Source organism: Sorex araneus, chromosome 2 (genome assembly GCF_027595985.1).
Source record: "Sorex araneus isolate mSorAra2 chromosome 2, mSorAra2.pri, whole genome shotgun sequence".
Classification (NCBI taxonomy): Eukaryota; Metazoa; Chordata; class Mammalia; order Eulipotyphla; family Soricidae; genus Sorex; species Sorex araneus.
The window spans coordinates 206,314,939-206,384,323 of record NC_073303.1 but is presented as its reverse complement, the minus strand read 5'-3'; the positions used below and the strand labels follow the sequence as shown (position 1 = coordinate 206,384,323).

The 69,385-nt window shown below is 55.3% G+C and overlaps 3 protein-coding genes across 3 annotated transcripts in view; 2 read left to right on the top strand and 1 right to left on the bottom strand.

The window, feature by feature from the left end:
- The window catches only part of LOC101543594 (zinc finger protein 717-like), a 19,126-nt gene extending 11,456 nt beyond the window's left edge, over nt 1-7,670 (bottom strand). Inside the window, exons 1-2 of the mRNA XM_055124258.1 lie at nt 7,528-7,670; nt 1,578-1,723 (exon numbers count right to left, since the gene is read on the bottom strand). Coding sequence (XP_054980233.1) covers nt 1,578-1,592 — 15 coding nt within the window. The 5' untranslated portion in view covers nt 1,593-1,723; nt 7,528-7,670. The remainder of the gene's footprint in view (nt 1-1,577; nt 1,724-7,527) is intronic.
- Nucleotides 7,671-25,357: 17,687 nt separating this feature from the next.
- LOC101543843 (transmembrane emp24 domain-containing protein 9) lies at nt 25,358-31,670 on the top strand. The gene is made up of 5 exons (XM_055124256.1): nt 25,358-25,556; nt 25,649-25,749; nt 28,035-28,160; nt 28,570-28,716; nt 30,971-31,670. The coding sequence occupies exons 1-5, from the start codon at nt 25,385-25,387 to the stop codon at nt 31,118-31,120; spliced, it is 696 nt and encodes a 231-aa protein (XP_054980231.1). The 5' UTR covers nt 25,358-25,384; the 3' UTR covers nt 31,121-31,670.
- A 2,963-nt stretch (nt 31,671-34,633) lies between these two features.
- On the top strand, nt 34,634-44,265 carry B4GALT7 (beta-1,4-galactosyltransferase 7). The gene is made up of 6 exons (XM_055124255.1): nt 34,634-34,772; nt 40,117-40,479; nt 41,865-42,090; nt 42,727-42,810; nt 43,098-43,202; nt 43,607-44,265. The coding sequence occupies exons 1-6, from the start codon at nt 34,723-34,725 to the stop codon at nt 43,760-43,762; spliced, it is 984 nt and encodes a 327-aa protein (XP_054980230.1). The 5' UTR covers nt 34,634-34,722; the 3' UTR covers nt 43,763-44,265.
- The last annotated feature ends 25,120 nt before the right edge of the window (nt 44,266-69,385 follow it).

The following is a 69,385-nucleotide window of genomic DNA, read 5'->3' as shown; positions in this document are numbered from 1 at the left end:
GAAAGAAAGAAAGAAAGAAAGAAAGAAAGAAAGAAAGAAAGAAAGAAAGAGAGAGAGGGAGGGAAGGAGGGAGGAAAGGAAAGAAGAAAGAAAAGAAAGAAAGAAAGAAAGAAAGAAAGAAAGAAAGAAAGAAAGAAAGAAAGAAAGAAAGAAAGAAAGAAAGAAAGAAAGAAAGAAAGAAAGAAAAAGAAAGAGAGAAAGAAAGAGAGAGAAAGAAAGAGAGAGAGAAAGAAAGAGAGAGAGAAAGAAAGAAAGAAAGAAAGAAAGAAAGAAAGAAAGAAAGAAAGAAAGAAAGAAAGAAAGAAAGAAAGAAAGAAAGAAAGAAAGAAAGAAAGAAAGAAAGAAAGAAAGAAAGAAAGAAAGAAAAAGAAAGAAGAAAATGTGGGATGTGGGGCAGAGAGAGATGACAGTGCTCTGCAGTCACACCCACAAACCGCCCCTGGTACCATGTCATCTCACCAACGACCAAGACCCAGAGATTGTAAACTAAAGCTCCTGGAAAAGAACAACACAGAATTCCCTGGACACTATATTCTATCTATAACAAGCAATACAAAACAAACTGTGTAGCACTCCCTTCTTGGCAAGGTTGAGTGGTGGTGGGACTGGTGTCGAAATATCAAATGTAACCAAAGCAGAGAGAGAGTGTGGGGGAAATTGTCTGCCACACAGGCAGGGAAGGGTTGGAACAGGGGTGGGGGAGGGGGAATATTGAGGATTTGGGTGGTGGAAAATGTGCACTGGTGAAGGGACGGGTGTTTGATGGAAGTTCATAAGTTTGTAACTGTACCTCACGGTGATTCACTAATAAAAAATTTTTTTTAAAAAAAGACAAGGATAAAAAAATTGTGTATTTTGTGAGTAAACAATTGCATGACAAGTTTAAAAAAACAAGGGGGTGGGGGAAAATAATAAAATAAAATTAACATTCTGAATAAAAAAAGAAAAAATAATATGGAGTTCATGCCCAATTCAATCAGCTTAATCAATGGCTGAATAAAAAAAGAGAGAGAGAGAGAGATCACAGGGGATAGAGCACTTCTTTAAATGAGAGCAGAGCCAGGAGTAACCCCTGAGCACAGGTGTGGCCCCCAAATAAAACCAAAAAACAACGAAGAATGCAGCATGCTTTTCTCCAAATAAAATAATGACCTAGCAAACACGTGATTGGATAGACCACATACCAGAGATGGACACAGAGCTCAATGGGCAAGGCACATGCTTTGAAGGCAGAGGGCCCAAATTTCATCCCTAGCACCAAGTATTGTACATCCTGAGCACCCCATGGCTGAGTACTCCCAGAAATGACAGGCAAACACACGGCTAGTAATAATTCTTGGGCATAGCCAGTGAGAGACCAAAAATAAAATAAAACAAGATTAAGGACTATATATCCATGTATCTAAAATGACTTCAAGATCAGACTGCCTCCTGGTAATCGACATGCCTTCTTTTTTATTGAATCATAATTTCATAAAGTGGATATTTACTGTATTATGCCTTTTCATTTTAATTGATTCATTTTATACTCCTAAACTATAATGTAAAATAAATAGAAACAAAATAAAACTACTCACCAGAGATTTATTCATTGCTGTCGCTCTGAAACACAGAGAACTCGAGAAACAGATCTGGGCGTGACAAAGGAGGAGTCAGGGCAGGACGGGCCAGCTTCCTCCTGGGCAGAGTCTGGTGTCCAGGGCTCTCTGTTCACCAGGGCTAGCTGGAAAAGAGAAGAGCCTTGTGTGGGAAATGACAGTTTGTACTTGAGAAAAAGGCAAGACTCTGATTAAGGACTGAGTCCATTCATTATCCAAATTTACAAACCATTTATACTTATATGTAAATTTTTTAAAACCTGCTACTAAAAATATGGATTCTGGGGATGACACTCACTGATGCTCGGGGAACAGTGAGGTCACTCTGGGAAAAGTGACATCTCACAGTGAGGGTTTGGAGGTCTGATACTTGGGACAGTGCTTGGGACACCCTGGGACACCTCTAGAAGGGACAAACTGCATAGGGGTCAAACACAGCCAAGGATCAAAATTAGTGGATCATTCATGCTTGATTCTACCACTTGATCAACTTCCCTGAGCCTGTCAGGACGGACCCAGGAGCACAGAGATATTAGTAAGCCCTGAGCTCCAGCAAGTGTGGCTCAAAAGACACAATCAAACAAAAAAGAAGTGCTTGACTCAGCCACAACAACCAGATCTCAAGTGCGAGACCTGAAATCAAGCAGCCTTCACCAAAGCACCAGCTGACGACCACCTCACTTGCCATGCAGGCAACACAGCTTAAAAAATCCAGAGCTGGACACATAATGCAGTAGGCAAGGAGGAGCGTGCATGCATATAGTCAACCCGGGTTTGATCCAGCAGCACCACACATGCGGGCTCCCCCACCCTGCAATCTTCGATCACAGAGCAGGATAAGTCCTGAGCACAGCCAGAGGATTCCAAAGGCCCAAAGAAAGAGAAAATCACCTGCTCAAGCCCCAAATGTGCAGCACTGTTCTTTCAGGAAACAAAATGGGTTTCACTGAGTTTTAACTTAGGGCCTGCTAATTGTGCAATAACTGAACTTAAGGTCCCAGAAGTTATCTATGTCATATATGACCGGGGGTGGGGGAAGGAGGAGGTTCTTGAGCAATAGGGCGGCACCAACCAGGTGGCTCAGGAACGGTGCCAGCCTAGATTCCAACAGGGGCCCAAGATGCGTTCCCTGTGACCTTCAGCCCAGCACCAGGGAGTCGGGAGTGCTGACCGCAGCACCTCACCGCGGCAGCGAGCACGGTCAGCAGGTCTCTTCCCGATAACCTTCAGGGTGCTGCACTGTGACAGAGATCCAACCCATGACGTCACGTAAGGAAGGCCTGGGCTTCTCACTAAGCTACCTCACTGACCTCAGGCCACTGTGCTCCACAATAGATTTCACAACACACAATAATTTGCAATATGCAATGCTTCTTTCCTGTTACTTGAAATATCACCCAGTGTGAACACTGCCACTTCCTAAGCAAGGGTCTGATGAGGGTCCCTAGCACTGCACTGTAGTAGAGGGGACAGGGTGCTCACCTCGCACACCACCAGCCCGGGTTCGAGCCCTAGCATCCCGTATGATCCCTCAAGCTCTGACAGGAATAACTGCTCAATACCACCAAGTGTGGCCCAAAAGCAAAATAAATGTAAGGGCCCAAATCACAGAACCTCAGTAAAAATAAAACAAAACAAAATTTTAAAAAGTTGCATGACTGGGGCTGGAGCGGTAGCACAACAGGTAGGGCATTTGCCTTGCACGCGGCTGACCCGGGTTCGATTCCCAGCATCCCATATGGTCCCTCAGCACCAGGAGTAATTCCTGAGTGCAGAGCCAGGAGTAACCCCTGAGCAGCGCTGGGTGTGACCCAAAAAGCAAAAAATATATAATAACAATAAATAACTAAGCTAAATGGGCAAAAAATAATAAAACGAAGGGTTCAAACAGCACCTATCAGCTCAGTACAGGGCTGGAGTGATAGCACAGTGGGTAGGGTGTTTGCCTTGCACGCAGCCAACCCGGGTTCGATTCCCAGCATCCCATATGGTCCCCTGAACACCGCCAGGAGTAATTTCTGAGTGCAAAGCCAGGAGTAACCCCTGAGCATCGCCAGGTGTGACCCAAAAAGCGAAAAAATAAAAAACAAACCTATCAGCTCAGTAAATACAAAAACAAACACAAAGAAATAACCTTCAAACATGGGAGATTAAATAACACGCTTGTGAATGACTTGGATCAAAGAAGAAATCAAGAAAATAAATAACACCACGTATTTACACTCATATACAGATTATAAATATTCTCAGGACTCACCCTGGCTCTGGACTCAGGGATAACAGCTGGTGCTGCCTGGGGGACCAACTGTGCCATCAGGATGGAACCCAGGCCAGTCTCACACAAGCAAAGGGCCTTCCTAGCTCTCTGGCACCCAGCACTGGATTTGAAAGTATTGTTTCCACTTATTGAAATACCGCCAAAAATTAGCCTGGATCTTGTCGTTTGACTTGTTTGGGAAATCTGTACTGATAGGCACAGGAATAAAAGTGCTTTCCTATGGGAGCTTCTTATTGGAAGATTGTCATCTGTTAGAAGTCCCTGACTCAGGAAGTCAGCAGAAACCACCATAATCCAAGTGAGGGATCTTGGGCCTGTTACTTCAGGATAACGGGTAGGGCTTTTGCTTTGTACGGATGACCTGGGTTCGATCCCCACCATGTATGGGCCCAGGAGCACCACCAGGAGAAATTCCTGAGTGTATTAACAGGAACAATCCCTGAAAATCACTGGTGCTCCCACCACCACCACCAAAAATGCAAATAAATTAAAAAGGGTAAGAATCTTAAATCAGCCGGACCCTCTGCGCCTAAAGACTTTGATTCCAAAGATGTAACACATTCGGGCATCCAGCGCAACATCCGATAGCGATGCACTGGGACACCGAACTGGGCTACAACTCTGTGCTGCCGGGGGTGGATTTTTTTTTCCTCCCCACCCTGTCTTCCTGCACGGAAAGCGGCGGGCTGGCAGCACCCATGTGGCAGGCGCCATCTTCTGTGACTCCAAACCCACAGGTATTCGGATTTTACTTTTGGGGCTCCCAGGAACTCATGGGAAGGGGGCGTAACCGGCACGCCCTCGGCCCATATAAATCCGGAGCCACTGAGCGCGAATCGGACCCTCTGCGCCTAAAGACTTTGAATTCAGAGACTTCTTACAGCAATGCACTGGGACTGTGAGCTGGGCTATGTAATTTCTGGCAGAATTTTCCCTGGACTTTATACAGAAATCCAAAACCACGAGGACGCTGCCGCGTCCGTGCGACTTAACATTTATAATTGTCAGCAATGTGAAATGGTTCCATTTGAACAGGTCTGACTTGGGGGGGAAACTCCAAATAATAACAGTAAGTTTTTGTTGAAATATTGAAGGTTTTTAATGTACCAGCCACCTCTGGACTGTGAACTAAGCAAAAGCCCCACGCTGGCCGACGCGGCGTGGCGTACACCATACTATGAGGCGCAGGAAGGGGGATGAGGGAAAAAAGAAAAAAAAAAAGGGAAAAGGAAAAAGGAAAAAAAAAAAAGAAGAGAGAGAGAGAGTTATGTACTTGTAGCAGTGGGGCTACATATCCCTTCATTTCCAGCAATGAAAAACTAATTATCAAATGTAGTAGGTCTGTCTCTCTTGGTTGGAAACTCCAACAACTATAGTGAGTTTTGTGTTGAATTATGGAATGTAATCAAGGTAAAGAAAAAATGAAGTGAAATTCATTAGTTATACAGTAGGGGGTAGGGGGTGGGGGTGGGGGGTATACTGGGGTTTCTGGTGGTGGAATATGGGCACTGGTGAAGGGATGGGTGTTTGAATATTGTATAACTGACATATAAACCTGAGAACTTTGTAACTTTCCACATGGTGATTTAATAAAAATTTAAAAAAAAAAAAAAAGAATCTTAAATCAGCCAGACTTATACAAAGTACCAGATGACTATCACTTTCTGTGTCATGCAAGAACACAGCTTAAAGTATCCAGGGCCAGGGGCTGGAGCAATAGCACAGCGGGGAGGGCGTTTGCCTTGCACACGGCTGACCCAGGTTCGATTCCCAACATCCCATAGGGTCCCCTGGGCACAGCCAGGAGTAATTCCTGAGTGCAGAGCCAGGAGTAGCCCCTGTGCATCGCCGGGCGTGACCCAAAAAGCAAAAAAAAAAAAAGTATCCAGGGTTGGAAAGATAATACAGCAGGTAGGTTGCTTGCCTTGGATCAAAGTAGGTTTGACCTAAGAGCCAAATGTAGCCCCCTGACCTGCCGTGAGGAACGATCAATAAGACAAAACAAGGAGTCAGGTATAGCACATAAACTTAAAAGCTCTGGGCCAGAGAGAGAGTCCAATGGCCAGGGCACTGGACTTTGCACACGCTGATCTGGGTTCGATCACCAGCATTCTATCTGATCCACAGAGCCCTACCAGGGACGACTCCTGAGTACAGAGCCAGGAGAAACCAGAGCATCTCTGGGTCTGGCCCCAAACAAAACAGAAGCAGAAGCTTTGAGCCTGCAGCAACTAGGATGGTTTGGCTGGTCGGCAAGCCGGAGTGCGCTAATTGTGTGATAATTACATCTATGCCCCAAACGTCACATATGGTAGCCCGTGACGCCCCCTTCAAGCCGGGAACAAGGCTACTCTCAGGATGCTTCTTCTCTTTTTTTTTTTTCTTTTTTGGGCCACACCTGGCGATGCACAGGGGTTACTCCTGGCTCTGCACTCAGGAATCACCCCTGGCGGTGCTCAGGGGACCATATGGGATGCTGGGAATCGAACCCGGGTCGGCCGCGTGCAAGGCAAACGCCCTCCCCGCTGTGCTATTGCTCCAGCCCCAGGCTACCTCTTCTCGGTGGGCTTTTCTGCCTCCTCCCACCGCAGGTCTCCCCCTGCCCTCGGCGCCCCCCCCCCCGCACCAACCACGCTGTGACCCTGCTGGCACCCCGACAGTCACGCCCACCACTGACGGTCACGTCCACCCCTGCGCCCGGGTACCTCCACCTTCTTTCTCTCGCTCACCGACACCCCAAAACCACAGACCCTGAGGCTCCCCCTCCACCCTCACAGCCTCGCCCCGCTCCCTTCACCCAGTGTCCTGTTCCCGGCACCCTGAACCCTGGGTGCTCAGGTCCGGCTGCCTCTCCGGCCTCACGGCTGCCCTGAGCTCGGAGCAGGTAGGGAGCGAGAGAGCCCCTGGGTGGGTCTAAGGAGGAAAACCCCAAACTGTGAAGCCAGTGCCACCGCCCTGGGACAGAAAAGACGCGCCCGCGTTGGAGCACCGAGAGCTGAGCCCTCCCGGGGCTGGGGGCGATGCAAGAGGAACCTGGGCGGGAACAGGAACCCGTGACACAGGGAAGAGCGCCACGCGGCGACGGTCCTCACTGTCCCCAACACTGCGGCCACAGACCCTCCGCACACAGCCCCGGTCTGGGACTCGGTGGGGCTCCTCGAACCCTGACAGCAGCCAGCGGCGCTCCCCGCCTGGAAGCGTCACCCTCCCACCCGCCGGCGCCTATATGAAACGATGTCACTTCCCTGTTCCCCCTCCTGACGCCCTCCCGCCCACCCTGCCACCCTGCTTCTCCCGAACCCGTGTCAGACCCGTCACAGCTACCCCGTCCCCTCACCCACGATCCGCTTCTCCCGAACCCGTGTCAGACCCGTCACAGCTACCCCGTCCCCTCACCACCCTCCGCTTCTCCCGAACCCGTGTCAGACCCGTCACAACTACCCCGTCCCCTCACCACCCTCCGCTTCTCCCGAACCCGTGTCAGACCCGTCACAACAACCCGGTCCCCTCACCACCCTCCGCTTCTCCCGAACCCGTGTCAGACCCGTCACAACTACCCCGTCCCCTCACCCACGATCCGCTTCTCCCGAACCCGTGTCAGACCCGTCACAGCTACCCCGTCCCCTCACCCACGATCCGCTTCTCCCGAACCTGCGTCCGGACCCGGGATCCTCCTTTAGCGTCCCAGAGGACCTGAGGAAACCGTCCGCCACGTGGAGCAACTTCCGGGAACTGCCACCGGGACGGCGGCAGCAGGAAGTCCTGGCGGAAGTGGGTGAAGCTGGTCCAGACCAGGCAAGGTGGAACCCGGAAGTGCCGGCGCACCTGGGGACGCGGCCGGGCGCGGACTACATTTCCCAGAGTGCCCCGAGCCCGCCCCGCCCTCCCGGGGGCGGGGTCTGTGGGTGCCTCGCGGCGGGGATGCTGGACCGCGGGGTGGAAGCCCGGAGCTGGCGCGGGCTCCGGTGGGGGCGCGCCCCTGAGCTTCTCGCGGCCCCGGAGAGAGCCGGGCGTCAGTGTCGCGGGTGGTCTGGCCTCCAGGTGGCATTCACTGTCGCCAGGAGCGCTCGCAGTGAGGACTCGGACGCTGTCCGGGGCAGGGACGCTTCCCCGCCACCCTGTACCCCGGGGAATGTGGGACACGTGTGAAAATCCACGTAGGGAGCAAACCCACCTGCATCCCAGGAGGACCCCTCGGAGTTCGACAGTGGGTTTTCTTTTTTTCTGGAAAGCGAACTCAGTGCTGATCCTCACTCTGATGCCTTGTGTCACTCCGTACTAATCATAACTCAGGCGCCCCCGTGTCAGGTGCTCCTCGGAGTCATCCCCCAGGCTGATGGGTGAAGGAACGGGTCCACAGGCTGCTAACCAGTCACACTTTATTCAACTCTATTAGCATTTATTTTAATTTCTTTAATTTTTTTTCTTTTTTGGGTCACACCCGGCGATGCCCAGGGGTTACTCCTGGCTCTGCACTCAGGAATTACTCCTGGCGGTGCTCAGGGAACCATATGGGATGCTGGGAATTGAACCCGGGTCAGCCGTGTGCAAGGCAAACGCCCTACCCGCTGTGCACTCGCTCCAGCCCCCTCTATTAGCATTTTTTTACTGAAGAGAAATTGTGTAGGGTTGGGCGGCACATAGGTATGGTTGAATATTAACATAAACAAACACTGAGCAGATGTAGCGCACCTCCTTCAGGGGAAGTTCTTCTAGGATATCCATCCGAGGTTGGAATTCTATCTAGGGCGTTAGTACTCTAAGATTCCTTCTTGGAGACCCATCTGGGGGCTGAATTCCATCGAAGGGCATATTGCTTTCTCCTTTCTTTTACTGGTAATCCATTTAAATAATCATTAAATTTACTTCTTAATAGTATTTATAGGAGCTGGAGCAATAGCACAGCGGGTAGGGCGTTTGCCTTGCACGTGGCTGACCTGGGTTCGATTCCCAGCACTCCATATGGTCGGTCCCCTGCACACCGCCAGGAGTGATTCCTGAGTGTGGAGCCAGGAGTAAGCCCTGTGCATTGCTGGGTGTGGCCCCCCAAAAAATAATATTTCTAGTCATTTTGTGTGAACACAGTGAGAGATATAGGCTTTTATCTATACCCCAAGTAAAGCTTGAGATGGTGTCTCTGGGCTCACGGTGGAGGGTGGCTTTTCCTAGGGACGTCTCGCTATATTTCCCAGACTGCAGTCCTCCGGCCAGGCTAGCTTTTCCTAACCCATATAGGGTCCTTATTCAATTACTTCTTTTAGGGTAATGTCAGAGTTTGTTCCATGACCGTGCTCTTAATTTATTGAACTTCTTATGACCCTTAGACTGTCTCATGTCAAAGTCAGAGTAGCTTATGGCTTGCGCCAGATAAACCCAAGTCCCCCAGCAGGTGTAATTGGGGAATAAGGAACTAAGGCCAATCTAAGGGCAACTAAATTTAAGTAAATATGATGGATGCCCAGAGTAAATATAGTTAGGGGTCAATTAACTCCCAGATCACAAAAGCATAGCACTAACAGTTACTTCTTTGGGGTTAAACAAAAACAAAATTGTATAACCTGTGTCTATACAAAAAGAAAATTGCTCTAAAATAAAAATATGCAAAGGACATAAAGGAAAAAAGAAAAGCAATATTTCATTTGTATATACAAAATCCAGAAAGTTTGACTTTGCAAGTTACCATGTCTGATTTGGAGGTATTTGTGATTAACAGGGGAAGAAGAACACAGGGAGAAGTTAAAGATAGACACAGAGGATTGGGAGTGCCTCATGGACTTGGTTATGCCTCCAGAGCACTGTGGTGGGTGTAATTCAGTTTAACCCAAGCTTTCTGTGGAAAGGGAAAGGACAGTCCAATGTTAAGCCTAAAATGCTTGGAACTATAATCCAACAAGGGAATGTGTTCTTTTCAGCCCTTTTCTAATGTTCTACAGGGAGAAAACACCAAGGTCCACGTGGGAGTGTGTTTTCTGGGCTGCAATCATTAGTCTTGGCCAGAATCCAAGTGTTGATTTTCTCTAAGAGGTGTAGAAGTATTTGTTTGGGGGCCACACTCAGCAATGCTCAGGGACCTACCTGCTACACTATTGCTCAGGTGCCAAGATGTACAATATTCTTTAAATAGTAATTAAAAACAATAATGCACTGAAGCAGGTAGGAAGATAACGGGAGGAACTATGACAACAAGTTCTCAGGAAGTACAAAACCAAGATGATATTCTAATAAGTTAGTCATCACTAGCTCTAAGCTACTCAAAAAAGGCATTATGAAAGTTTCTTTGTGGATACATGAACTGAAATCTGATAAGACTTCAGTTAATAGTAATTATAATATATGGGGCTGGCACAATAGCACAGAGGGTAGGGCGTTTGCCTTGCATGCGGCTAAGCCGGGTTCGATTCCCAGCATCCCATAGAGTCCCCTGAGCACCGCCTGAGTGCAGAGCCTGAGTGCAGAGCCAGGAGTAACCTCTGAGCATTGCCAGGTGTGACCCAAAAAGCAAAAAAAAAAAAAAGTAATTATAATATATGATAATAATAATAATAATCTGCCAGGTCCAGAGAAGGCTGGACACCACCCCTAAATTTTTTTAATTTTATTTTTTATTTATTGAATCACCGTGAGAACAGTTACAAAGCTTTCAAGTTTAAGTCTCAGTCATACAATGATCAAATACCCATCCCTTCACCAGTGCATATTTTCCACCACCAAAAATCCCAGTATACCCCCATCCTCCCCTCCCCATGCCTGTGTGGCAGATGATTTCCACCTTACTCTCTCTCTCTCTCTCTCTACTTTGATTACGTTCAATATTTCGACAAGGGACCCACCATTATTATTTGGAATTTTCCCCAACAATCAGACCTGCTGAAAAGGCATCATTAGATAATTTGTTTTCTATTGTTGATTATGAAGAGCATATGTTTATATATCTTTCTGATGACATTTTTAGCACTTTCTATGTATTATATTCATAATATGTATATATTATATAAGTATTATATTCATAACATATTATGTTAATGTAATCTATGAATGTTGAAAACTTGATTTCTTTGCCTTTTATAATCCTTTCAGTGTCTCTTCTTGCCTAACTGCAATGGCAAAAACTTTCAATCTTATGATAAATAATAGTGGTGAGAGTAGCACCCTGGTGTTCTGCCTGATCTTAGAGAAAAGGTGTTCACGTTTTTTGCTAGTGAGTATAATGAAAGCCTGTGTTTGTGATTTTTGGAGTATTACTACACTTATCAAAGTAACTTCTATTCACATTTTGTTACGAGTTTTCATCACAAATGGTTGTTGGACCTTAACAATTTGTCTGCAACTCCTGATGGAATCAGATGATTTTTATCATTCCTTGAATTAATATAGTGTATCTTGTTAATTGAGTTGGATATCCTAAATCATTATTATATCCTTGAGGTAATCCCATGGTTTATAAACCCTTTCGTGTGTGTTAAATTATGTTTGCTAAAATTTTGTTGAGAGGGCTGGAGAGATAGTACAGGTGTTAACATGCTTCCTTTGCATGTGACTGACCCTGCTTTGATCCCAGTCACCATAAATGCCCCCCTGAACACTGTCAGAATGTTCTTTGAACACAGAGCCTGGAGTATACCTGAGCACTAGAAGGTGTGGCTTCCAAACCATAGATAAATAGATAGCTAAATATTTATCCAAAATAATCGACAAATAGATATATCTATCAATGGCTTTGGATAAATAGATAGATATAGATATAAATAGAAAGTACAATATAATGTTGATGAAGTTTTGGCATCCATATTCTTCTGGGACATTGCTCTTTAATTTTCATTATCCTAGATGTCTGACATTTTTCTAAAAAGATAAATGGGTCTTTTTAGTAGAAGTGGGCTGGAGCAATAGCACAGTGGGTAGGGTGTTAGCCTTGCACGACCCGGGTTCGATTCCTTTGTCCCTCTCGGATTGCTCAGCAATCTACTGAGAGTATCCCACCCACACGGCAGAGCCTGGCAAGCTCCCCGTGGTGTATTTGATATGCCAAAAACAGTAACAGCAAGTCTCGCAATGGAGGCATTATTGGTGCCTGATCAAGCAAATTGATGAACAACGGATGACAGTGACAGTGACTCATCCATTGTTGTTGTTAGGTATTTGGTTTTTTTCCCAGACCTTGGCTATTCTGAATAACATTGCAATGAACACGGGTACACATATATACTTGGATATGAATGGTTTAGTGTTCTTGGGCTAACCCAGATAGAGAATCACTGCTTCATGTGGGTGTTCTAGTCTTAATTTTCTGAGTAATCCCCTCCTACTTTTCCATAAGTTCTGATTCAGAAAACAGTTCCACCAACAGTTGATGAAGGTCCGTTTTTCTCTACATCCCCAGCAACACTATTATATTTCTCATTTTTCTGATAAGGTCAATTCTCATTACTATAAAATGTCATCTCATAGTTGTTTTGATTTGTGTTTTCCTGATAATCAGTGCTGATGAACACATTTTCTCATATGACTGGTGGTAAACTTTATGTCTCTGTTGAGGATGTGTCTACTCACTCCTCTGTCCATTTCTTTAATTTTTGCTGTTATTGAACTTTGTGAGGGCTTTGTGTCTTGAAGAACAGTTATTTTTTTCTATGTGTAATGTGCAGATGTGTGCGGGACCTGGGGCTGAGGTCTCCAAGCCTGCTCGGATCGAGACTGGGCCTCCTCCACCCAGATCCCCCGTTTTCCAGTCGCTAGGCAGCCACACCCACAAACTTCCCCCCCCACTGAACAACAGTTTGTATTTGCTTCCAGCACCCAAACTGCCCTAACTGCTCTAAGCACCTCGTACTGATTTTTCACGTGAGCATAAGCTACAATCTCAGCAACGTGTGTGTGCATGTTGCATGCAGGGTGTGGACCACACCTAAGAGTGCTCTTTGACTCCTTCTGGGTTTGGGTTTATTCCCATCACTGCTAAGGGGACTTTGCGGTTTTCCCAAATACTCTTTCTCCTCCACCCCGCTCCTCCCTGCAGTTTGAATTGTACTATCTTTCTGAATAAACTCAGGTTAGAAATTAATCGACACATGTCTTTGGACCAGTTAGAGTCATATTTCTGCTTGTTTGGGGGTTACATCTGGCTGTGCTCAAGGCTGACTCCTGGCTCTGCACTCAGAGATCACTCTTGGCAGTGTCCAGGGGATCGTGTGGGGTGCTGGGGATTGAACATAGGTCGGCCACATGCAAGGCAAATGCCTCACCTAAGGTACCATTGCTCTGGCCCTCAAGGTTTTCTTTTTCTGTCTAACTCTTTGGGTCACACCAGGTGGTGCTCAGAGCTTTCTCCCGCCTCTGTGTTCAGGGTTCACCCCCAATGGGGCTTTGGAGACTATATGTGGTGCCCAGGAGCAATCCCGGGTCGGCCATGTGGAGTCAAGTTTCCTACCAGCCGTACTGTTGCACCAGTTCTCAAAGTAAAAATTTCATTTAACGTTGTGTGTGCTTCGTTTGGTTTGGGGAGTTTTGGGCGGGTGGGGTTGGGGGTGGGGGAGGGATCCCATCTAAGGCTCCTGCATGAAAGCCATCCTTCAGCCGGCTCCTCTCTCCTCGCTTGATTTTTCCATAAGGATTTGGAGTACACTGAGAGTGAGCCTTTTGCTGGTGGTAACTCTACTGCAGTCTTGTTTGTTTGTTTGGTGGGGGGCGCATCTGACGGAGCTCAGGGGTTACTCCCGGCTTTGCACTCAGAGATCATCCCTGTTGGTCACTGGGGGGCCATATGGGATGCCTGAGATACAACAGGGGTCCAGAGCGCCCCCCACCCACCCACGTCTAACCGCTCTGGACCCTCTGCTGCCATCTTCTGGCCAATTGCGGCCATTGCATGCCTCCTGGTGCGCTCTCTCCCCAGGGGGACGAGAAATCGCGACCATCCCCTGCGATACGCCGAAGGAACCTTGGGATAGAACGTGCAAGAATGTGTTTCTTCCCAAAACTGAGAGGCCGCTAAGTGTGGTCACTCGACCTCATACCTCTTCATCCTCAGCAATGGAAAACAAATTATCTAATGCTTCCTTTTCAGCAGGTCTGACTTTAGGGGAGAGACTCTCCAAACAATAATAGTGAGTTTTGTTGAAATATTGTATGCAATCAAAGTGAAAGTAAAGTGAAATTTATTAATTACACAGGGGGGGCTAAGGGTAGGGGGGCTAGGGGCGTGGGGGGGTTAGGGGCGTGGGGGGGCGGGGTGGAGCTATACTGGGATTCTTGGTGGTGGAATATGAGCACTGGTGAAGGGATGGGTATTCGAGCATTGTATAACTGAGATTTAAACCTGAAAACTTTGTAACTTTCCACATGGTGACTCAATAAAAAAAAAAAAAAAAAGAATGTGTTTCTCTGTCCCAGGTGACCGCAGGGCTGCTGTTCCCTCCCGGACTGTCTGGAAGACTGTCTACTTGAGCTGCTGGTTGTGGGATTTGCTTGAAGGTGACCCCGAGCCGTGCTTTAGGCTCACTCCCAGACCTGGGGGAGTTTCGGGGGGACCCTGAGCCGTGCCAGGCCACCCCCTTCACCCCTAAGTTATGTCACTGAGTCGGAATGCTCTTTTTAAAGACCCTTTGGCTTCTAGGCCTGAGCGGTAGGACCGAGGTGGAGTCCCAGGCAGTGACCCCAGCCCCAGCCGCCCGGGAATGACCCAGGAGCACAGAGCCCGGAGTGAGCGTGAGCACTGCAGAATGTGCAGTCCCCACTCCGCCTCCCGCCCACCAGATTACTTTGTTTGGGTTTTCTCCACTGCTAGTGATTCTGAAAACCTTACTTTTTTCACAATTCTTTTTCTTTTTGTTTTCTTAGGCAGGGGAGGGAGGGCAGTTTGGGCCACATTTAGCAGTGCTGAAGGCTTTCTCCTGGCTCTGTGCTAAAGGATTACTCCACTTAGCAGGCTCAGGGGTCGACCTGGTGCAAGGCAAGCGCCCTACCCACTGTATTATCCTTCTGTTCCCTTCACCAGGGCATTGTTTTCTTTTTTGGCTTTTTGGGTCACACCCAGCGATGCTCAGGGGTCACTCCTGGCTCTGCACTCAAGAATTACTCCTGGCGGTGCTCAGGGGACCATATGCAATGCTGGGAATCGAACCCAGGTCGGCCTCTTGCAAGGCGAATGCCCTCCCCACTCTGCTATCGCTCCAGCCCCCCACTAGTGTTTTTTAAATATCTGAGTTGTATATTCAAGTTAGTCTTCTTGTGTGCTGTGAAAAATCATTCAATACTTCGTCCACCATTCTGTCAGGCATTCATACTTACTACAATCTATATGTCTATATATCAAAAAAGTAAATAGTAGAACTACACACACATGCAGTTTCATAAAATGTAAATAAACCATCCCCTGAAGCCGTTGTTTTTCTGGGGTCCATTTATCATAGGGTCACACACCCGATCTCAGATATATTTTGCCATGACAGGAAGAATCAGCGCCCATGAAGTGGAAAAATTATGCCACGGGCTGTTTGAAGGTGACCTCAGCATAGGTTCCAGTGACTTTATGGAGGGAGGGAAGTAGGGGAGTTGGGTCATTATTTTTGTCTGTTTTGGAGCTACTTCCAGCAGTGCTCAGGCTTCCTTCTGGTTTTTCACTCAGGGATTATTCCCGGTGGTGCTGGGGCAAGGCAGGTGCTGTCTGCTCACTGTACTATCTCTAATAAATCTACCTTTATTAGACATGCAATGAATTAGTCAGAATTAATCTAGGTCACAATACTATTGTCACTTGTCACTTGTCATCCCATTGAACTTCGATTTGCTGGAGCAGGCGCCAGTAACATCTCCATTTGTCCCTGTCGAGTGCAAGTGTAGCCCAATGATATCTGCTTGCTCCAGGAACAGGAAGAGCCTCAAATCATTTGTTCAAGGTTTTAATGAAGAAGTCTGACCATCTTGTAGGTGGGCGGCCACTCAGTCTTTTGACGTCCCGTGAAATCCAGTCAGTATAACAGCTCTAGTCCAGCGGTCGTTCTAAATCACATTACGTGTCCAGCCCATCTGATTTTCAACTCTTTGGGAAACAAGACAGATTCCCTGATTCTTGATTGCCAACAGAGGTGGGAACTCCGGATTCCTTCTCTCACTTGAGTGAAATATGATATTCCAAGCATAGCTCTTTTGGTTCCTCTTTGGGATACCTGAATAACGTTCTTGTCCTGTTTTTGTAGGGCCCAGGTCTCTGAGGCCTATGTTAGTGCAGGAAGAATGGTGGAGTTGAAAAGATGTGCCCAGAGCTAGAGGTTCTTCATCCTCTTAACCACTTCTTTGACGCTCTTGAAGGCGTTCCACGCTGCTCTCTTCCTCCTATGCAGTTCTGGTGCCAAGTCGTTCCTCATGTTGAATTCTCGACCCAGGTACACATAGATGCTGCATTCAGAGATGCTCATTCCATTGAGAGCAAACGGAACGTCAGGGACTAGTTCATTTTTCATGAACATTGTTTTGCTGAGATTCAGCTGCAGTCCGACCTTCCCACACTCGCGGTCGAAGTCGGCCAGCATTTGTGCCACTTGGCTGTTATTAGAACAATGTCATCAGCGAAGTGGAGGTGGTGTAGTTGTCGACCATCCATCTTCACTCCCATTCCTTCCCATTCCAGTCATCACATGACATTCTCGAGGGTGGCACTGAAGAGTTTTGGTGAAATTGTATCACCCTGCTAAACCCCTCTCTTCACATTGATGATCACTTCCTTGTAGAATGGTGAGATCCTGGTGGTGAATCCACAATACGGCTCGCGGGGGATCCTGATGTACTTGAGTTTGAATGCCCTGTTTGGCTAGGGCTTTGATGACTGCTTCAATCTCAACAGAATCAAAGGCCTTCTTTAAATCCATGAATGTTAGTTCAAGAGCAACATCTTGAACTCTCACGAAGCTTCAGTGAGTTTGGTCACTGTGTGGATGTGGTCAATCGTCCTGAATCCTTTTCAGAACCCGGCTTGCTCACATGGTTGTCCTTCATCTAGGGTTCTACCTATTCTATTCAGGATGACTCGAGTGAACAACTTGCAGACAACGGACAACAGGCAGATTGGGCAATAGTTGCCAATGTCATGGATGTCTCCCTTCTTGTACAACAGAACGGTCCTGCTGGTTTTTCACTGGAACAGAACCTTGCATTCGGACAGGTAGCATATGAAGAGCAGAGCCAGTGTATTGACGAGTGCTGGCGGCAGATTCTTTAGGTGTTTGGGTCTGACCTTTTAAATATTTAAGTTTTTCTTATCTTAATTTTTTTAATGCTTCTTGGGTCACACCCAGAGATGCACAGGAGTTACTCCTGACTCTGCACTCAAAAATTACCCCTGGAGGTGCTCAAGGTACCACATGGGATGCTGGGAATAGAACCCCTGTCAGCCGCATCCTAGGCAAACACCTACCCGCTGTACTATCGCTCCAGCCCCCTTATTTTTAATTTTTCTCTGGAGAAGCTGTGGGTGGGAATGCAGCAAGGAATCTGGCGACGCATGGGTCCGGGGAAGAAAGGAGACTGTCTTGGTTTTCTTAATTTTTTTTTCAATTCTTGAGGGAGCTGGGGTTTAGGGGGTTGGGCCACTCCAGCGGTGCTCAGGGTTTGTTTACTCCTGGCTTCACTCTGAGATCATTTCTAGGGGGCTCTTGGGATGGGACCTGGGTCGGTCACATACAAGGCAGTGTCCCCCCCACACCCTCCCCCGCTAGCGCTGCAGGCTGGGATCCCTAAATTGTTTCACTGAGTTTTTGTAATGCCAGAAAGCTTGGGGTGGCATGCAGTACCAAGACTGACCAGCAGGTGGCAGTGGGGGGTCGCGAAGACGGTATTGACGCTTACACGGATCCTCAGTGGCTATTACACAAGAGTCATCATCATCATCATCATCCTGTTGATCATCCATTTGCTTGGGCGGGCGCCAATAACGTCTTCATTCGTCCTAGCCCTGAGATTTTAGCAGCCTCTCTTTGTTTTTGTTTTTTTTAATTTTTTTATTGAGTCACCATGTGGAAAGTTACAAAGTTTTCAGGTTTAAGTCTCAGTTACACAATGCTCGAATACCCATCCCTTCACCAGTGCACATATTCCACCACCGAGAATCACAGTATAGCTCCACCCCGCACCCCCACACCCCTACCCCCCCACCCTTAGCCCCCCCCCGCCTGTGTAACTAATAAATTTCACTTTACTTTCACCTTGATTGCATTTAATATTTCAACAAAACTCACTATTTTTGTTTGGAGAGTCTTTCCCCTAAAGTCAAACCTGCTGAAAAGGAAGCATTAGATAATTTGTTTTCCATTTAGCGGCCTCTCTTTGCTTGTCCTTCCCAACGGTGCCGCATTGGAGGCTCTTTCAGGGTCAGGGGAATGAGACCCATCACTGTTACTGGTTTTGGCGTATGAATACACCACAGGGAGCTTGCCAGGCTTAAGAGTAAGTGCAACTATTTTCCAAGCGCTTCTCCGGGCTTGGAAGGGGTCCAAAGTCCCACCATCGCCAGGACACGGCAGCAAGTACCCAGACCACATTGTTTCTGACCTGCCCCATCCTCCCCTCTGATCCAGCAGAACAAGGTCCTCGGGTCCTCCTGGGAAGGGCCAGCGGGGACGCAGGAGGGGGCCCCTCCAGGGTGGTCTCCCTGGTGGACTCAGAACCTGGCGGCATCTTTCTGTGGTTCACACGCGTTGCCTCCTCTCCTTGCACATTGGCGTGTCCAGGGCAAGTGACTTGATCTCTCAGAGCCCCACTGTTTCTTAGGCGCGTCCAGCCAAGGGTCGCTCTGGAAAGACGTGACCTAAGGCCCCCAGGTGTGGGGGTGGGGGGTGGAGGGAACAAGCAGTTACTGCGTGCCTGGAGCACGGGGTCATGATTTCACACCCTAGCCGCCGGGGCGCGAAGAGCTCCCACCAGCCTCTCCTGCCCTTTGAAGGGTCGGCAGAGCGCGCAGGGCGTTTGCCTTGCCCGTGGCCCCCCTGAGTTCAATCCCCAGCATCCCATATGGGCCCAGCAGGAGTGATTTCTCAGTGCAGAGCCAGGAAGTATCCCTGAGCATTCGCTGGGTGTGGCCCAAAAGCAAACAAGCAAAAGCAAACAGTATGGGCGAGGCTTGAAGACCATTAGATAAAGTGGAGAAGGGCAAGAAATGCTAGCGGACTGCCAGGAAATAGGGCAGTAGGAGCCGCGCCAGTGCTAATTAATGGAGAGGTGTTACCTGTGGAGTATTTTTTTTTTTATTTTGCTTTTGGGTCACACCCAGCGATGCACAGGGGTTACTCCTGGCTCTGCACTCAGGAATTACTCCTGGTGGTGCTCAGGGGACCATATGGGATGCTGGGAATCGAACCTGGGTTGGCCATGTGCAAGGCAAACGCCCTCCCCCGCTGTGCTATGGCTCTAGCCCCTACCTGTAGAATATTTGCCCAGACTGGGGCCTCATGGGCTCAGTCTGTCCCTGTGTAGATAACTCTGTGTGTGTGTGTGTGTGTGTGTGTGTATGTTGGGGGGGGGGGCTTTTTGATCACTCCTGGAGATGCTCAGACGTTCCTTCTGGCTCTGCACTCAGGAATTACTCCTGGCAGTGCACGGGGGAGCATATGGGACCCTGGGGTTCAAACCCGGGTTGGTCACATGCAAGGCAAATACCCTACCTGCTGTACTATCACTCCAGCCCCTATAATTTTTTCAACTCTTTTCACAAGGACCCAGGTGTATATGAGTTTACAGATTCCCTATGCGAATAAACCCTGCACGTTGCTTACAACAACCTTACAAACATCTCATTGCTCAACTGAAGATAAAAACTTGACGACCATCTTATAATTTCAATGTTTCTTGTTGTGTTGCATTACACAAATCCACCACCACGGCCTTATACAATTGTTATGACAACCTCTAGAAACATCACATATGGGTAGAATCTCGAGTCCAAAACTCGCCACCCATTTGGGGAGTATGGGAAGGGAATAGGGAAATGGAAAGTCTAAATTATAAAGAGAGGGGAAACAAAGGCAGCCAGTGGTGTTTCCCCATGAATAAAGGATAAGTTTAAAAAGAAAAAAACGAGGGGTTGGAGCAATAGCACAGCGGCTGACCCGGGTTCGATTTCCAGCATCCCATATGGTCCCCTGAGCACAGCCAGGGGTAATTCCTGAATGCAGAGCCAGGAATAATCCCTGTGCATCACCAGGTGTGACCCAAAAAGAAAAAAAAAAAAACAACACTTTAGGTTAATGAAGCTGTTCTATATTATTATAATGGTGGCCACATATCATGATAAATGTATTCAGACCCATAGGAACTACAGCACCAAGAGTGAAGTCTAAGGGAAACCAAGGAATTTAGGTGACCATGACATCAAGGTAAGATGTTTCAAATTTCCTCTCAAAGAATAAGGAAGTTTAAAAGATTCGTGTGGGTTTTTTCTTTTTAAAGTAACTTCCCCTGAAACTTATCACTTACAAGGGCGGGGACTGGGGGGATGGGAGGGGACGGGAGGTATAATGGGGTGGTTGGTGATGGAATATGGGCACGGGTGAAGGGAAGGGTGTTTGAGTATTGTATAACTGACATAATCCTGAGAACTATGTAACCCTCCACATGGTGATTAAATTAAAAAAAATTTAAAAAAAAAGCTCAAAAAAAAAAAGTAACTTCCCCTGGGGCTGGAGCGATAGCACAGCGGGTAGGGTGTCTGCCTTGCACGCGGCCGACCCGGGTTCTAATCCCAGCATCCCATATGGTCCCCTGAGCACCGCCAGGAGTGATTCCTGAGTGAAGAGCCAGGAGTAACCCCTGTGCATCGCCAGGTGTGACCCAAAAACCAAAAATAAATAAATAAATAAAGTAACTTTCTGGCGCATATGCTGCCTGAGCCCATGTGTTGCTTGTGCCCACGTGGCCGAGCACATGTGGTGCCTGAGCATATGTGTCGCCCGCATCTCCCCCCTTGAGATGTGTACTTTCATGCTTTCGTGTCCAGTGCTAGGATGTGTGTAGAGCTTCCTCCACCCTTGGAGAAGCCCGCGTTCTTTCTTGAGTTCGTTACTCCTACTGTTTTTTCTTTTCCACTTATCCCTTCCTCCTTCCCTCAGAAACCTCTAAATAAAATCTATTTACTTCAAAAAAAAATAAAATAAAGTAACTTTCCCTACAATGCTAACTGAATGTACGTTGAATTCTTTCCATGATACATCATATATTTGATCTTTCTTGTCTGTAGAGATTTTTTATAGCTAATTTTCCCACTTTGGTTGTGTCCACTGTGAGGACAGTTCTGTAATTCAGACTCTCACTCCTATTTTCATTCTGTCTCTCATGGAGACTCTCAAGGGTGCATCCTCCGTGCCTTCTGAGCTGCACTTCTGGGAGTGAACCGTCTAGGTCTGCCTTTGATGAGATCTGGGTGTGATACATTTGGCCCTGGTATTTTTCTGTTCCTCCTCTATATCACCAGGTAAAATTGTAAAAAAATTTATGTCCTATTTTAGGGGGGCAACACCTGGCAGTGCTCGGGGCTCACTCCTGGTAGGCTCAGGCCATATGGGTTGAGGAGATGGAACCCAGGTCTATAATTTCTTTTTTATAGACTTTTTTTTTTAAATCAATGAATGGCAACTTTACCTCTTTGTAAAAGTAACAGCAGTGTATTATTACCAGTGATTTCTTTTGTTTATCGGTTTTTGATCCACACTTGTCAGTTGCCGGGGCTTACTTGTGGCTCTGTGCTCACGGATTGCTCCATATAGGGCGCTGGGGCTCGAACCTGGGTCAGCTGCGCATAACACAATACTATCTCTTTGGACCCTTAACAATAAAATTTTAAATCTTTTGGGGCTGGAATGATAGTACAGCGGGGAGGGCGTTTGCCTTGCACGCGGCCGACCTGGGTTCGATTCCCAGCATCCCATATGGTCCCCTGAGCACTGCCAGGAGTAATTCCTGAGTGCATGAACCAGGAGTAACCGCTGAGCATCGCTGGGTGTGACCCAAAAAGCCAAACAATATTTTTTAAAATCTTTCAAATGCTGGGGCTGGAGCAATAGCACAGCGGGGAGGGCGCTTGCCTTGCACGCGGCCGACCCGGGCTCGATTCCCAGCATCCCATATGGTCCCCTGAGTACCGCCAGGGGTAATTCCTGAGTGCAGAGCCAGGAGTGACCCCTGTGCATCGCCGGGTGTGACCCAAAAAGCAAAAAAAAAATCTTTCAAATGCTTGTTTAGGATCTGGTGAGATAGTGCAGGGGTTAAAACTGTTGGGCTTGCGTGTGGCTGGCCCTAATTTAATCAGTGATACTGTGTTTGGTCCCCCAGGATCGATCCCTGAAGACAGAGCAGGAACAAACCCTGACCGCAGCTGGGTACAGCCCACACCCCCATATTCACAAATGCTTAATCTTTTCCATTAGATACTTCATGAGTGATTATAACGTGTTTTCTCTGAAAGACCCCTGCCACACAACACGTGGATTAATTCAGCATATAATTCTGTGTGGCCACACATTCATTCTGTCCTTAAAGGCATAGAAAGGATGAGTTTTTATTATTGCATCTCTGTTACAGTCAGAATTTTGTGGTTTCGTTTTTCCTTTATTCACAGACACTCCCTTATTCTTGGCTTCTGGCTTTATAACAATGTATTTGCCTTATTATAGAGCATCACCCAGTGTTATTAGCTAATTTGTGCTTTATGACTTCACTTATATAATGTATTGATCACAAAGCTTAGCTGTTGGGTTAGGATTAAATATGTGTCAGTCATGTGAAAATTGCCATAAAATAGATTAACATATTCTCACTTCTGTTTCTGTGTCTGCTTGTTTGCTTTCTGCATGTTTGCTTTCTAAAAGTTTTTGTTAGTTTTTTTTTTTATGCTTTTATTGTGGCACTGTGACTTAAAATGCTGTTCAAGTTTCAGGTATACATGACCAGACCACACCCACCACAGAGTGTGAGGGAGTAATATATATACATACATATTTTTTTAACAAAATGTAGTTTAAATTTTGAGAATTTTTTTGTGTGAGTTATTTTAAAAGTACATATAAAATATACATTAAATTCCATGTAATGTGCATTCTAGTCATTTTTAATGATAAAGCACTATAGCACTGTTGTTCAGTTGTTCATTAGTTTGCCCTTAAACTTATTAAATGAGCTGACCAGTATACATGCCTAAAATAATCTTTACAAAGCGTGCGCTCACTCTATCACACTCCAATATAACTTGTGAATCTAATTGAAGACAAATTTGACAGAAAAACGAAGATTAATACAGACATACACAAACGATACATAGTCCTTTGTACTAAAAAGGGCAGAAATATAAAGTATTACTTAAACATGTGTTAACAATGAAGAATTATATTGGCCAATAGCGTTTGGCATTAAACTAATGAAAGATGTCAGGAGGGGTGAGCTCAACAGCTCAGGGCTCAGCGGCGCCTGCTTTGCACTGGCACATGTGATGCCCGCCTAGGACTCCATGAGCACCACTGGACTGACCTGGGGCTCTAGCATGGAACTGTCTGGCCTGGTCTGCCGAGTGTCACTGGAATGGTCCCTCCGCCCCTGGAACACGGGCACACGCTCTGAACAGGCTTCTCAAACAGTGTCATGGGACACGAAAATAGATTAAACTGGATTAGCTTTGAAGAAACGGGGGGTTATAAAGCAAAAATGGAGGGCTGGAGCGATAGCACAGCGGGGAGAGCGTTTGCCTTGCACGCGGCCGACCCGGGTTTGATTCCCAGGGTCCCATATGGTCCCCCGAGCACCAGCAGGGGAAATTCCTGAGTGCAAAGCCAGGAGTAACCCCTGAGCAACGCTGGGTGTGACCCAAAAAGAAAAAAAAAGTCCATAGTTTAGACATACGTATTAAATAATTTCTAAGTGAAATGGATTCCATTTCCTTTATTTTGTTTTTGTGGCTGTGCTCCAGGCTTATTCCTGGCTCTGTGCTCAGGGATCACTTCTGGCAGGCTCAGAGTGTGATATGGGATTGAACCCAGGTCGTCCTTGTGCAAGACAAGTGCAATACCCACTGTACTATCACTCCAGTGCCAAGATTCCATTTTCTTATTTGCTGATGAACACTATGTCCTGAAAGAGTGAGTCTGCCTTTACAAAATGTCACAGTCTATTAGTTACTAAAATACTAAATTACAGAAACCCAAAACTGAGAGGCCGCTAAGTGTGGTCACTCGACCTCATACCTCTTCATCCTCAGCAATGGAAAACAAATTATCTAATGCTTCCTTTTCAGCAGGTCTGACTTTAGGGGAGAGACTCTCCAAACAATAATAGTGAGTTTTGTTGAAATATTGTATGCAATCAAAGTGAAAGTAAAGTGAAATTTATTAGTTACACAGGCGGGGGGGGGCTTAGGTTGGGGGGGCTAGGGGCGTGGGGGGGGTTGGGGTGTGAGGGGGCGGGGTGGAGCTATACTGGGATTCTTGGTGGTGGAATATGAGTACTGGTGAAGGGATGGGTATTCGAGCATTGTATAACTGAGATTTAAACCTGAAAACTTTGCAACTTTCCACATGGTGACTCAATAAAAAATTTAAAAAAAAAAAAAGTCACAGTCTACACTGAGACTCTAGTCTACACAGAGGTGAAAATCATAAAGTGAATGAACATGTCACACCTATCACAAGCACTGTCACACTGTCATCCCATCGTTCGTCGATTTGCTCGAGTGGGCACCAGTAACGTCTCCATTGTGAGCCTTGTTACTGTTTTTGGCATATTGAATACGCCACAGGGAGCTTGCCAGGCTCTCCTGAGCAGGCAATAGACTCTCTGTAGTCTGTAAGGTTCTCCAAGAGGGAGAACTAGGCTATTGTGTGTCGTGGGGTCGCATTGACACATACTGGACAGCTCAGTATGCCAAGAGAAAATTTGAACTCAGAAACAGGCTTCACTGAATTACAGCTTCCAAATCCTATTTTAGAGGTCCGTTTCCAGTTGATCTCTGGCACGCGGCCAACCCGGGTTCGATTCCTCCGTCCCTCTGGGAGAGTCCGGCAAGCTACCGAGAGTATCTCACCCGCATGGCAGAGCCTGGCAAGCTCCCCTTGTTGTATTCGATATGCCAGAAACAGTCACAACGAGTCTCACCATGGAGACGTTACTGGAGCCCACTTGAGCAAACTGATGAGCAACGGGACAGCAGTGCTACAGTGCAATGCTTGTCCCGAGTGGGGTGCCAGGAGCAAGAAGCGGGTGGGGCGCTGGCCTTCCACGTCCGCTCTCCGGCACCACCTCAGGTTCCGGGAGACCCTCCAGGGGCAAGCCCTGATCGCGGAGCCAGGTAGACCCCCGCGCCACAGGCTGCCTGCGCCCGGCCCCCAGCCAGGTCCTGGGACACGGCGGCGGCAGCGGCGCGGGGCCTCCTGGGAGTTGTAGTCCGCGGGGTCGGGAGGGGGCGGACTCGCCGTCCCGGCAGGCCCCGCGGCGCAGGGCGACGTGGCCTCGCGGGTTGCGCGTGCGCAGTCGGCGGGGGAAGATGGCGGCGGCGGCGCGGCGCGTGCGGCCGGCGGGGCCGTGGCCGGGGCTGGCCCGCGCCCTGGCGCTGCTGTGCTGCCTGGCGGCCCGCGGGAGCGCGCTGTACTTCCACATAGGCGAGACGGAGAAGAAGTGCTTCATCGAGGAGATCCCGGACGAGACCATGGTCATCGGTGGGCGGGGCGGGCCGGGCCGGCGGGGCGGGGGGCGCGGGCCGGGCGGGGGCGGGGGTCGGGGGCGCCCGCCTGACGCCCCGCGCCCGCAGGCAACTACCGCACGCAGCTGTACGACAAGCAGCGCGAGGAGTACCAGCCCGCCACCCCCGGGCTCGGCATGTTCGTGGAGGTGAAGGACCCCGAGGACAAGGTGAGCCCGGCCGGCCGGTTCCGGTTCCCTCCCCCCTCCCCGTCGTCCCGGCTCGGCCCGGTTCGGCCCGCGAGCGCCCGGGCCGGCCGCCTCGTCGCTTCCCGGCTCGTTAAACTTCGGCGATGACTCACGGCTGAGCCGAGACGAGCGTGCCCGGCAGTCAGGCCCGTCCCCAGCGCCCGCCGGCCCGACACCCGTGTCCTCAGTTTCCCCGCCGCGGTGCTGGGCGCCGTCCCGGACTCCCTGTGGGCCCAGCGTGCCCTCCTCCCCGCCTCAGTTTCCCCGCCGTGCGCGAGGCCATCCTGAGTCTGCCCCCCCCTCTCTGGTCCCGTTCCGCCTGACCCTCTCCAGGGCACCCCCTGGCAGCGAATTGCGCGACTTGATCGTTTCTTTTTTTTTTTTTTTTTCCTCTTTGGGTCCCACCCGGCGATGCTCAGGGGTTACTCCTGGCTCTGCACTCAGGGGACCATATGGGATGCTGGGAGTCGAACCCAGGTCGGCCGCGTGCAAGGCAAACGCCCTACCCGCGGTGCTGTTGCTCCAGCCCTTGATCGTTTTTTACAGCCAAGTAGTAGTCCACCGTGTATATGTACCAGGGTCTCTTTTTTTTTTTTTTCTTTTTCCTTTTTTGGGTCACACCCGGCGATGCACAGGGGTTACTCCTGGCTCATGCACTCAGGAATTACCCCTGGCGGTGCTTGGGGGACCAGAGGGGATGCTGGGAATCGAACCCCGGTCGGCTGCGTGCAACTTAGGATTCCAGGGTGCAACCCCAAACCCTGGAGCAGCTTTTCCCTTCCAACTGCAAGTCACACCAGGCACTCGGGCGAGAGCACAGTGAGCAGCCTCTGCATGCGGCCTGCTGGGGTTCGAGCCCCGGCACCCCATGTGTTCCGCCACACACTGCCAGGAGTAAGCGCTGGGCATCATCTTGTGTGACCCAGAAGTGAACAGGAAGGTATTTCTGACCACGCAGTTGGTCAGGAGGGAGCCCACGTGGAGACTCGCGGGGGCGTCTCTGTAGGTGGGGCCCCCAGGTTGGATTCTGGACACCGCTTGATGCCACTGGATGTCACCCGAGTGACATCCAGCACTGGAGCCATGTTCCTCCCTGGTCACTACTAGGTGTATGGGGGGGGGGCAAAAACTCAGAATCTGGGGCCAAGCAATAGCACAGCGGGGAGGGCATCTGCCTTGCTTGTGGCCGACCCAGGTTCGGGCACCAGCACCCCACGTGGTTCCCCGAGCAACACCAGGACTAACTCCTGAGTGCAGAGCCAGAGCCAGGAGTCGCCCCTGGGCACTGCTGGGTGTGACCCAAAATACAAAAGAAACCAAAAACCTCAAAATATGTGAGCCAAGCTAGTAATAATGTCTGCTGGGTCCGTCGTTGCACCCCCCCCATGTGGGTGTGCAGGACAGAAGGGGCTTCCTGTTGGGTAGCAGGGGGCCGTCCTTGCTCCTCCCGCTGGGAGCTTCGGTCTGTTGAGCTACTCCCACCACAGTGCCCTGAGGCACGCCCAGTTCCGTCGGGCACTCTAGTCCTATATTGCTTTTCTCCTTCCCTTACGCCACTTGCGTGGCTTATTTGTCCTTTTTTGTGTAGACGCAGCAGGTAAGGAGCTTCCCTTACGTGCAGCTGACTGGGTTTGGTCCCTGAGTGCAGAGCCAGGGGTAAGCCCTGGGCATCACCAGGGTGGCCCCCAAAGCAAAGCAAGAAAGAACTGGGGCCTGGGAAGCGGGCTCAGGTCCTGTTTGGTGGGTGAGGTGCAGGGGGGTGAGATGCAGGGGGGGCTGGGAGCATCTGGGAGGAGGAGTCAGGTCAGTCGGGAATAGCAAGGCACCGGGCATGGGCTGGAGACGGAGGAAGTGGGGGGGCGGGGGGGAGCAGGACACACTGTTGCGTGACTTGTAGGGCTGTCGGGCAGGGGGTGGGGTGGGGTGGTCTGGGGCCATGGGTGGTGCTCAGGGGTGGTTCTCGGTGGCGTTCAGGAGTGTGTGCCAGGGGTAGAACCAGGCCTGGGGCCGGAGCAGAGGTCAGCAGGGAGGGCATCTGCCTTGCACCCACCCACCCAGGTTTGGTCCCGGTGTTTCATGTCGTACCTGAGCACTGCCGGGAGTGCGACCTGAGTGCGAGTCAGGAGCAACCCCTGAGCATCCTGGGTCACGGCCCCAGGGAGGGAGGGACAGAGGTCGGGCAGGAGCAGCAGTGGCCGCTCTCCGGCGTGCGTAGTCCAGGGCACCCTCTGTCCTGGGCCTTCACCCTCCCCCCTCGCTGCCCGCAGGTGATCCTGGCCCGCCAGTACGGCTCCCAGGGCCGCTTCACCTTCACGTCCCACACGCCCGGGGAGCACCAGATCTGCCTGCACTCCAACTCCACCAAGTTCTCCCTGTTCGCGGGGGGCATGCTGGTGAGTGTGCGCCCGGTGCGGGCGGGGGAGGGCGACCCCTGGGCCAGCCGCGCCCGCCCCCTGCAGTGCCGCGTGTGCAGCCTGTGCGGGCAAGTGGCCAGACTTCCCTGCCTGGAGCTGGAGGCACCCGGCACTGTCCCCGGGACCCCCCGGGGCACTTGGGACGCTCTGGAGCAGGCAAGGACCCAGCCCCGGTCATGCCTGTCCCCAGCTCACTGGCACCCGGGGCCGCGCTCAGGCCCGTGGCTCCAGCCCCAACCCTGTGCTTGGTTGTCTTCAACACTCCCTGGTGCTCGGGGGGCCTCTCAGTGCTGGGGTCTTCCTGCCGGTGGGGGGGCGCGCGGGGGCCAGTCCCGCCGCTGCGGAGCTCGCACCGCCGTCCCTGACCCGCTGTGCCCCTCCCCCGCAGCGCGTGCACCTGGACATCCAGGTGGGCGAGCACGCCAACGACTACGCCGAGATCGCCGCCAAGGACAAGCTGAGCGAGCTGCAGCTGCGCGTGCGGCAGCTGGTGGAGCAGGTGGAGCAGATCCAGAAGGAGCAGAACTACCAGCGGGTACGGGGGGAAGGGAGGGGCAGGGTGGGTCCGGGGCCCCACCGGCGCCACAGCCCCCCAGCCCTGGCGGGAGCACCCCCGGCTGTTGCCCCGAGACCGAGCGAAAGAGCAGGAAAGGCATGATGGCCTATTTTCACTCCCTTCATCTTTTCGTTACCGTTTTTGCTTTGGGTCACACCCCGACAATGCTCAGGGCTCTCTCCTCTGTGCTCGGGAATGACCCCTGGGAGTGCTGGGAGACCAGGGGGAGGTGGGAATTGAACCCAGGTCAGCGTCATGCAAGGTAAGGTCCCTCCCCACTGCTGTCTCTTTGCCCCCTGTTTTTGGGTTTTTGGTTTGGTTTGTTTTTTTTGTTTTTTTGATATTTTGGAAATGTAGGGGTGGAGCAATAGCACAGCGGTACGTTTGCCTTGCACACAGCCGACCCGGGTTCGATTCCCATCATCCCCTTTGGTCCCCTGAGCACCGCCAGGAGTAATTCCTGAGTGCAGAGCCAGGAGTAACCCCTGAACATCAAAAAGCAAAATAACATAATATTTTGGAAATTTAATAATTTTTTTTACTGTTTGGCTCTACTTTTTATTATTTTTTTTTAATGAATCGCCGTGAGGTGGAGTTACAGACTTACAAACTCTCGTGCTTACGTTTCAGTCATACAATGACCCAGTCCCCATCCCCCGACCAGTGCCCATTCTCCACCCCCCGATCCAGCATCCCTCACACACACACCCCACGCCTCCCCCCCACCTCTGTGTTTGCCCCCTGTTTCAACTCACTGTGTGACCAGGTAGCTCAGTCTTTCTGTGTACTTTATCCCAGGGGACATGGGGGTCCCTTGTGGTGGGACCAGGCAGTGCTGGGGTGACCGAGCCTCTCCCGTGGGGAGCACATTCAGCCCGTCGAGCTGACCTCCAGCTCCAGCTCTACTTGGAGTTTTTGTTTGGTTAGTTTTGGGGCCACACCTGGGGGTGCTCAGGGACCACATATATGCCAGGGGCTGAACTCAGGTCAGCCGTGTGCAAGGCAGATGCCCTCCCTGCTGTGCTCTCTCCAGCCCCCAGATGTTGGCGCTTGACAGTGGGGCACACACACCCGCCCCTCCTGGCCCAGCCTGCAGCCTGTGCCCGTGTCCTCCGGGGTCCTCCAGGGTCACCGTGTCGGGTGTAGTGACCCCCAGATTCTTCAGAGATGGGGAGCTGGGCCCACACCAAGCAGTGCTCAGAGGCTGTCCCTGATTTTTTTAAATTCTGGGGGGAGGGCAGGGGTTTGGGGTCACATCTGGTGACGCTTCCAGGCTACTCCTGACTGCACTGAAAAGTTACTCTTGGTGGCGCTTGAGGGGTCTCGTGGGGTACTGAGGCTTGAGCCTGGGATGGCCGCACGCAGGGCAAACGCCCTCCCCACTGTACTGTCACTCTAGCCCAGGCCCCTGATTCTGTACTCACGGCTAGTGCTCAGGGAACAGCCTGTGGTGCCGGGAGTTGGACTCTGTCCCCTGGCCCGCAGTCGGGTCTCGAGGGCCACGGGAAGCGGCAGCTAGCAGGGGAAGAGACGGGCACAGGCCAGGGACATGCTCCCGGGGCCAGAGTGAAGCTGGGCGTGACCGTCCTGGTTCCATCCAGCCTGCAGGGCCCCCGCGTGCCACTCACAGCCAGGTTGGGTGCTGGCGTGCTCACCCGGCATGTGGGGTGTGCGCCTCCCACGCGGCCTGTCTGGACGTGGTCCCCGGAGCCCCGCGCAGGGAATCCCTGAGCACAGAGCCAGGAGTAAGCTCTGCTAATCACCAGGTGTGGCCCAGAAAAGTGGGAGGAGGTGCTGAGAGAGAGTCCAACAGGGGGGCGCTCACCTTGCTGGGGCCGGCCTGGTTCAATCCCCAGATCGCGTGTAGTCCGCCGAGCACTAGGAGTGATTCCTGAGCACATCGTCAGGAGTAACTCCTGAGCAGTGCCGGGTGTGGGCCAGCGAACAAGACTGGGGGGCTACCGCAGTATATACAGCAGGTAGAGCACCTGCCTCTGTGCGTGGCCGCCTGGGCTCACTCCCCAGCACCCAGTGTCCTCTGAGCCCACCACGAGTGGTCCCTGAAAGCAGAGCCTGGAGTGAGCCCAGAGCACTGCTAGTCGGGCCCAGCAAGGCTGGTGGACCAAGGCCATCTCCCTGGGAGAGCAGGCTGACCCCTGGCCCGCGGGAATGGCCCCGGGGAGCACTGGGTGGGTCCCCGCCAAGCCCACCCTCTTCCTCTGTCCTTCCTCAGTGGCGAGAGGAGCGCTTCCGGCAGACCAGCGAGAGCACCAACCAGCGGGTGCTCTGGTGGTCCATCCTGCAGACCCTCATCCTCGTGGCCATCGGCGTGTGGCAGATGCGACACCTCAAGAGCTTCTTTGAAGCCAAGAAGCTGGTGTAGGCGCCGCCAGCCTCTGGCCGTCTGTCCAGGGAAGAAGGACCTCGGGGAACTGCTCGCTCTCCGGCCCGGGCTCCGGAGGGCCACTGGCCAAATGCCCTCTGGGCCTCACCGCTGGGTGCAGCTTAACTGGCATCTCCTGGACAGGTGGCCGTCACCGCTGCCCTCCTCTGGGCCACGCCCTTGCAGTAATCACCCGGGGCAGCTGGGCTGTGGGGCACCCCTGCACCCCCGGGCTCTCAGTGTTACCTGGGCAGGGATGTGTGGTGGCGGGGCGGGCGGTTCAGGCATCCATAGTCTTCCTTCTCGGAGTCTTCCTGCGGGAGCAGGTTGGGCGCAGCTGCAGCGCCCGCTGTTCCCTTCCCGGGCTGCTGATGGAGATGGGGTGCAGCCTCTTTCCCGGCTGGTCCCTTCTGGGGCTCGGGGACCGGGGTCCGGCCAAGAAGAGACCTTGGTGCTGTGGGATGGGTCTGCAGAATCTTCGTTACTGATTTCATTTTCAATAAGTCTCCATTTGTTACATCAGTTTCCCAATAAAAGAAATGAACTTCTGGCCCAGGGTGCTGTTGGCTGTGGCTGAGTGTGGCGGTAGGGGGGGTCTCCGTGCCACGAGCAAGGCAGACACTATCGCTCCAGCCCCCTCGAGCAGGTCCCCCTGACCTGCTGTCGCAGAGGCCTGACGGCCAAGCCACACTCCCCTCCCTGTAAGAGGGGTCCAGGGACAGCATATCCCCATGCCGCCGCCTCCACAGCCGAGAATGAGCACTCGGGCAAGGCGGGGGTGCTGTCAGCAGTCCCAGCCTTACTGCAACCAGCATGGCTTATATGGGCACACGGGGGAGAGACGCCAACAGTCACGTACTCACAGTGCCCAGGACACACGTGTTTCATCAGAGATCTGTAGTTGGGGTTCCTTCTTTCCGGTGTGATCTCAGTGGTTAAACTGTCATCTGCACATCCGCCAGATACGGCCTGTCCCGTGGAGGCCTGGGCCCACGATAAGCACGCCTTGCGACAGGCTTCCTGAGTGATCTGGGAACAGCCGCCCGAGCCCCGGATTACCGTGGCCCTTCAAAGCAGGCCAAAGGGGCTTTTCGCCCAACACGGGACGCCCCTGAAGAAGATAAGAGCTTAGGACTGGGTGAAAAGTGATGAGCAGAGAGAAGTGTTTCCTGTAAACAACTAAAGAACTCCCGGAAGGGGAATTTCAGGGCACTCCAGCTGTGCGAGATGAGGCAGGGGACAGTTCAGAGGCTACCAGACCCTCTGGGAGGGCAAGGTCTGTGCTCCTTCCCGCCGAGTGTCCCACATTCAAAGCCCAAAGCAAGAGAATCAGAACAGTGCTCGATTCTCCCATTGTCTGCCTCTGGCAGGGTACTGCACCTTTGTTAAGAGCAAACCAGGGGCTGGAGTGATAGCACAGCGGGGAGGGCGTTTGCCTTGCACATGGCTGACCCGGGTTCGATTCCCAGCATCCCATATGGTCCCTTGAGCACCGCCAGGGGTAATTCCTGAGTGCAGAGCCAGGAGTGACCCAAAAAGCAAAAAAAGCAAACCAGGGGTGGAAGCAATAATAGTACGGGGGATCAGGCTTTTGCCTTGCACACCACCAACCCGGGTTCGATCCCTGGCATCCTGTTTGGTCCCCTGAACACAGCCAAGAGTGCACAGCCAGGGGCAATCCCTGAGCATCACTGCGTGTGACCCAAAAGCTCTGTAACACTGTTGTCCTGTTGTTCATCAATTTGCTCTTGTGGGTACCAGGAATGTCTCATTGTGAGACTTATTACTGGTTTTGGCATATATCGGATATGCCACGGGGAGCTTGCCAGACTCTGCCGTGCGGTCGGGATAATCTGGGTAGCCAGGCTCTCTGAGAGGGATGGAGAAATCAAACCCAGGTCGGCCGTGTGCAAGGCAAATGCCCTACCCGCTGTGCTATCACTCCAGCCCTTTTTTTTTTTTTTTTTTGGCTTTTTGGGTCACACCCGGCGATGCACAGGGGTCACTCCTGGCTCTGCACTCAAGAACTACCCCTGGCGGTGCTCAGGGGACCATATGGGATGCTGGGAATCGAACCCGGGTTGGCCGCGTGCAAGGCAAACGCCCTCCCCGCTGTGCTATCGCTCCAGCCCTTTTTTGCTTTTGATCCAAGGAAAGGATGGAGCCAACCCAGGTTCGATCCCTAGGGACCCCTAGCATCCCACATGGCCCCTGAGCACCACCGGGCACCACTGCGGGTGGCCTCAGGGAGAACAGGCGGAGGAGAGCTGGGCGTCCTTGGCATGCCCGAGCCGGAACTCATGCCCGATACCTCCCCGCACGGTGCTAGGAGCAGCCGGTGGATACCACGTGTCACCCTAACCAACGCAAAGGGGCAGAGGTAACAGCCACCGCGGGGCATGGCCCTGGTGTCCCGGAGCACTGCATGGGCAGACGGAGCACCACACCATGGCCGGGGTGACCCAGTACCAGGGTCCCGCCCGCTGCGCGCTGCTGACGAGGCCTCCGCGGGGAAGCCGGAGCCAAGGAGCCGATGCTGAAACGTGGTTTCCCCGGGCACGCGCGACGGCACAGCGAGTAGCACGTTTGCCCCGCCCGGCCGGCGCGGGTTCGGACCCCACTGGGGACCCCCGAGCCCGCTGGAGTGACTCCTGTGAGCCCTAAGGCAACCTCTCCCCCACGAAACGTGGTTGTGTCTGTTCAGTTTGCGCCACACCCGGCGGTCCGGGAGTCCGAGCGGGGCGGGCGGGATGCCGCGCCCACCGAGCCCTCCGCAGAACGCCACTGCGCTGCCGCCGCGGGTTTCCGGGGTCCCTGGCCAGGACCCTCCCGGGACCCCGCTTTCAGCTGTGCCCGCCTGCCGTGCTTCTCTGCGTTCGCTCCTTTCCCACACTCGCCTGGGGCTTCCTGCTTTGGAGAACTTGCCTCCGAGCCAAGGGCAGCGAGTGGGTGGTCTGCGCTGCCCGCCGTGGGCGTCTCCAGCCCCTGCCCGGAGGGTCCCGCGCCCGTCAGCGGCCGGAGGGTCCCGCGCCCTTACGGTGCCCGGAGGGTCCCCGAACCCTTACAGTGCCCGGAAGGTCCCCGCGCCCGTCAGCGCCCGGAGGGTCCCCGACCCCGTCAGCGCCCGGAGGGTCCCGCGTCCGTAATTACGGCGCCCGGAGGGTCCCGAACCCTTACGGCGTTCGGAGGGTCCCGCGCCCTTACGGCGCCCGGAGGGTCCCGAACCCTTACGGCGTCCGGAGGGTCCCGCGCCCTTACGGCGCCCGGAGGGTCCCGAGCCCGTCAGCGCCCGGAGGGTCCCGCGACCTTACGGCGCCCGGAGGGTCCCCGCGTCCTTACGGCGCCCGGAGGGTCCCGCGCCCTTACGGCGCCCAGAGGGTCCCGCGCCCCCCGAGCGACCCCGCGCGGTCAGGCGCGCGTCTCGCGGGCGCCCCCTGGCGGCGGCGGCGGCCGGGCCGCGGCGGGCGCGGAACCCTCGGCTCGGGGCCCGGTTCCGGGCGGAGCGGCGGCGCGGCGGCCCGGGGGGCGGCGCCCAGGCCGGGGGCGGCGGGGGGCGAGGCCGGGCGCGCAGGGAGCCCCATGCGCCGCCGCCGCCCCCGACCATGTTCCCGCCGCGGAGGAGAGCGGCGCCGCTGGCCTGGGAGGATGGCAGGTGAGCGGCGCGTGCCCGCCCGGCGGGCCCCGGGCCGGGGTCCCTGCGCGGGGGTGTCGCCGGCCCTGCAGACCCCCGGCCCCGGTGCGGGCCGTCCCTGCGTGCCCCCTCGCCCCTCGGTGGGCGCCGGCCCCTGACCGCGCCGGCCCGGGGGTCTGCTCGGCCCCGGCCCCTCTGCCCGGCCCCGGGGCCCCGCTGGCCGGTCCCTGACCCCCAGAGACCCCCCGGGTCTCAGACGCCCCGACCGGCCACCCCCGGCCCCTGGCCCGGCCACTTCCGGCCCGTGCGTGTCGGTCCGAGCCGGCCCGACCTCGCCGTGGACGTGGCCGTTTCCACTCACCCCGCGGGGCAGGGTCCTGGGCGCCTCGGCTGGGAGGACCCCACGGGAGGACCCCACGGGACGACCCACACGGGAAGACCCCACGGGAGGACCCCACGGGAGGACCCACACGGGAAAACCCCACGGGAGGACCCCACGGAAAGACCCCCACGGGAGGATCCACACGGGACGACCCCCACCCTTCAGGCCAGCAGCGCGCCCCAAAGCCTGGCCCGCCCAGAGCACTGGACCGCGGGTCCCTGCTGGCCCGGAACTCCTGGGAGCAGCGGGGACCGCACTCGGCCGCCTGGGGCGGGCTGGGGGGCCGTGGGCCAGCCCCCGACGGGGTCTCTCTCCAGTGATAGCACAGACTCTTCCTGACCTCAGCCTTCCCTCGTCGGAAATGGGATCATACTGTGGTTCTGCAGCGCGGGAGGAGGGTGGTGTCATGTATGTAGTCATGTATGTAAAGCTTGTTTCCTGGGCTCCGGGATAACGCTGACACGCCCAGAGCCCACTGGGACCTCCCAGGGGTGGGCCTGGGGTCTCGAACTCGGAGCCTCAAGCATACGAGGCCCGTTCCCAGCCCTTTGCGCTGTTGTCCCCTTCACAGCTTGGGTTTGGGGGCCGCGCCCAGCTGTGTGTGGGGCCGCACAGGGGTCTGCGTGGGAGGCCGAGGGGCTAGGCGTCAAGCCGGAGTGGCGCCTTTTCTTGGCTTAGCCCTGGGGTCACGCCCACGGTGCTCAGGACTCAGTTCTTGGCTCTGCCCTGGGGGCTCGCTCCCGCGGGGCCTGGGACCGTGTGGATGCCAGGGACGGAACTCAGGCTGGCCGCATGCGTCCTATCCCGGGCCCCACGGAAACTACCTTAACCCCGTCATCTCTCTCTGGTCCCTCCTCAACCTGGTCAAAAGTGAAACTTAAGGCTGGGCTGGGCGGGGCGGGGGGGGGGTGGAACACAGGGCCTTGTGCACGGCCGGAAGGACCCTGAGCATCACCAGGTGTGACCAGCAGACAGCTGAGTGTTTGGACCCGTCACAAGGGCTCTGGTGACAGACGGTGAAAGTACAGGAGTTTCCGTTCCCCGGTGTGTCTGGGGGAGGGGGTGTTTCTGCCTTGGGGTCGGAGTGGGCAGAAATATGACAGCGGTGCCTGGAGCCAGCGCCAGGCGGGGTTCGCCAGCCTCCTGCGAGCACAGAGCACGCACCTCCCACAGAACCTCTGGGACCCAGGACCCAGGAAACAGGCTGAGAGCAGTTCCTGCTGTGATTTCTGAAACCGGGTCGGGCGCAAGAGACCCCTGAAATTGCCGCCACGAGAACTGGTCTCGGGGCTGGAGCAATAGCACAGCAGGTAGGGCGTTTGCCTTGCACGCGGCCAACCCAGGTTCGATTCCCGGCACCCCCTATGGTCCCCCGAGCACCGCCAGGAGTGATTCCTGAGAGAGCCAGGAGTAATCCCTGCGCATCGCCGGGTGTGACCCCAAAAAAAGCCCCAAAAAGAACTGGCCTTTCTGGGCTTAATTTTGCTTTTTTTTTGGGGGGGGGGCGATGCACAGAGGTTACTCCTGGCTTTGCACTCAGGAATTACTCCTGGCGGTGCTTGGGGGACCATATGGGATGCCGGGGATCGAACCCTGGTAGGCCGTGTGCAAGGCAAACGCCCTCCCCGCTGTGCAATTGCTCCAGCCCCTTAATTTTGCTTTTTGAGACTCAGTCCTGAGCTCAGTGCTGGGAAGGGAAACCGGATCTCTAGTGTAACTTGTTGCCAGCCGGCCTGGGCCTGCAGGCCCTGGATTGGCCACCAGGGGGCGCCAGCCGCTCCTGTCCTCAGCGCGCAGGGTCCTGCCGGACACCTGGTCGCCTCCGTAGTGGCCCGTGTTTCCTAGGTCCCCTTAGACCTCAGCGTGCAAATGCTCCAGGGACTGACCTGGCAGAAGGGGGAGCCGACCCAGAGCACCCCGCGGAGAGCCCGAGGCTCCTGGGTCACACTCGCTGCTTCTTCCCCCCCAAGCCGGCCTCTCGCCCCGCGCGCGGCCCCGCGGGCCCCGCCACCACCCGGCAAAGAGGCCAGAGGTCGAGAGAGACTCAGCAGAGCTTCTGGCCTCCCCCGGCCACTCCGGGGCTCGGCCCCCGGCCCTCCCCCGCGGAAAGCCCCAGCTCCGGACCCTGGGGGGTAAGTCACACGGCCCCTGGCCTGGCCCGGGGTGGTGGCGTGTCGGAGCAGCGCAGGCGCCCCTGCCTCTGAGTGTGACTTAACACGTGCATGCCGCATGCAGCGCCCGTGCCGGTGCTCCAGGGGCACCCGGGCCCCTCCGGGGAGAGAGGGGGCAGGAGCCCCGGAAGGCTGCAGAGGCAGGCAGAGAGAGGGCAGGGCAGGGAGGGCCCGCCTTGCACCGCGCAGACCCAGCCTTGATCCGAGACCCCGCATGGCCCCCGAGCACCGCAGGGAGTGACTCGCCAGAGCAGAGCAGGAGCCTGCACCCACTGAGCTGGCCCGGAACAGTGAGAACAGCAGGAAGGAGCAGGGCAGGGGGCTTGGACGGCTCGGAACAACCCACAGCGGTCGCCGGGCCCATCAGCTGCTGTGACTTCGGCAGGGGAGGGACCCACCGGGAGATGCACTCGGAGCCACACTCAGACCCGCGGGGCTGCGGGAGAGGCCGGAGCCGCCCGGGCAATGGGCACACAGCCGAGTCCGACCTTTGTCCTGTGCTCAGGAGCAGCTCAGCTTTCCGGGGTGCAGGGGTTTCCCAAGCGCTGCTCAGGGGCGCTGGGACCCCCTACCGTGGGGTCACCTTAGGGCCCGGTGACCCGCACCTCCACCCGGCAGCTTGGGAGACCCTGGGGCCAGAGTGATCGTTCAGCGGATAAGGCGCTTGTCTCGCATGTGACAACCCGGGTTCAATTCCTGGCATCTCCTGGCATCCCATCCCCCAAGCACCAGCAGGAGTGATTCCTGAGCTTTGCGGGGTAGGGTCCAGACACCAGACCCAGCCAGCCAAACACGGGGGCCCATGCAGGGCGGGGGCCCAGGGCTCCACCGTCCCCTTGGCCCGCAGCATCCTGCCGTGGAGGAGCGGGCAGAACTGTGTTGTGTTGTTTGGGGCAATACTTGGGGCCGGCCTGGGGCCCGCAGTGTGCAGAGCTGACCTTTGCCCCTGAGCCACCAGCCCGTCCCTGGGAGCATCGTGAGCCCAGAGCCACAGGGAGAAAGAGACAGTGTGAGGGCTGGAGAGGAAGTGCAGGTGGGGCACTCCCATGCCTGCAGCCAACCCGGGTTCAGTCCCCGGCACCTTCTCTGGTCCCCTGAGCACCAGCAGGAGTAATTCCGAGTGCAGAGCCAGGAGGAACCCTGAGCCTCGCCAGGGTGCGGCCCAAGAGCAAAAAAAACAAGCAAAGAAACTAGAGACAGTTTGAGATTGTAAAGTAGAGGGATGGCCTGGCAGGTCCTCTCAGGGGCGCCAGTGAGAGGGGCCCACCCTTGGGGCGGGCACACCTGGTGGTGCTCGGGGTCTCTCAGGAAGGCGGGTGCCTGGGGCCGGGTGACGGCAGGACCTTCACCGGGGATTGTCCCCAGCGTCCTCCCCTAACACGGGCCACGCCCCACAGTGCTCCGGAGCTCCGGGGGCACCTGCCAGCGGTGGAGGCGTGTGGTGCCGGGATGGGTGGCGGTGCTGGTCAGGGGTCCCGGGGCCCACGCGCTTCCTCGGCCTCTCTCGGGGTCTTCAGCCCCACCCCACCCCCACCGGCACCTTCCAGAAAGATGCTGAAAGGAACCTGGCAGGTGAACTCCGCCCTTTGGTTGGATTTTTCTTTTTTTGCTTGTTTCTTGAGGGGGTTGGTATTTTGGGGCGGGGGGAGGGCTGCACCCAGCAATGCTCAAGGTTTTTTCCTGACCGTGCACTCAGGAATTACTCCCGAAGTGCTCAGGGACTGTGAGACGTTAGGGATCGGCAAGCGCCCGCCCACTCTGCTGCCCCTTGGCCGTGTCCTGCTTTCTGAGGCCCCGAAGACAGTCTCCCTGCACGGTGCTGCGGGGTTTCTTTCTTGTTCTCTTCTCCTTGAGCACACCTGGCAGTGCTCAGCCGTGACTCCTGGCTCTGCACTCGGGGGTCCCCGTGGGCCGGCCACGTGCCAGGCGGACACCCTCCCCGCTGTGCTGTCGCTCCCGCCCCAGCCTGCCGGCTTGCCAGGCTCTTGCCTCTCTCTGGCTCTGCCTTGTGCCGCTTTTTGCTTTGTTTTGGGGCCATGCCCAGCGGTTTGCAGGGGTCACTCCGGCTCTGCGTGCAGGGGTCGCTCCTGGCAGGCTCGGGACCCGGCACCCCGTGTGGTACCAGGGATCAAACCTGGGTCACAGGGCTGGAGCAGTAACACAGCGGGGAGGGCGTTTGCCTTGCATGTGGCCAACCCGGGTTCAGCATCCCGTATGGTCCCTTGAGCATCGCCAGGGGTGATTCCTGTGCATCGCCGGGTGTGACCCAAGAAGAAAAAAAAAACCACCTGGGCCACATACCCAGCAGGCGCCCTCCCTGCTGTCCGGTGGCTCAGTCCTCACGCGTCCACCCCTCGGCCCGTCCCTGCCTCGAGACTTCAGCGGCTGCCCTGGCGGTGGCGCACTCGGGCTGGAGCGGACAGAGGACAGGCCTGGTTAGCCCGCAGCAAGCATTGCGCTGGGGGCCGTGTGACACCAGAGGGGGGCCCGGGACTGTCTCCCGCCCACCCTTGGCGCAGTCCCGGCCGGGAAGGGTCCGAGCCAGACCTGCAGGGGCAGAAGGGTTGGTGGCAGCAGGAGGCACAGTGGCGTCTCTGTTCCTGGTGACCAGGCTCGCGGGCTGGGAGCCTCCAGCCTCCCTGGGGCCCGGCTGGGGGCTGCCCAGTGCCCGGTGCTCCGAGGAACCGTGACGTGATCGAAGGTGTGGCAGTTGCTTCTGCACTAACCACGGGCTTAGGCGGCCCCTGCAGGGACGTGGGAGTGCCCCGAGCCCCACTGGCCGCCCTCTGACCACGCCCTCTCGTTCCTTCAGGCCCAGGTTGCTCCTCGGCGGGCTCCCTCGGAAGTGCTCCATCTTCCACCTCTTTGTGGCCTGCCTTCTCCTGGGCCTCCTCTCGCTGCTCTGGCTACAGCTCAGCTGCTCTGGCGACGTGGCGCGGGCACCCAGGGGCCCCGAGCAGGAGACCCTGGGGCCCGCCCGGCTCTGTCCCCCCGAGCCGCCCCCCGAACACTGGGAGGAAGACCCGTCCTGGGGCCCCCACCGCCTGGCCGTGCTGGTCCCCTTCAGAGAGCGCTTCGAGGAGCTCCAGGTCTTCGTGCCCCACCTGCACCGCTTCCTGAGCAGGAAGAAGGTCCCGCACCACATCTACGTGCTCAACCAGGTGGACCACTTCCGGTAGGGCCTCCGGGCGGACCACCTCGGGTAGGGCCTCCGCAGTGGCCCCAGGGTGGCCGTTTCTAGTAGGGCACCCCAGCGAGACCCCACTCCGGGCCTCTGTTGGAAGGCGCCGAACCCTTTGCTGGGTGACTTGGAAGAGGAGACCCTGCCCGTGTCGTTCTGTTGTGTCGCTTTGGCAGTGCAGGGGGCCCGGAGCCTGGGATTGAACCCAGGCCTCACGGCACTGTGCGTGCTCTGCCACTTAATCACACCACCACCACCCATCCCGTGGGTCCTGTTTCGTTTATTTTTGCTGTTTGGTTTTTGAGCCCCGCCCAGTGATGCTCAGGGCTGACTCCTGGCTCTGCACTCAGGGGTCACTCCCGGTAGTTCTCAGGGGACCATGTTGGGGTGCTGGGGATCGAGCCTCGGTCAGCCATGTGCAAGATCAGCGTGCTGATACTGTCGCTCCAGCCCCTGGTTTTTAATGTTTTGAGCCTCGGTGATGGGAGCACCCCTCTTGATCAGGGCTCGGGGGGTCACGCCTGGAGGTGCTCAGGGAGCCGTGTGCTGCTGGAATCAAATACGGGGCTCCAGGGGCCAGTGATGGAACTGCCGGGACTGGCCACTTTCTTAATCAGGCACGCCGGGACCACCCAGGGCAGGGAACAGGGAGGTTCCGTTACACCGCTGGTCAGACCTGCGGCGGGTGAGGCCCACACCTGAAGCCTGGGCAAGGCTCAGGGTCCGAGAGCCCGTCCATATCAGATATCGCTGCAAACTCACCGTCCTGCTTCAGACTCCAGCAGCCTGGGGGCGCACGCACAGGTGGCTGCTCGTCAGGGTGGTCGCAGGGAGTTTGCTGAAGTCAGCGTTTCCTTAGGCCAGGGAGGTCCGTCTCAGGTGCAGAGAGTGGACATCTTTTTAAACGCGCAAACCGCCTCCTCTTCAGCGTACACTCTGTAGGTCTGTCGTAAGACCGAAGGTACACGGGTGACTTTCCGTGGTGACAGTACAGCAGGTAGACCTCTTGCTTGCGTGCAGCTGACCCAGGCTCCATCCCCTCCATGTGGCCCCCTGGCCCACCTGGAGTGATCCCTGAGCACAGAGCCAGGAGTGATCCCTGAGCACCACCAGGAATGGCCCAAAATCAAATATTTTAAATGCAGGTCTCCAGCCTGTGGGGCCTCAGTGAAACCACAGCCCAGCCGCCCACCCGCACCCTGTCCCTAGGGCGGATGCTCAAGGCCCTCAGGGCTCCCATTTGGGGACCCGCCGGGGTCTGCCCCGTCCCTGGCCTGGGGCCCCTCCCCTGCTCCCTGGCTCCCCCTGGCAGGCGCGGCGGGGCTGGCGGCCCCTCCCCCAGGGCGGGCCAGGCTCAAGCCGCCCCTCACGCCCCCCAGGTTCAACCGCGCGGCCCTCATCAACGTGGGCTTCCTGGAGAGCGGCAACGGCAGCGACTACATCGCCATGCACGACGTGGACCTGCTCCCTCTCAACGAGCAGCTGGACTACGGCTTCCCCGCGGCCGGCCCCTTCCATGTGGCCGCGCCCGAGCTGCACCCGCTCTACCACTACCCCACCTACGTGGGCGGCATCCTGCTGCTGTCCCGGCGCCACTACCAGCTGGTGAGGCCCGCGGGGCCGCGCCCCGGAACGGCAGCGCCCCACCGAGAGTTGGGTCTGGGGTTCGAGCTCTTTGCCTGGCAGGAAGCGGTTCTGGCTTACTGTCCAGCACCACCGAGAGTCCCCTGGGCAGAGGCAGGGTGATCCCTGAGCACCAGGCCAGGAGTAAGCCCTGAGCACCCAAGAATGAATAAGTTTAAAAAAAAAAAGGCCAGGCCAGAGAGATGGGCAGCAGGTCGGGCGCTTGCCTTGCACACTGCTGACCCGGGCCTGATCCTCAGTGCCCCGAGGGTCCTCGGAGTGACCCCTGAGTGCAGAGCCGGAAGTGAGCCCTGAGCACAGGGCAGACACGGGCAGACCTTGGTGTGATCCCCATGCCCCACACAGCGGCCCCTGAGCACACCAGGAGTGACACCTGAATGCAGAGCCAGGGGAATCCCTCATCAGTACCCTGTATGGCTCCTGAGCCCAAGAAAAAAGAGTGTGTGTGTGTGTGTGTGTGTGCAGATGAGGCTGGCACTTCACAGCTCCCCGGAGAGGGCCCTGGCGGCACAGGCTGTGTGGGCGAGGTGCTTGCTAAGGGGAGGGGGTACGGGGGCTCCCCGAGTGTCGGGCATTCACACTGCCTGTCCCTGTCAGTGCAACGGGATGTCCAACCGCTTCTGGGGCTGGGGCCGTGAGGATGACGAGTTCTACCGGCGCATTAAAGGAGCTGGGCTGAAGGTAGGACCCCACACGCGCCCCCAGCCCGCCCTGGGGCTGCCCGCCTGCAGCTCCTCTCCCGGCCTTTTGCGGCCAGTGCAGGACCCCGAGTGGCAGGGACCCACCTTCCAGGCTGTCCTCGGGTGGATGTCCTGGGCTGGCTCTCCAGCCCCAGCTGCCCCTGCCCTGCCCTGCCCTGCCCTGCCCTGCCCTGCCCTGCCCTGCCCTGCCCTGCCCTGCCGGGGCCTTCAGAGCGCCCCCTAGTGGCGTGGGGGTCCCCGCCCTAATGCCACCCGCTCTGGCCTCAGCTCTTCCGCCCCACGGGGATCACCACCGGCTACCAGACCTTTCGCCACCTGCACGACCCAGCCTGGCGCAAGAGGGACCAAAAACGTACCGCAGCTCAGAAGCAGGTACGGGGTGCTGGGAGGGGCTTGCAGGGGAGCAGCCTCGAGTGCAGGCCCCGGCCCTGCGGGAGTACAGCTCTGAGGGGGTCCCCAGACCATTGCTCCCTGTCTGGCCCTGCAGGCACCAGTGACTCTGTTTCCCCCTCAGGGCCCCAAGCCAAAACAGCCCGCAGCCTTGTGATCCCATGGGTGTGGGGACTCGAGGGGGCCCCAGGTGTCCCCCGTGTCACAGCCCCAGCCCTGGAGCCCCTCACTGGCCCTGCCGGAAGCCCTGCTCACCTAGATGGGGCTGGGGCCTCGCAGCAGGACCCCCCTGGCCTCCCCCCCGCCCTGGGGGTCCCGGAGCATCTGTTGACGCAGGTGTGGGGGCCCTGCCCTGACCACGCCTCCCGCACATGCTTTTCCTCCAGGAGCAGTTTAAGGTGGACCCTGAGGGCGGCCTGAGCACTGTGAAGTACCGCGTGGACTCGCGCACGGCCCTGACAGTGGCCGGCGCCCCCTGCACAGTCCTCAACATCTTTCTGGACTGCGACAAGGCCTCCACCCCGTGGTGCACGTTCAGTTGACGTGTCTGGGCCAGAACCTTCTGGAAGCCTGGGCCCTGCCACACATGACAGAGAGGCTGCGGTTGCCATGGAGACCTGAGGTGTGACTGATGCCGTCCGGGGGCCGCAGACCCACCAGAGCCCGGCAGGCTGGGGTTGCCCCGGGGCCCCCGCTCTGGGATGCTGCGTCTTCCTCCCCGGCAGAGACAGGACATGGCTCCCCGCGTGGATCTCAGCCTGGCACCGGCCACCCGCCTCGCCCTTCTGCCTGCACAGCTGAGACCACCTCTCATGGCCAGGCTGGACTCTGGCCAGACCCGTGCCGGCCCCGGGGGTGCGGAACAGCTGCCAGCATCGGCCCTGCTGCCCCCGTTAGAGGGGCCCGGGCTCCCCGGGCCTGGCCCAGTGTTTGGCTTTCACAGAAACCAGGACGCAAGATTCTTCCTCTGAACTCAGCTCACTTTTCGATGTTCTCAAGTAAGTGAAACTGGAAGAAAGAAAAAAGACAAAAAAAGGAAAACGTGGCCTGCTGTCTGTCGCCTGTTTGTGGCTGAGGGGTGGGCCCTGGAGACGGGCGACGGACAAGCCGCATGCTCATGGTTGCCCTGCCGGTCCCCTCATCCCAGAGGCACCTCTGCCGTCCCCGGCCCCAGTTAGCAGTGGGGAGCGCCCCCCCGCCCCACTGGGTTGGCGTCAGAGCTCCTCGCCTGGAGAGCGGGGGCGGTGGTCAGGCGCTTGCCTTCATGCGGCTGACTGGGCAGTACCGGGTCCCCCGCCCCTGCCCTGCCCCCGGCCTGGCGTGGCTGGGGAGATGAGTAAGCTCAGGGGTGAGCCCCGAGCACCCCAGAGCGTGGCCCAAACCACAAAGCTCACCCCCAGCAAATACAAAAACTCAAAAGACAACTCTCCAGAGAAGGCTGAGGCCCGGAGAGATAGTCAGGGGCTAAGGCAGGGGCTTTGCCAGCCCCTGGCCCTGGCTCGGTCCCTGGTACTAAGCCAGGAGCAGCCCCTGAGCACTGCCAGCTGTAACTCCCCCTTCCAAAATGAAAGGTACGCAGGAGCACGAAGGGTCGATCCCTGGTATCCCGTACGGGCCCTGGCTCTCAGGAGTCGTGATCCCTGAGCACAGAGCCAAGAGTAGGCCCTGAGCACTGCTGGTGTGACCCCAAAACACACACACACACACACACACACACACAATTTAACCTCGCTTAGGTGGCAGGAGATCTGCCCTATTCCAGCTCCCTCCAGCCGCCTGTTTCAAGGAAGTTAGGGTTGTGGGCGCAGCGTGAGGAGAAAACTTAGAGTCCTCAGAGGGGTCAGTGCCAGGGCTCAGCCCCATGGACTAAGGGATTGCAGCGCTAGCACAGTGGGTAGGGTGCTGGCCTCGAACAGCCGACCGGAGTTTGGTCCCCGGTATCCCGTATGATCCCAGGCGTCTCCAGGAGTCATTTCTGGGTGCAGAACCATGAGTAACACCTGAGGTTTGTCAGGTGTGACCACACACACACACACCAAAAAACCCTAAAAAACTGCGATGGACTCATGGGGCCCTGAAATCTCTCCCCCCTTCACTGTGCACCTACAGGGCTCTGGCGTAGCTAGAGTTGGTTACCCCAAAAGAGCCTCAAGACTCAGACATTCTCGGGGTACACAATGAGAACAGAGGAGATACACCAGCCTCACGTGCTTAAGGCTTGAAGCCTTGGAGAAACAGTGAACTCTGAACTCAGCCTAAGTCCTGGCCGGACTGAGTCAAGCTTCACGGGCTGGAGTGATAGTGCAGCAGGGAGTGTGTCGACCTTGCGTGTGGCCAACCTGAGTCAGAGCCCCAGCATCTCATGAGGCCCCCGAGTTGCCAGGTGTGATCCCTGAGTGCAAAGCCAGGAATAAGCCTGAGCTCCAAGAGACAAAAACTCAAACCTCTGGAGCAGTTGTTCGACGGGTAGGAAGATGGCTTTGCACACAGCTGACCCAGGTTGGAGCCTGGCGTCCCGTAATGGTCCACCAGGAATGAGTCCGGAGCACAGAGCCAGGAGACTGACCCCTGAGCATAACCAGGCCCAAAAACAAAAGCGAGCAGAAAATAAGAAGCACATTAGCAGTTCTGTGCCGTGGGCTCCCTGTTTCGGGCCAGCGTTCCAGTCGCCTCTGCACACACAGTTCAGAACTGAACGCGCGGGCAGGACGCTCAGCGAAGAAGGAGACGTTCCGGGCTCTGGCGGGAGAAAGAGATGCGCTGAGACACTTCCCGGCATCCCATCTGGTCCCCCAGCACTGCCAGGAGTCACCCCGGAGTGCAGCCCCAGGAGCACGCCCGAGCAGGGCCGGGTGTGGCCCGAACCCGAAGCCCCCAAAGATCGCCCCCCTTGGCGCTCCGCAGCCAGGTGCGCGGGCGCGGGTGCCCCGGCCGCACAACGGGAAGGGGGAGGGCCGCGCTCCGGGGCTGCTGCGGGGGGCTGGGGGGAAGGCCCGGGCCTCGCGCCCCGCTGCTGTCCCACCCCTGGGGCGCCGACCACGGGAGGGGCTCGGCCCGCCTGGCCTGTGGCCCGTCCCTGCAAAATCACCTCGTCCCGGTCCCCGCGCGCGGAAGCCGCGTCCCTGCCCTACGCCCAGGCTCGCCCCTCCCGTCCGGAGCCCGAGTCTCCCTGGAGACCCGGACGGTCTCCAAGGGGGCGCGCTTCGGGGGGCGCCGCGGGGGCGCGCTGGGGACGAGGGGGCCCGCGGGGGCGCGCTGGGGGGACGCGGGGGCGGGCGCCGCGGAGATGCCCGCGTCCCGGGGGCTCAGCCCGGGGATCGGTCACTCCACACGGGCCGCGGCGGGCAGGGTCCGGTGTCAGCGTCCGTGGGCAGCAGTGACCATGCCCGCCGCGGGCTCCTGCTCCTGTGGCCCCGGGCGCCCAATCGGCGGTTCTCCTCTGAGCGCTGGGCCCCACCTGGCACCTTCGGGACAAGGCTCAGTGCCGCAGCGCAGACCCTGTTCCCGGCCCATCTGCTCCTCCCAGCCCCCTCGCTGAGAGACGGCGACTGCCGGACCCTGGGCGCAGGGAGCGGTGGAGGGGGCTGGGGGCGGGTATAGGAAGATTTGCTGGCCCCACACATGTGCGCACTGAATGTGACTGAGAGACGCCCTCCCCAAATTTGAGAGAGGGGCAAGACTGACTCCTCTCTCCTGGGGTCCCACTGACCTCTCTGGGTCCCTTCCCCAGTGCTCCCAGGTGGGTATAGTGAGACGTTTTGGGGTGGCTTTTGAGGGGGGGTTTGTTTGGTTGTTCGTCGGGGGCACATAGGGGGTACTAGGGCTTACTCCCGGCTCTGTGCTCACGACTCTCCGGCTTGAGGGGCCACACGTGGTGCAGGGGGTCGAACCTGGGTCTGCCACCTGCAAGGAAAACACCAGCTTTGGACACTCCTTGGGGCTCTCTATTGGGCTCGGGGATAACCCAGCTGGGCTTGGGGGGACCATATGGGATGCTGGGGATCAAACAGCAGGAGTGATCCCTGAGCACAGAGCCAGGAGTCATCCCTGACCACCACCAGTGGCCCCCCGAGCACTGCCAGAAGTAATTCTGGAGTGCAGACCCAGGAGTAACCTCTGAGAAACACTGGGTTGGCCAGAAAGGAAAAGAAGAAGAACTGGGTGAGGAAAGGCGATGATTTAAGAGGCAGCCTCGATCACCTTGACCCCAGAGTGTGGGGAGGAGGAAAGAAACCCAGTGGCAGTGGGGAGAAGAGACAGATGGGAAGCAACCATGTGGGGGTGGGGAGGCAAGGGATTTAGGTACATCAGTGGCATAAAGAATGACAGAGCTAAATATCCAACCCACAGAGTCAGCAACATGAAACCACGAGACCCAAACCCTATCATACCAAGCTTTAAAAAGCACCTGTCGGGGCTGGAGCGATAGCACAGCAGGTAGGGCATTTGCCTTGCATGTGGCCGACCTGGGTTCGATTCTCAGCATCCCATATGGTCCCCCAAGCACCACCAGGAGTAATTCCTGAGTGCATGAGCCAGGAGTAACCCCTGTGCATCGCCGGGTGTGACCCAAAAAGAAAAGACAAAACAAACACAAAGGCCAGAACCACCAGAAAATTTGGCTTATAAGGAACTAGGACTGGCGTGGGGAATGTAACAATGAGAGGTAGAGCGTAAAGGAAAGGTTAAAGTTTATCTCAGGGAATTAGGGATACTAACAAGAGCACTGTAAGTTTTTCTAGGGGCGGGGGCATGGACAATTCACGCTTAGGGCTAATATCCAACAATGGTGGTTTAATAAAATTAAATTAAAGGGAAAAAATAACTCAGTTTCTCCTAGCGAGGCTTTTCCCGGTGGCTGGCATCAAGCTGGGAGGAAATGCCACAAGTTCTGCAAGATCCTCTGGAGCTGTGAGCACGGAAGGCGGAGTTATCTGGAGAGGCTCTGTAGACACTTTGTTCCCAAATAAATGCAAGAGACCTTGGGGATCTGCTCACAGAGCTTCTGTCTCTGTGAATCTGAACCCTTCGGGCTCCCGCTTGAAAAAAAAAAGTTAACAGGTTCAAATCCCAGCATCCCATATGGTCCCCTGAGCACCGCCAGGGGTGATTCCTGAGTGCATGAGCCAGGAGTGACCCCTGTGCATTGCTGGGTGTGACCCAAAAAGAAAAAAAAAAAAAGTTAAATTCAAAGACTGCAGCTTGGAGGGGCCGGTGCAATAGTCCAGCAGGCAGGGGCTTACCTTGAATGAGGCCACCTGGGTTTGACCCCAGCATCCCATAGGGATGTGATCCCTGAGCTCAGAGCCAGGAGTAAGCCCTGAGTGTACACAGGTGTGACAACCCCCCCCCCCAATAAAAACACAACGACAGGGATTAAGGGACTTGCCTTGTGCACACTGACCCGCTTCCCTTCCAGCACCACATGCGGTCCCCAAGCCCTGCCAGGAAGGATCCCCAAGCACAGAGCCAGGAGTAAGCCCTAAGCAACGCACAGGGGTGACTCCTGGCTCATGCACCCAGGAAATACTCCTGGGGGTGCTCGGGGGACCATATGGGATGCTGAGAATCGAACCCAGGTCAGCTGCGTGCAAGGCAAACACCCTACCTGCTGTGCTATCGCTCCAGCCCTGAGAGGTCAGTCTTGAGGCTCAAACCCCGGCTTCATGCGCCACAGGCTAATCCTGTAAGCCTTCTCAGGCCCTTAGGGAGTCGATAATTTATGGGGGAGAGTCCTGGCAGTGCTCCAGGCTTACTTTTGGCTCTGAGTTCAAGACGTGCTCCTGGCTCTGAAGGGTCCCCCTTAGCTCTGTGCTCAGGGATCATTCCTGGTTCTGTGCTCTGGCATCGCTCCTTGTGCTCATGGGAATGGAATGTGGAGCTGGGATGGAATCCGAGTTAGCCACCTGCAAGGCAAGAACCTTCCCTCTGTGCTGTGTCTCTGACCCGAGAGTGTGTCTGAATAGACCTCATCGCAGGGGAAGGATGAGGACTTCGATGGGCTGGGGAGATGGTTTTAAGGGTGAGAGCACGTGCCAAGCATGTGGGAGCCCTGACTTCTAACCCTACTGTCATATAGAGTCTCCAGGGAACTGCCAGGAATGGCCCCTGAGCACAGAGCCACAGAGCCTGGAGTAGTCCCTGAGCACTGCTGGGTATGACTCCAAAGCCCAACACCTACAAATTTTTTTTTTGTTTTTGCTTTTTGGGTTGGACTGGAGCGATAGCACAGCGGGTAGGGCGTTTGCCTGGCACAAGGCCGACCTGGGTTTGATTCCTCCGTCCCTCTTGGAGAGCCTGGCAAGCTACCAAGAATATCCCACCCGCACAGCAGAGCCTGGCAAGCTCCCCGTGGAGCTTGCCAGGCTCTGCCAAAAAAACAGTAACAAGTCTCACAGTGGAGACGTTACTGGTGCCTGCTCTAGCAAATTGATGAACAACGGGATGACAGTGACAGCTTTTCGGTCACACCCAGCGATGGTCCCCCAAATCCTGCCAGGAGTGCAGTGATCCCCGTGTGCAGAGCCAGGAATATGTCCTGAGCACTGATGGATGGTGTGTGTGTGTTCTGTATGAGAGAGAGAGAAGGAAAGAAAGAGAAAGAAAGGAAAAAGAAAAGGAGAGAAGAGAAAAGAAAAGAAAAGAAAAGGAAAGGAAAGAAAAGAAAAGAAAAGAAAAGAAAAGAAAAGAAAAGAAAAGAAAAGAAAAGAAAAGAAAAGAAAAGAAAAGAAAAGAAAAAGAAAAAGAAAAGTTGCCGTCTGCAAGTAGCATGGATCAGAGCGAGCTGGGGCAGCTGCCTGGTCACTGTCGTCCTGCAGGGGGCGCCATGTACCCAGTGGCGGCCTCCGAAGTCTGCCAGGAAGAGGCAGGCGAGGATGCTGGGTTCTTCTCAGACCTCAGCTAGCTCTTCAGCTGTGGGGGTTTGTGTCTGTTTTGCACTACTGGGTGCTCAGGGCTGACTCCCGCTCTGTGCTCCGGGGTCACCCCTTGCCAGGCGAGCGCCTCCCCCCTGTGCTCTCTCTCCAGTGCCCCACATGGACTTTTTCAAAACTGTTTGCTTTGCTGTGAGCAGTGCCAGAGTGCTCGGCAAATAACACGTTGCTCTCGGACTACAAGCAAACACACGTCGCCCGCGGCGCTCACAGGTTGCCTCAGAAAAACGCCAGCTGAGCCCCCGAACAAGTCTCAGCAAAGGTGCGGGTTTGCGGGCAGACCTTTCCCCCCCAGAAAATGTGCTGCGGTGGGCACCAGCTGCAGAGTGCTGAGGCGGGCGGGCGTGCTGCTCGACGATGCAGTCTGGCTCTTCTCGCTTGCCACGCAAACGCCATTCCACCTTTGGATCATTCCTTTTCTAAATTCTTTTGCAGGGGTGGGGTTGACAAACCAGCAGTGCTCAGGGCTGACTCCTGGCTCTGTGCTCAGGAATCACTCCTGGCGGGGCTCGAGGGACCATGAGGGGCGCCAGGGGTTGAACCCAAGTTGGTTGCATGCCAGGCAAACGTCCCACCCACTGCCCAGCTGCTCCAGTCTGTGCTTTTCATTCCCCTTTCCACGTGTAAGAGCGGGAGTCACTCCCAGCTGTGTTCAGGAGCCGCTCCTGACAGTTCTCAGAGGGCTGTGCAGTGCCAGGGACTGGACCCCGGCTTCCCACACGCAAAGCATATAGTTGAGCCCGTTGATCTATCTCCCTGACCGCTTATTTTATTTTATTTTATTTATTTATTTATTTTAATTTGGGCCATACCTGGCAGTGCTCAGGGCTTACATAAAGGGTGCTGGGGATTGAGTCCAGGTTGGTTGCACACACTTAACTGTTGTTCCGGCCCCCACTTTCCTTGTATTAAAAAAGGGCCACACCTTTCAGAGCTGGGGCCTGGGGACAGGTCAATAATTTGGGGATCGGGGGCTAGAGCAACAGCACAGTGGGGTAGGGCGTTTGCCTTGCACACGGCCAACCCGGGCTCGATTCCCAGCATCCCATGTGGTCCCCTGAGCACCACCAGGAGTAATTCCTGAGTGCAGAGCCAGGAGTAACCCCTGTGCATTGCCAGGTGTGACCCAAAAAGACCAAAAAAACCCCAATAATTATTATTGTTGTAATGATAATTGTTACAATGATTATTGTTCTAATGATTATTATTATTATTATTATTGGGGATCAAACTCAGGGCCTCACACATGTGAAACACGCAGTCTATCATTTGATCTTATCCCTGACCTGTTTTGTTTTTTGGTTGGTTTGGGGTTTTGGTTTTTTGGGGGTTTTTTTTTTTGGTATTTTTTTTTGTATTTGTTTGTTGGTGGAGGGAGGGCCACACCAGTCAGTGCTCAGGACTCACTCCTGGCCCTGGACTTAGAGATCACTCCTGGGGGTGCCGGGAGGGCCATAGGGGGTGCCAGGGATCAAACTTGAGCTGGCCACGTGCAAGACAAAAATCTTAGCCGCGGTACTACCTCACCAGCCCTCTGACTTTACTGTTTGTTTTATCCTGGGGGGGCCACACCCGGTGGTGCTCAAGAACTGCTCCTTGCGCTGTGCTCAGGGGTCACTGCTGGCGGTGCTCAGGAGAGCATACAGTGGCAGGGATCAAACCTGGCTTGGCGGGACCCAGCGACAGTACCGTGGATAGGGTGCTTGCTTTGCATGTGGGCAACCCAGGTTCCATCCCCGACATCCCATATGGTCCCCTGAGCACTACCTGGAGAAATTCCTGAGCGCAGAGCCAGGACTAACCCTTGAGCGTCGCTGGATATGGCCCAAAAAGCAAAAACAAAAACAAAACTATCTGGCTTGGCATGCAAGGCAAATAAACGCCTTCCACCTTGGCTCTCTCTCCAGTGCCCCACTCTACTCTCGGGATGACTGAGCCTGCTCACGAGGCCCAGGTCTCTGCAAAGCTGAGCTCCAAGTGCAAGTTTACTTCTCCAGTCCTGCAGTCTGATTCCAGCCGATGTGTGTTCCCAGCCCCCTGGCGGGGCCTTTCGCTACGGGCTGGCTGTACCCAGTCCCCTACGCGAGTCTCGTTGGCCTGGAGGCGCTCAGAACCCCCGCCCCCCCCCCCCCGAGTCTGGGCTCAACTTTTGAATTTGCAGGTTGGGACAGTGCAGCCCGCTGGCCCCTCTGCCCTGGCAGCCATCTGCAGACACGCAACCCAACCCTGGGGGCTGCCAAAACCGCTGGGGCCAAGCAGTGCAGCTGCCCACGCACGCCGGGGGGAGCCCGAGCCCAGAGCCCGCCACGCTTCTGTGCAACAGGAGCCGGTGTCTGACTTCCTGCTTCCCCGCTCCCGCCCAGGCCAGGGACGGGCACAGAAGGCGTCTTGCAAGGAGCCGTAAGGAGGGTAAGGAGGGAGGACAGCGGGGAACACACTTGCCCTGACGCAGCCACCCAGGGTTCAGTCAGCGGCTGTCTCTCTGGCAGGAAGTGCTGGGGGCAGGTGGAGAGCTAGGACAGCGGGAAGGCACCTGCCTTGCATGGGTCCAACCTGAGTTCAGTCCCTGGCACCTTGTATATCCCCTGAGCGCACCAGGAGTGAACCCTGAGCACAGAGCCGGGAGTAAACCCTCAGCACAGGGCTTAAAACACAAAAGAAGGTGACGTGTTTGCCTTGCACGTATTTGACTCAGATGTGACCCTAGAGCATCACCGGGGGGGCGGGGGTTACTCCTGAGCACAGAATTGAATTAAGGGGCCCAGTGCTAGTACAACGAGGAGGGAAGCTGCCTTGCAGGCAGCCCACCTGGGTTTGATCTGTGGCATCCCGTAGGACGCCCCAAGCACCGCCAGGAATGATTCCTGAGTGACGAGCCAGAAGTTAGCCCTGAGCACGGCTGGGTGGACCCAGAAAGACAGGAAGGAAATGTGGCACGAGGGACATAGCTCAGAGGTCCGGAAAGTAAGTCTGCGGGCGGCCCCAGGTTCGACCGCTGGCATTGTGTGTCACCCCCAGCAGCACTGGGGTGGCGCTGGAGGGTCCCAGGCCCCATGAGAAGCGTGAGTCCCAAACCACAGAGCACTGTTTGGGGAGAGTCTTGGAAGGGCAGTGTTAGGTGGCTCACAGGTCCCAGAGCCCGCCCTGGCTCTTCCGGAAGTGGCTCCAAAGCAAACGAAGTCGCAGTTGCAATGGTGGCCCAGCTGGCTCCAGGTGACACTGAAGCCCTAGCAGGCGCCTCCCCTGGGACCCCTCAATTTACTTAAACCAGGTGCTGCGGCTCCACCCTGCAGGGGTCCAGCCAGTGAGAGCTGAGAGCGAGGAGGGGGCTGGCAGGTGGGCGGGCGGGCAGGCGGGGCTGAGACGGAACCCTGTAGCTGTTTTCCTGCTGGCGCTGCCGGATTTTCCCTTCCTGCAGAGGCCGGAAACCAGGCTTTAGGTGGGCACATCTGCATTTGCGAATGATCACAGTCGCAGGGCACCAAACAATGGGTGCAGCTGCCAGGTGTGTGTGTGTGGGGGGGGGGGGTGGAGGGGACGTGTGGCTTCAGCAGAAGAGAGCACAGCCCGCAGCCACCACAGAGCAGACCCCTCAGCTGGGCTCTCTGAGCTGGTCGCAGTGCAGGCGCTTGGTCTCTTGCTGCTGGAACGTTCGTTAGTCTGACTGCTTTAGGCGCTGCCGAGTTGTTATCAGCTTCTGTTACTTTGTTTTTGAAGACACACTTCACAGTACTTGGGCTACACCAGGCTCTGCGCTCAGAGATCATGGCCAGTGGTGCTCTGGGGACCCTAAGAATCCTTTGCTCATCCCCCGGGGTCTCTCCAGCCACTGCTCCCCCTTAAAAAAAATCCCGTTGGCCAGAGCAATCGTATAGCAGGTCCTACCTGCTGTATTGTCTATATTGTGTATGTATAATGCTACACATGCACTTGCCTTGCATGAGACCAACCCAGGATCCACCGCCGGCAACCCATAGGGTCCCTCGAGCACCGCCAGAATGATTCCTGAGTGTAGAAACAGGAATAACCCCTGAGCATCACTGGGTGTGGCAACCTCCCAAAAGAAATCCACTTAAGGGGGCCGAGAGATAGTACAGTGGGTAAGGCACTTGCCTTGCATATGGCTGACTCGGATTCTATCCCTAGCACCCCATAGGGTCCCCCGAGCACTGCCAGGAGTGATTCCCGAGTGCAGAGAGCCAAGAGTGATCCCTGAACATCGCTGGGTGTGGCCCCAATCCAATCCCATAACTTTTTTGTGGCTTTTGTTGTGAGGACAACAGGCTCTGTGCTGCAGGGGGTCAGGGACCTGACTAGCGATTTCCCCTTATCTCGGCCTCTCTGTAGGCCTAAACTCTGGGGCAGAATTTTATGATAGAAAATTGTTAACTCGGGGCTGGAGTGATAGCACAGTGGGGAGGGCGTTTGCCTTGCACGCGGCCGACCCGGGTTCAAATCCCAGCATCCCATATGGTCCCCTGAGCACCGCCAGGAGTCATTCCTGAGTGCAGAGCCAGGAGTGACCCCAGTGTATCACCGGGTGTGACCCAAAAAGAAAAAAATTGTTAATTCCCTGTTAACAAGAGCCAGGAATTCAGAGGAAGCCAAAAATGTAGAATGGGCTGGCCAAAAAAGCAGGATTGCTCACAGAAGCAGACAAAGGTAAACTGAAGTTTCCTCTTTCAAGACCTGGTGTATACCATGCACTGCTGTGGTGGCCCCATACAAAAAAAAAAAAAAATCGGCCAGGGAGATTGCTTGACAGAACAAGCGTAGGTTTTGCATGCAGGGGCCAGGTGTGATCCCAGGAGACCGTGAGGGAGGTAACACTGCATCCCACGGTTCCGGCATGGCATATGGTCCCCACCAGGGGGCTACTGAGCACAGAGCCAGGAACAGCCCCGAGCACTGCTGTGTGTGGCCCCCCTACTCCGCCCCACTCCAGACTCGATATTGTCCAGGGCCAGAGGGATAGCACAGTGGGGAGATCATTTGTCTTGCACGCAGCTGACCCAGGTTCAATCCCTGGCACCTCTGAGTCCACCAGGAGCGATCCCTGAGCACCGAGCCAGGAGTAACCCCTGGGCACCACCAGGTGTGTTCTCAAAATGAAAACCAAAACGTGTTGTCCAGGCAGAAGGTACAGGAGGAGAGTCACGTGCCTGTGGGCGACCCCACTCAGTCCTCAGACCACAGACCATCTCCCTCCCACCCCCACGGGACTCCCCACACCATTCAGGCCTGGAGCAATGACAGGACAGTGAGGGGGGACTCGCAAGTGACCCACCTGGGCTCTATCCCCTGCATGCCGTCTGGTCTCCCAGTATGGCCAGGAGCAATCCTTGAACACAGATCAAGGAGTGACCCTCAGCCATGCTGGGATGAGGCAAAAATAATAATAATAATAATAATAATAATAATAATAATAATAAAATGGAGGGGCTGGAGCGATAGCACAGCGGGGAGGGCGTTTGCCTTGCATGCAGCCGACCCGAGTTCAATTCCCAGCATCCCATATGGTCCCCTGAGCACTGCCAGGGTAATTCCTGAGTGCATGAGCCAGGAGTAACCCCTGTGCATAGCCAGATATGATTTCCCCCAAAAAAAAAAGCCAAAAAAATAATAAATTAGAGAGGGGGAAAGGGGAGGGGAGGGGAGAAGGGGATGAGAAGAGAAGAGAGAATAGAGGAGGAGGAAGAGAGGAGGAGAGGAAAGAAGAGGGGGGAGGGGGGAAGGGAAGAGGGAGGAGAGGAGGAGAATAGAAGAAGGAGTGGAGAGGGGAGAAGGGAAGGAGAGAGGAGAGGAGAGACTGAAAGGGAGGAGAGAAAAAGGAGGAGAGGGGAGGGGAGAAGAGGGAGGGGAGGAATCTTGTGTTCTGTGTCAGAGGCCATCTGTACAAGTCATCAGCATCATCATCATCATCATCCCGCTGATCGTCGAATTTCTCGAGTGGTCTCAGTAACGTCTCCATTTGTCCTAGCTAGCCCTGAGATTTTAGCAGCCTCTCTCTACTCATCCTTCCCAACAGTGCCGCACTGGAGGCTCTTTCAGGGTCAGGGGAGTGAGACCCAGCACTGGTTTTAGCATATAAATACGCGATGGGGAGCTTGCCAGGCTCTCCCAGAGGGAGAACTAGGCTATAAGATGTTGGGAGCTTCCAGACGCTTGGTTTTATAGTCTCGGTATGTTGGCCGTTGGTGGGATTACACGGCACCGGTGCCAGGGGCAGTCCGAGCAGACTTGGAGGCCTCAGTCTCAGTCCCACACATCTGGGTTCCTCTGCTGGTTCCTTCATGCGTGAGGCTCGTCCGAACGTGTGGAGAGAGGCCTTGAGCATGGCTGTGGCTGGGCTCCAGAGGTCTTCAGCTGCGGGGGCTCTGCTCAGGGTGGGAAGGGAAACTGAAGCCCACCCCCTCCTACGGGTCCCGGTGAAGACAGCCAGGTGTGGGGCCAAGAGACTCTCTGCAAGAGATTTCTCTGTAGAAGTGCAGCAAGAAATTAAGTCAGGGGGCTGGAGCGATAGCACAGCGGGTAGGGCGTTTGCCTTGCATGCAACCGACCTGGGTTCTATTCCCAGCATCCCATATGGTTCCCTGAGCACTGCCAGGAGTAATTTCTGAGTGCAGAGCCAGGAGTAACCCCCTGAGCATCGCTGAGGGTGTGATCCAAAAAGAAAAAAGAAAGAAAGAAAGAAAGAAAGAAAGAAAGAAAGAAAGAAAGAAAGAAAGAAAGAAAGAAAGAAAGAAAGAAAGAAAGAAAGAAAGAAAGAAAGAGAAAGAAAGAAAGAAAGAAAGAAAGAAAGAAAGAAAGAAAGAAAGAAAGAAAGAAAGAAAGAAAGAAAGAAAGAAAGAAAGAAAGAAAGAAAGAAAGAAAGAAAGAAATTAAGTCTGGTGTCAACACACACACGCACACACACACACACTGCCCCCCCCCCCCGCCCGCATACACTGCTATATTCCCAGGTCTCTGTACTAGCCCTTCTAGTTCATTCTGGTCACGCTTCAGAGTGACCTTCCTGCATTGCAGTGGTTGCCTCAGCCCTGCAATGCCACTCTTTGACTCACAGTAGCAGTAGTTCTCCGACAACAGTCTGGAGTTAGAACCAGACAAACTCATCCTGTAATGAGTTTTTAAAACACCCCTGGAGGCTGGACTGATGATAGTACAGTGGGGAGGGCACTTGCCTTGCATGTGACCTACCTGGGTTCAATCCCCGCATCCCATAGGGCCAGGAATCAGCTCTGAGCAACCCCAGGTGTGGACCCCGCCAAAAAAAAAACAAACCACAGAGTCAACAACACCGAAATCATGAGACCCAAACTCTAATAACCAAACCTGAAAGGTGCTGGTTGAGGCGGCAGGCCGCAGGCTGGCAGGGGTGCAGGACCGGGGACGGAGCATTGCATGTCCAAAAGCCAACTAGGAATAACTGTAAATCACAGTGTTTTAATAAAATGCAATTTGGAAAATAAAACCTGCTCGGGAACGTGGATGCGACGGGGAAGAAGCAGCATGAGGAGACAGAGAAACCAACTCTGCCTTTAAATTAGCGAGGGAGGGCCGGAGCGATAGCACAGCGGGTAGGGCGTTTGCCTTGCACACGGCCGACCCGGGTTCGATCCCCGGCATCCCATATGGTCCCCCAAGCACCACCAGGAGTAATTCCTGAGTGCAGAGCCAGGAGTAACCCCTGAGCATCGCTGGGTGTGACCCAAAAAGCAAAAAAAATAAAATAAATAAATTAGTGAGGGAAGGAGTTGAGAGGGGCTGGAGAGATAGAGCCGCAGGGAGGGCACGTGCCCTGCACACTGTGACCTAGGTTCAATGCCCAGCACCCCTGTGTTCCTCCAATCCTCCCAGGAGTGCTCCCTGAGCACTGTCAGACATGTACCTCCCCCCCCCCGCCCAAAGAAAAGAAAGAAAAGGAAAATAGTTGATAGCCAGGAAACTGGTTTTGGCAAAATTTAAATATCAAGGGGCTAGAGATAGGACAGGGCCAGAGAGATAATAAAGGTAGGGTGGGCACTTGCCAACCTAGGTTGATCTGCAGTACCCCATACAGTTTTCCAGCTCCTCTAAGAATGATCTCTGAGCACAGATTCAGGAGTAAGCCCTGAGCATCGCTGGGTGTACACCCTGCAAAAAAAAATTAAGGAGGGGCTGGAGCGATAGCACAGCAGGTAGGGCGTTTCTCTTGCACGCAGCTGAGCCCGGTTCGATTCCCAGCATCCCATATGGTCCCCTGAGCACCGCCAGGAGTAATTCCTGAGCGTATGAGCCAAGAGTGACCCCTGTGCATCACTGGGTGTGACCCAAAAAGCAAAAACAAAACAAAACAAACAAAAAAAAATGAAGGAAATAGTACAGAGGTTAAGGTTAAGGTGCGTGTTCTGTACGTGGTGTGGCGCCAAATGTGGTCCAAGTCCCTCTATCACATATGGTCCCCTGAATATGAAGTCAGGCATGACCACTGAGCACTGACCAGTATGCTCCCCGGCATCCCATATGGTCCGCCAGGCACCACCAGGAGTAATTCCTGAGTGCAGAGCCCAGAGTCACCTCAGAGCACTGCTACATGTGGCCCAAAAACAAACCAGAACTTCCAGTGAGCAAAATTAAGTTTTGACTCTACATTTCCAGTTTTTACAAGCAATCAATAAACCCAATGCAGTTCTTCACCCACGTGCTCTACTGGCCCAAAGGGAGGAAAGCATCAGTGTTGGTGAAAATGGTGCACATGTGGGCCAGGCACCCGTCCCGGCTCAGTGTCAGCCCTGGGTGGTCCCCAAGCATTGTCACCTGCAGCACAGCACCAAGCAGCGTCGAGTGGCTAAGTGACCGTCTTCTGCGCACCTCTTGGGAGCAACCCCCCAAAATATTTAAACACATACTGCAGTGCCAGGGATCAAACCTAGGGTCTCACGTCAATTGCATACCTGGCTTGAAAATATTTCTACTTAGTGGGCCGGGGAATAACTTAGCTGAGCCAGGCAGCCCAGAGCCAGGTTTGGTCCCGGCACTCCATAGGATTCCCCAGGGCCCACCAGGAGCAATCCTGAACACAGAGCCAGGAGTAGGCCCTGAGCACCACCAAGTGTGGCCCCAAAACAATCACTGTGTCACTGTATCACTGACATCCCGTTGCTCATCAATTTGCTCGAGCGGGCACCAATAACATCTCCATTGTGAGACTTGTTACTATTTTTGGCATATCGAATATGCCACAGGTAGCTTTCCAGGCTCTGCTGTGCGGGGGAGATAGTCTCGGTAGCTTGCCGGGCTCTCCGAGAGGGGCGGAGGAATTGAACCTGGGTTGACTGCATGCAAGGCAAATGCCTTACCCGCTGTGCTATCACTCCAGCCCCAAATATAAAAAATATATATAGTAAAAAGCAACCACTGTTGGCACGGATATAGGGAGAAAGGGACCTTTCTGTACTGCTGGTGAGAATGCTGACTGGTTCAGCCCTTTTGGAAAACAGTATGGACGCTCCTCAAAACAATAAATAAATAAATAAATCATCATCCCATTGATCATCAAATTTCTCGAGCTGTCTCAGTAACATCTCCATTCATCCCAGCCCTGAGATTTTAGCAGCCTCTCTTTACTCGTCCTTCCCAATGGTGCCACATTGGAGGCTCTTTCAGAGTCAGGGGAATGAGACCCATCATTGTTACTGGTTTTGGCATATGAATACACCATGGGGAGTTTGCCAGGCTCTCCAATGTGGGCAGAAAACTCTCAGTAGCTTGCCAGGCTCTCCCAGAGGGAGAACTAGGCTATAAGATGTTCCGGGAGCTTGGTTTTAAGTCTCTGGGTGTTGGCCATTGGTGGGATTACATAGCACCCGGGCAGTCCCTGGGTGTGACCGCCTAGCTACTGGAAAAATGGGAAATCTGGGCGGAAGAGGCCCAGTCCCGATCCGAGCAGGCTTGGAGGCCTCAGCCCCGGGTCCCACACACCTGGGTTCCTCTGCTGATACCTTCATGTGTGAGGCTCGTCCGAATGTGTGGAGAGGGGCCTTGAGGATGGCTGTGGCTGGGCTCTGGAGGTCTTCAGTCGCGGGAGCTCTGCTTGGGGCGGGGAGGGAAGCTGGAGCCCACCCCTCCGAGGGGCCCCAGGGAAGACAGCCAGGCGCACGGCAAGAGACTGTGCGTCACTCTCTTCTGGGAGCTTGGTTTTAAGTTCTGGATGTGGGCCGTTGGTGGGATTACTCGGCGCCATATTAAATAAATAAATAAATAAATAAAATATTTGCATTCATTGGGCAAGAAAGATGTTCAAGTGGGTCAGCACATGCAGCGAGCTCTGAACTTTCCTGTTTTTATTTTGTTTGGGGGCCACACCCAGTGGTACTCAGGGCTTACTCCTAGCTCTGAGCTCGGGAATCAATCCTGACAGTGCTCAGGGGACTCGATGGGGGGCCAGGGATAGAACCGGGGTTGGCCAGGGTACCGGGCAAACACCCTGCTCGCTGTTCTGTCCCTCTGGCCTGGGAGCTCTGTTCTGATCCCTGATAATGCCAGGAGTTGCCCTGGAGCACTGCTTGAGACGGCTCCAAACAATCAAACAAACGAAAGCATCAAAGAGCAAACCAGAGGCCCAGGAGAGGACAGATTCCAAAGCAGCAACTTGCTACTGAAGGCTGTGGTCAGGCTGCAAATTTTTTTTTAACCTTTTTTTGCTTCTTGGGTCATACCTGGTGATGCTCCAGGGTTACTCCCCGCTCTTCACTCAGGAATAACTCCTAGAAGTACTCAGGGGACCGTGTGGGATGCTGAGGATGGAACCCAGGCTATGTGCAAGGCAAGTCCCCTACCTGCTGTACTATGGCTCTGTCCCCCGCATCTTCTGAGAGAGCCGGGATTCACTCTTTTCAGGGTAGAGCAGGAAGGAACAATGTGTTGGAGTAGCCCCTGGCAGTGCCCAGGGACCCTTCAGTGCTAGCTGGGGGTGGCAGCGCCCCAGGTAAGCACTCGACCTCTTGTTTCTCTCTCCCCCAGACCAGACACACTGCAAGGGCTTATGTGGTGGGAGACAAATTCAAGCTTGAAGACCCAGCGGAGGAGAGGGACTGATAAACAGCCCCCACCGTCTTGGGCAGGGTCCCGAAGAGCTGCACCCCGGAAGGAATAGCAGGACCCCGCCCTGAGTGTGAGCTTTGAATCAGCCGTGGCCTCCAAGGACAGTCTGCTCCAAATCTGAACTCTCCGCAGCCGCTGGCTCAGCCCTCCAGACACCTGGCATAAGCAAGAGAAAATTGGCTTTGCAGAATGAAAGGGGAGAAAATTACCCCGTTGCATGTTATCTCTGCAAATAACTTCTGCGGCACAAGATCCCATGTACAGAAATAACCAGATGGTCCAAGGCAGCGAGATTCCTTGAGCTAAGTCCTTCAGGGATAAAAGTCAACCGAAATAGAGCTGGAGGAATTCCAGACACCACGTGACTTAGAATGGTCAAGGGTGCAGTACCAAGAGGGCTGGGGATATAGCCCAAGTGGTTTGAGCATGCAAGGCCCTCAGTTCCTGCCCCACCCCCGCATAACCTACCCCAGCACCCCAGCCTTAAACGCACCCCTCCCCCCGCCGCCACAACAACCACACACACATACAAAAGTCGGGTGGTGGGGCTGGAGAGACAGTACAGCAGGTAAGGTGTTTGCCTTGACTGCGGCCAAGCTCGGTTTGACCCTGGCATCCTATATGGTCCCCCAGCACTGCCAGGAGTGACTCCTGAGCATCCCCAGATGTGCCCCCAAAACCAAAATAAATAAATAGCAGGAAATAAAAGAAGAGAGGGCTGGAGAAAAGGAACGGGGTGTGTGGGGAAGCCCTGAGCGCCTGCTGCTCCTTTTTCCCCTTGCACTGGGCCACGCCCACTGCTCCCAGCTCTGTGCTCGGAGATCCGGCTGGCCGTGCCCCTGGGACCAAGGACTCAAAGCCAGGTCAGCTGCTTGCAAAGCCAGCAAATGACCCTGGAGCATCTGTGTAGCCCAGAGTCCTCATCCTCTAGGCTAGGAGTGGAGCCATTCCCGGTGATCCCCGGTGCTGAGGTCCCCCCGGCAGCCTCTCCCCAACGTCAGCCAGTCAGAGCCCCGCAGAAACGCCTTCTCTGTTGTATGCATCTCTTCCGTTTGAAAAAAAAAAAAAAGCTTGTAGCCAATGAGTGCATCAGCAGCCTGATGGCTTCCTGATACCCCAAAACTGCCGCTGTGCCTGTGGCCAGACCCCAACAACTTGGGACCAAATTCCCTGAGAAATTAAATGGCCAAAAGTTAGGTATGTGGGAGACACACCCTCAAACCACCTCTGGCTCAGCTATACAATTTTCAGCCTTGCCTCAGAGACCCATAAATAAATCTCGAAAGAGATCAAAACCAGCAGTTAATCTCAGATCCACTCAAGGCTGAGCAGACCAGGGTAAATTGAAAGGGGCAGGTCAGCCTGGAGCCTGCCCAAGCAGAGCCCCCCGCAGCCGCTTGCTTCCACAATCCAAAAGCACCATCATGTCCCTGGCCTGACTCCACTGTCTCAGGAGTTATTATAATCTGCTGAGATATAATCTGCTGAAAATTCGGGTATACAGGTTTTGTGACTGAAATCTCTAGGCTTTCTTGGGGTCGGTATGGGCTACCTCCCCCACCTCCCTGTACTTCTGAAAACCTCAGCAGTCACATCCACACGCCAAAGCCGTTCACCCAGTTAAAAGCTACTCCAGCTTTACTGTCCCGATAAAAATACTGAATGCCCCAAACAAGCATGATGACCTCTTAGTACCTGTACTGCAAAGCAAAACGCACAAAAATAGAGGGAGGCTTGGGGGTGGGGCGATTAGGATGTTGGGGGATGGTGGGAGGGAAACGAGGGACATTGGTGGTGGGAAATGTACACTGATGGAGGGATGGGTGCCGGATCATTGTATGACTGAAACCCAATTATGAACAACTTTGTAACGGTCCATCTCATGGATAGTCAACAAAAAAATTTTTTTTAATAACGTGAAGTTTGGGCTGGAGCAATAGCACAGTGGTAGGGCATTCGCCTTTCACTCGGCCGACCCGTGTTTGATTCCTCCGCCCTTCTTGGAGAGCCCGGCAAGCTACCGAGAGTATCGCGCCCACACGGCAGAGCCTGGCAAGCTACCTGTGGCATATTCGATATGCCAAAAACAGTCACAACGAGTCTCACAATGGAGACGTTACTGGTGCCCGCTCGAGCAAATCGATGAGCAGCGGGATGACAGTGACAGTGAATGTGAAGTTCATGCCTGCTTCAGACAGCTTAATTAGTGGCTGAATAGAGAGCAGTAATCCTACATTAAAACTTAAAAAAGGGAGGGGGAAACAAAGCTAGAAGGCCTGGAACTGACTCACGACAGACACACGTCTTGCAAATGTTACAGGTCCTGAGTTCGAGTTCGATCCCTCTGGCTGCATTCCTCCCTAACTAGTGGGCGTGGCCTTGTTGGCCGCAGCACTGCCAGGTGTGGCCCCTATAAAAAATTATTTTGGAGTGAGGACTGAAGAGAGAGTACAGAGGTTTGGGCACTGACCTTGCATGCAGTCAAGCCGGGTTTGATCCCCAGAATCCCATATGGCTCCCCGAGGAGTATGGGGGTGCCATTCACACACACATCCCCATGCATGCACCCCTATACACCCATGTGTACACACATTCACCCATATACACATACCCCCACATGCCCCTATACACAAATAAATACACCCACACACACTTGGAGGCATACACACTCATATACATGCACCCATACATACATGTATGCACAATGGGTGAACATACACACGTGCGCATGCATACACACACATATATACACCCACATCCACATCTACCCACCCACTTACATACATACACACATACACTCACACATGCATATCCATAAACATGCTTCTGCACATGTGCCAACACACACAGTAGCCATGTAGCCACAGAAGCTGCAGGCACGTGCTAGTGAAGATCACGGAAACTGGGAGGCCGGGGTGTGAGACCCGAGTCCTGGGAGGGGTGGGGGAGGGGTGCGTGGGGGGCTGGAGCAAGAGGAGGAGGGGAGGCAGCCGGCTGCAGGTGTGTCTTTCTGCCTGGCCCTCCGGGTGCGAGTGCGGGAAGGGGAAGGCCAGTTGCCGCCCTCCCAGGCCTGCCTTGGGTGGGGACAGAAGTGGGGCAGGGGGCCCGATCAGTGCTTTAATGGATGAGGACGAGAATCCAGGCAAGGAAACTGCATTGGCAGAGTATCGGGCAGGAGCGGGAAGGGCGCTTGCCTTGCAGGGGCTGACCCAGGGTTGATCCTCGGCATCCGTGTGGCCCCCCAGGGCCCCACCAGCAGAGATCCTGGAGCATGGTAAGCCCAGAGCACTGTTGTATGTGCCCAACCTCCCCCGCCAAAAAAAAAATAAATAAAAAGGACTGTCTGGTTGGCGGGCAGGCAAGGGAGGCAGGCGAGGGCTGGACGCACCAGTGGTGGGCAGGCCAGGAACCGTGGGTGCACGCCGAGTGGCAGGCGGGCGTGGGGTCTGGGGGCCACCTGGTGGGCAGCGATCCTGATCCCTCCCACACTATCGCAGGTTTTGTTGCTGCTGTTTTTGGCTTTGGAGCCACACTGCAGTTACCAGTTCTGGTGGCCCTGGGGGACTCTCTGGGGTGCTGGGGATCAAACCCAGGCCAGTCGCATGCAAGGCAAACGCCCTCCCCGCTGTACTGCTGCTCCAGCCCCCTGGCACCTTTCTTTTAGCCCTTAATTATTTGATTGTTGGGGCTGGAGCGATAGCACAGCAGGTAGGGTGTTTGCCTTGCACACGGCCAACCCAGGTTCGATTCCCAGCATCCCATAGGGTCCCCTGAGCACCGCCAGGGGTGATTTCTGAGTGCAGAGCCAGGAGTGACCCCTGTGCATCGCCAGGTGTGACCCAAAAAGCCAAAAAAAAAAATTATTTGATTGTTAGGCCCCACAGGGAGCAGTGCTCAGGGGCTATTGTAGGCTCTCTGGCCTTTCATTCTTCTTTTCTTTCTTTTTGGTTTTTGTTTTTAGGCCACACTCAGCAATGCTCAGGGCTTACTCCCTGGCTCTGCACTCAGGAATTACCCCTGGCCGTGCTCAGGGAACCCTATGGGATGCTGGGATTTGAACCCGGGTCGGCTGTGTGCAAGGCAAACGCCCTACCTGCTGTGCTATCGCTCCAGCCCCCCGGGGATGTTGAGAATTGAACCTGGATCGGCCTCATGCAAGGCAACGCCCTCCCCACTGTGCTTTCCCTCCAGCCCCTCCCCTGCTTCTTTGACCTCGTTGTTAGGTGTTGATTAGACTTTCACTGGAGCCTTCACTGATTTTAATTTTTGAGCCACACCCAGCATTTCTCAGGGCTTACTCCTGGCTCTGTGCTCTGGATCAGTCCTGGTGGTGCTCAGGGGACCATCAGGGGTGCAAAGGATCAAACCCAGGTCAGCTGCGTGCAAGGCCAGCACCCCCCCTCCACCGCACTATGGGTCCTGCCTGGCCTTTCATTTCCTGGTTCCCTCCTTCCCTTCCTCCATGGTGGGGATAGCACATGCCCGGTGGTGCTGTCAGCTCCTTCGGACTCAGTGTCTATCGGGGTCATTTGCGGGGAGCCTATACCCGTGCTGCAGGACCCCACTGCCCAAACCCTGACTCCTTTGTCCTGCTCAGCCACAGTCACAGCCGTTCTGTCTCTGCTGGATGCCAGAGCGGGCGCCCGCCGACCCCGGGGCTCTTTCCTGGTGCTCTGCCGGGTCTTCCCGGGTGGCCGGAGCCCTGTGGCTCCTGAGGGCTGAGTGTTCTGCCCCCGGAGACCCTCAGCAGGTCCTGGCAGCTCAGCTCTGCCCACCCAGCGGCCTCCCTGCCCTGCAGAGGAAGGGCAGCGTGGACGGTCCAGGGAAAGGCCCTCCCCTGCAGAGACAGGGTCTAGCCCCCAGCCCCGCCGGGAAGCCGGGAACCCCGTCTGGCTGTTCTCTGAGGGCCAGGAACTCTCGCCCCACCCCAGCCCTGCTTCGGGGGGACACGGGGACAAGGCAATATTTATTTATTTATTTATTTATTTATTTTGCTTTTTGGGTCACACCCGGCGATGCTCAGGGGTTACTCCTGGCTCTGCACTCAGGAATCACTCCTGGCAGTGCTTGGGGGACCATATGGGATGCCGGGAATCGAACCCGGGTTGGCCGCGTGCAAGGCAAACGCCTTACCCGCTATGCTATCGCTCCGGCCCCTCAGGAATTACTCTTGGCGGTGCTCAGGGGACCTTATGGGATGCTGGGAATCGAACCTGGGTCGGCCGCGTGCAAGACAAATGCCCTACCCACGGTGCTATCACTCCAGCCCGTGACACAGGGACAAGGAAGGGCAGCAATGGGCTGGGCAGAAGACACCCAGCTTCCAAGTGTCCCTGCCCTGGGCTCTGTCACTTCACACCCTTGGCAGCAGCTGGGATTCTGCCATAATAGGAACGAGGGACCCGGGCCAGAGCAATAGTGTGGCCCCCAGGGCCTGTTCTTGCGCGGCTGACGGGGTTCCATCCCCGACACCCCCAGGCTGCAGCCACCCCGGCACACCAGGAGTGATTACCAAGCACAGGACCAAGAGGGAGCCCTGAAGACCACCCGCTGTGGCACCAGACCCCTAAAAACAAAGAAGATAAGGAGGGGGCTGGGACAGAGAGGCTTTGGAACACTGGACTTACCGGGAGACACAATGTTACAAAGTTGTTCATTGTTGAATTTTCAGCCATACAATGTTTCAACGCGGATGTACATTTCTCACCATCAAAGTCCCCAGTTTCTCTCCACAAACTAACCTGGACCCCCTCCCAGCCTGCACTTTTCTTCTCTACTTGCCTGCCTGCTGTCACCGTGTTGTCCGTTGTTGTTTTCTTCTCATTGTCTTCTTCTTCTCCTCCTTCTTCTTTCTTTCTTCTCTCTGTCTCTCTCTGTCTCTCTCTCTCTCTGTGTGTCTCTCTCTCTACACACACACACACACACACACACACACACACACACACACACACACACACACTCCCCCAGCTTTTTGAACCACACCCAGCATTGCTCAAGGGTCGTTCCTGGCTCTGCACTCGGGAATCACTCCTGGCGGTGCTTGAGTGACCAAACCTGGTCATCCTCGTGCAAGACAAACACCCAAACCGCAGTTCTATTGCTCCGGCCCCATGTGTGCCTTTCTTTCTCTTTCTTTCCCGGGCACGTCCACAGTCTTAGCTGTAGGCTCAGGAGGGACCCCTGGTGGCACTCAGGGGACCCTATGGGGTGTCAGGCCATCCCTCCTCAGGTCAGCACCTTCCCCTGAGCCACGCCTCCGGGCCCTGGAGCACAGCTTTGTATCCAGGAAGCCTGGGTTTGTCCCGGCACGGCAGGTCTTCCAGGTCTTCCACTGACCCTGAGCACTGAACTGGGAGGAGCCACTGAGCTCTGCCAGGCGTGGCTGCGCAGCCAGAAAGAAAAGCCAGAAGCCTGCCCAGCCCTGGGTCCCCACCGGGTCACTGCAGGTCACGGAGGACAGAGACTAGAGGTGTGTCCCTGCCAGCCCAGGGCTCCCTGTCTCCTGGGGTGACACTTGGGGTCTCCCAAAGCCAGTGCATTGTCACAGCTGCCACCAGGCAACAGGGGGAGTAATTTCACCACGCGAGGGGCCAGGGACACTGTGAGGGCTCGGTTTGCCCCGTTCCAGACGGGGGTACTGAGCTGCAGGCTGGCTGGCAGCTCTCAGGCCGAGTGGGGATGAGGTGCCAGGCGGGACCATCCCCGGGGCAGGATGAAGGACAGCCTGGCACTGAGGGCGGGTGGGAGCCACCATCTCTTTGGGAAGGGCTAAGCACCTACCCCACAGGTCTGGGACCCTGGGCGAGTTCCCAGTCCTGCAGTGTCGCGGGGGATTTGCTCATCCTGGGACCTCCCCAGGGGTATGTGGCAGAGCTACTCCCGTCAGCAGAGGGGGGGCGGGGGGAGGGGCTCCAGGCTACACCCACGGCTGTGGCTGTTCAAGGGGCCATTCGGAGCCCTGAGACAGCGAGGCATGGCAACACCCAAACATAAATAAAGTGGTGCCAAGCTAATAGTGCAGCGGGAAGGGTGCTTGCCTTGCACAAGGCTAAGCCAGCTTCTATTCCTGGCACAACATAGGGTCCCCCAAGCCTGCCAGGAGTGATCCCTGAGCGCAGAGCCAGGAGTGATCCCAGAGCACTGCCAGGTGTGGCCCAAAACCAATTAAAAATATAAATAAAGGGGCTGGAGCAATAGCACAGCGGGGAGGCGTTTGCCTTGCACGCGGCTAACAGGGGTTTGATTCCCAGCATCCTGTATGGTCCCCTGAGCACCGCCAGGAGTGATTCCTGAGTGCATGAGCCAGGAGTAACCCCCGTGCATCGCCGGGTGGACACTCCACAGAGGTTTTCTTTAGGGTGAGGATGTTGGGGGGGCACTCCTGGAAATTCTTGGTAACCAGGTGGGGACAATCAAATGTTAAGGCAGACCCTGTGTACCAAGGCACACCAATCTCTCTTGACAGTGCTCAGGGACTCCAGGACTATTTCCAGCAGAGCTCAGGTGTTCAGGGGTCCAAGGGATGTAAGGGCAGGTGTCTTTACCTATTGCCATGTCGGATCCAATTTTCTGGCATTTAGCACATTCAACATTTGCTGGGCAGCCATCACCTCTGCCAGGTTCTCAAACACTTTGCTGTCCCTGTGCCAATACAGGTGTACTTGTCATTGTTTCTCTGGCAGCCTCTGGCACAAACCTGCTCTCTGTCTTGTCTGCAGAAGCCCCGCCTACACAGCAGCCCTTCCACATGAGCCTCTGTATATGGGTTGTTACTCTGCATGATCCTGAGGAGGCTTGTGAATGCTGAGCCGGATGCTGGAAGGAAACTGGTCCTTTTTCAGGGCTGAATAATATTCCCAAGACCAGTGCCTCTCCGTAAGGTCTGCCATGGAGGGGGTGGTTGGTGGATCTTTGCATGCACTGTGCATCTCTGTTGGTTTTGTTTTCCGGGTGACAGACCCCCACACTCAGTGTCCAAGCACTACTCCCAGATCTGTGCTCCAAGCTCCCTCCCTGTGATGTATAGTGGAAGCAGAACCTCCCTCATGCAAAGCAGGTGCTCCAGTCCTTTGAGTCACCTCTCTGCCCCAAGCGGTCCCCTCGGAAACACCTTCACTGACAAGTACTGTCTGAGTTCCTGTTTTCATT

Bases quoted from the DNA above. Each gene is read 5' to 3' on its own strand.
- B4GALT7 (XM_055124255.1), top strand. From the start codon at position 34,723: ATGTTCCCGCCGCGGAGGAGAGCGGCGCCGCTGGCCTGGGAGGATGGC. The intron at 42,091-42,726 runs GTGAGGCCCGCG...TGTCCCTGTCAG, and splicing joins CCCGGCGCCACTACCAGCTG to TGCAACGGGATGTCCAACCG. The intron at 43,203-43,606 runs GTACGGGGTGCT...CTTTTCCTCCAG, and splicing joins GTACCGCAGCTCAGAAGCAG to GAGCAGTTTAAGGTGGACCC.
- LOC101543843 (XM_055124256.1), top strand. From the start codon at position 25,385: ATGGCGGCGGCGGCGCGGCGCGTGCGGCCGGCGGGGCCGTGGCCGGGG. The intron at 25,557-25,648 runs GTGGGCGGGGCG...CCGCGCCCGCAG, and splicing joins GGACGAGACCATGGTCATCG to GCAACTACCGCACGCAGCTG. The intron at 25,750-28,034 runs GTGAGCCCGGCC...CGCTGCCCGCAG, and splicing joins TGAAGGACCCCGAGGACAAG to GTGATCCTGGCCCGCCAGTA.